The sequence below is a fragment of the Apis laboriosa genome, unplaced genomic scaffold, assembly GCF_014066325.1.
Source record: "Apis laboriosa isolate Shangri-la unplaced genomic scaffold, ASM1406632v1 scaffold54_cov153, whole genome shotgun sequence".
In the NCBI taxonomy this organism is placed as follows: domain Eukaryota; kingdom Metazoa; phylum Arthropoda; class Insecta; order Hymenoptera; family Apidae; genus Apis; species Apis laboriosa.
The window spans coordinates 506,985-579,073 of NW_025223693.1; the positions used below are offsets into that span (position 1 = coordinate 506,985).

At 41.6% G+C, this 72,089-nt stretch overlaps 1 protein-coding gene across 6 annotated transcripts; it reads left to right on the top strand.

Annotated features, from left to right (window-relative positions):
- Window positions 1–12,692: 12,692 nt before the first annotated feature.
- On the top strand, window positions 12,693–49,525 carry LOC122717641 (protein embryonic gonad-like). 6 transcript variants are annotated; one of them, XM_043941890.1, is made up of 4 exons: window positions 12,693–13,439; window positions 24,721–24,798; window positions 32,894–33,006; window positions 45,363–49,525. In XM_043941890.1, exon 4 carries the CDS (start codon window positions 45,486–45,488, stop codon window positions 46,545–46,547), a length of 1,062 nt encoding a protein of 353 aa, XP_043797825.1. In that variant the 5' UTR covers window positions 12,693–13,439; window positions 24,721–24,798; window positions 32,894–33,006; window positions 45,363–45,485; the 3' UTR covers window positions 46,548–49,525. The 6 variants fall into 6 exon arrangements, with proteins under 6 accessions (XP_043797825.1, XP_043797821.1, XP_043797822.1 ...); XM_043941886.1 differs by lacking the exon at window positions 32,894–33,006 and having other exon boundaries at window positions 12,693–13,281; window positions 13,388–13,439; XM_043941887.1 differs by lacking the exon at window positions 32,894–33,006.
- The last annotated feature ends 22,564 nt before the right edge of the window (window positions 49,526–72,089 follow it).

A 72,089-nucleotide genomic window follows, 5' to 3' on the forward strand; every position in this document is an offset into this window, starting at 1 on the left:
AAAAGAAAAAAAAAAAAGAAAAGAAAACACGGAACAAACGGGCTGTCGCTATTAAACGCGACTTCGTTCCTATACGACAGAGATCTTCGATTTAACGTTTATTTCGTGTTTCAGGAGACGGTTGATTTGTATAATCACGTGAAAACAGGTCTGGATATTTTGTTAATTATCTTTCTGTTATTGGACGGATATTTAATAGAAATAATTGCGTTATAGTGTGAATCGTTGCGAGCAAAACGATGTTTTTCTTTCCTTAAGCTTGTTAAAAATTTCTCTCTCTTTCTCTCTCTCTCTCTCTCTCTCTCTCTCTCTCTCTCTCTCTCTGTCTCTCTGTCTCTCTTTTTGATTGGTCATATTTCGTTTCTATTAACGACCAGTTATGTTTTTACGTGTTTTTTAATTGATAAATAGGTGTCGGATTTATTACGACGTTCGGGTGATTTATGGGACAGTTAAATGCCGAGTTTCAGAATCGAAATTATTTAAATTCCGTCCTCTTCTATTTATCGATCGAGTTTGGAATTCGAAATTAATAGGGGAAGCGATTACCAATAATTCTCCAGTTTATTCAGAATCAGAACTCCATAGGAGAAATATATCCCTGCTATAAATTTATTAGTATTCAGAGTCAATGTCCAATTGCAGTACATATTATTATAAGTTTCACCCGTTACGAACGCAATATTCCTATCCCCAAATCCTTACGAAATTCAAGGAACACACCGGTTCTGTAATATCGTCATAAAGAGATCTGTTTCTCGCTATAACTCATTCCGATATCCATCCTTCTCCTTACACTTAATTTCCATATTTTCGTAAACCAAGCTTCGTTCCACATCCAATAACAACTCCAATTGTGCGCCATCCCTTCAATCAATTGCTACAATATACATTTCCTCGCGAATTTTTCCAAACAAAAAATTCCCTCAGCAGTGAAACCTTTCACATCCAATAACAATTCCACTCATTCCAACTGTGCGCCATCCCTTCGATCAATTGTTGTAATTTACGCATTTCCCCGCGAATTTTTTCAAAATGAAAAATTCCCTCAGCAATGAAAGCTGTTTGAACCTTCCAATAACAACTCCACTCATTCCAATTGTGCGCCATCCCTTCGATCAATTGTTATAATATACGCATTTCCTCGCGAATTTTTCCAAAAGGAAAAATTCCCTCAGCAGTGAAACCTTCCACATCCAATAACAACACTACTCATTCCAATTGTGCGCCATCCCTTCGATCAATTATTATAATATACGCATTTCCTCGCGAATTTTTTCAAAATGAAAAATTCCCTCAGCAGTGAAACCATCCAATAACAATTCCACTCATTCCAATTGTGCGCCATCCCTTCGATCAATTGCTATTATATATATATTTCCTCGCGAATTTTTTCAAAATGAAAAATTCCCTCAGCAGTGAAACCATCCAATAACAACTCCACTCATTCCAATGCGCCATGATCTTTGATTAATTGCTATAACATATACATTTCCTTTCGAATTTTTCCAAACGAAAAATTCCCTCAGCAGTGAAACCATCCAATAACAACTCCACTCATTCCAATTGTGCGCCATCCCTTCGATCAATTGTTGTAATATACGCATTTCCTCGCGAATTTTTCCAAACGAAAAATTCCCTCAGCAGTGAAACCATCCAATAACAACTCCACTCATTCCAATTGTGCGCCATCCCTTCGATCAATTGTTATAATGTACGCATTTCCTCGCGAATTTTTCCAAACGAAAAATTCCCTCAGCAGTGAAACCATCCAATAACAACTCCACTCATTCCAATTGTGCGCCATCCCTTCGATCAATTGTTACAATATACGCATTTCCCCGCGAATTTTTCCAAACGAAAAATTCCCTCAGCAGTGAAACTTTCCACATCCAATAACAACTCCACTCATTCCAATTGTGCGCCATCCCTTCGATCAATTGTTGTAATTTACGCATTTCCCCGCAAATTTTTTCAAACGAAAAATTCCCTCAGCAGTGAAACCATCCAATAACAACTCCACTCATTCCAATTGTGCGCCATCCCTTCGATCAATTGTTGTAATATATGCATTTCCTCGCGAATTTTTCCAAACGAAAAATTCCCTCAGCAGTGAAACCTTCCACATCCAATAACAACTCCACTCATTCCAATTGTGCACCCTTCAATCAATTGTTACAATATATACATTTCCTCGCGAATTTTTCCAAAACGAAAAGTTCCCTCAGCAGTGAAAGCTGTTTGAACTTTCCACATCCAATAACAACTCCACTCATTTCAATTGTGCACCATCCCTTCGATCAATTGCTATAATATATACATTTCCTCGCGAATTTTTTCAAAATGAAAAATTCCCTCAGCAGTGAAACCATCCAATAACAACTTCACTCATTCCAATTGTGCGCCATCCCTTCGATCAATTGTTACAATATACGCATTTCCTCGCGAATTTTTCCAAACGAAAAATTCCCTCAGCAATGAAAGCTGTTTGAAGCGACTCCTTCCACAATAGCACGAAGAAGAGAGAAGAAGAGAAAAAAAGAGAAAAAAAGAGAAAATAGGGAACGGGGCGAGAGTCGAATGGATCCTCCACTCCCTCAATATTTTGACTACCGTGTCAACGAGCCGGCGTGGCGCATTCAGCATGCTCGTCGGCCCGTGACGCCATTCATTCGGCAGCGTTGAACGCTCCCGAACGGAGCAGATTTATCGAACGGCGCGCGTCGCCGCGCTGAAACGGCGCCCGTCACCGTGCGGTTAGATTTGTGGCCGTTGCGGTTTTGTTGCCGGTCGCGGGATGAAAAGGGACAAAACTCCTCCCTGCAAAAGGGCAATTACCGAGAGTGGCGCGGCCAGGCCACCGTGCCTCGATCATTCTTTCCCCCTTCCTCCTTCCCCCTCCCCCCATGGATTACACGTCGTCGGAGCGTATCTGTTCGCGCGAGCTGCCTGTTTAGCGGATTTTATACAGACGCCACGCGGAAACGAGGAGGGGCGACCAGTTTCTCTCTCGCCTCGTTGCACCCCGCTATTGTCACGGTCCGCTTCCGCTTCGCTCGAGCGACATTCTTCCAAACTTCCTTCGATGCCTGATTATTTATTATTTTATTAAGAATATCGAGCGTGAGTCTTCTTTTTATTCGAACGAATTTTATTGGAAATTTGGTTGGTTTTTTTAAAATATTTGGATAACTGCAACAATTAACAATTACACCCTCTTCCATTACGAATCTCTTTTTTTTTTTTTAATTTTCTGAAGGATATATACTATCATTCGTAGGTATGCCAGAGTCTAGTAATATTGACACGTATCATAAACTTAGTTATGATCGATTCGATTCATTAACGGGGAAAATATTTCTAGCTAGAGGGTCTCGCTACAGGGTGCATTTTGTAACGTAAATAGAAACAATGGGGGAGCTAGAGATGACAGCGGAGAGGTTGATCGGCTGAAAGTGAGGCAGTTACGAGAGTATATTCCCCGTACTCGAAGGAGCGTTCAATCGTGCGGAACGATATATTCACCGTGGTGGTTCCGTGTTATGTACTAGCCCGGTAGTTTATAGTTGTCATCCATTAAGCCTATTTAGACGGGAGGGGTTCCCCGTCACTGACGGGGGCCATTGCTTCCTGTCGTCGATCCGACCAGGAAAATATCTGCACGGAAGGAAACCCTCCGAGGTATTCCCGAATCCTCATTTAAACGCATTTGATCACGAAGTTTATCGTGGAATCCATTTATTATTATATTTAAAATTTAAAAGAGGATTATTCTTTGATCTCCTTATTTCTTCGATTTCAATTTCAAAAATCTACTCGTGATTTGAATTAGATACAATTACAAAAAAAAAAGAAGTCATTGTGCTAGATAAAAAAACTCGAATGATTACTCCTCGTTAAATCTTCGTTGCAAAAGAGTTTATCGTGGAATCCATTTATTATTATATTTAAAATTTAAAAGAGGATTATTCTTTGATTTAAAATTTAAAAGAGAATTATTCTCGAATAATTCTTCGATCTCCTTATTTCTTCTTCCATTTTCAATTTCAAAAATCTACTCGCAAATTCGTGATTTGAATTAGATATATAAAAAAAAAGAGAAAAGTCACTCCAGATTATTCCTCGTTAAATCTTCGTTGCAAACGACGATATTGACGCTTACAAGTCTTCGAGTTAATTTAAAAGAGAAATATGTATATTTCGTTCATTCAAAAAAAACTTCGATCATTTTCACTCCGATATACTCGAGGCCCGCGTGAAGAAGGAGGTCAAAAAGTGATCATTCCGAACGGGATCTCCCCGAGATAGGATCTGAGGCGAGGCGAGGGGATCGGGCAAGCGGTAATTATCGATTCGTTCGCGTTCAGTTGGCCGTTTGAGGGAATTCATTAAGACTCTTTGTTCAGCGCGTCCGATTCTGAAAGATGCCCTGACTCGCGGCGTAGAAACGCACGTGGGGAGGTCCGCGCGATTTTCTGTAATTAAATATGCCGGGTACCGCGAGTGGGCGGTAGGCGGTGGGCAGTCGATTTATCGCGAAAACCGCGAGGACGCGATATTAAATTTCAGATAGGGCCCCTTGGTAGTCCCTTGCGCATCGGCGGATTACGTTTCAGGGCCCGTGCCGCCTTCCACGTATCGAACGATCGAGCCTTTTGTTTCGATTCGTGGCGATTCCTGCCTCGTGTACCATCCATCAATTCGTAGGCACGAATATTCTTTGATCTTACAGAATATTTTTCAATATCGAGAGGATTTAATCGGTAGCAAGTATTGAAGACGATTTTTAGTGACGAATCAAAAAAAAAAAAATTAAAGTTAACCGATTCAATAATTCTCGAATATTTTGCGAACAATTGCTCCGAGCGAAGAAAAATTATATCGATGGCAAAGTCGATAACAAATTGTAGGATTTCATTGATTAAATTTTTGTGTGAAGAATCAAGAAAAAAAATTGAAGTTAATCGATTCAATAATTCTCGAATACTTTGCGAACAATTGCTCCGAGCGAAAAAATTATCGAAGAAAAATTATATCGATAACAAATTGTAGGATTTCGTTGATTAAATTTTTCATATTATTTCATCTTTCGATTGAATCAAAATTAAGAAATTTTCAAAAATATTCGGAATTATTCAACGTGAATAAATAACACGCGATCCCCTATTATATATTCTCACCCCTCGTATCCCTCTGTAGTTCTAATCAACCGCTACTATATCCCAAGCTACGAGCAGTAGCTGATCGCCGCTCGTTCAAAGATTAATCTGCCGAACGATTAATCAGAAGTCGGCGATTATTTAGCGGGCGTTGAAGGAAAGGGCGTTTGGATGGAAAAAGTAACGAAGCCACTGATTTTCATCCCCCGTCGTCATAAATTTCTGCTGATTAAGGGCGCGATACAATGCACGCTCGAGAGCTAGCTTCGTATATTACGCGTGTCGAATACGTCTGAGGCGCCGTTCTCACGGAAACCTCTTCCGGCGGGCGCAAAACGCGCGCGATTCGACGCGGCTCGAGAGAGTGTTGGCTGGCGCGCGTCGTTCAACCACTAGACTCTCATTAGCGTTATTCAACAATTATTCACAGGGATGCCGCTGTGTCGAAACGGCGTGTATCGATACACTCTGGCCCGGAAAAACGTCCCGTGACAAATGGAACAGATGTCTTGGAGGGGTCGTTAGGCCCGGGCCACTTTGTCACTCGATACTCGAATGTCACGATCGATGTTAATCATTGCTGACTCGATCGTTGCTGGCTCGTCATCCGGAGACGCGGAGATGGAATACTTTTCTTCCACATCGGAGGGTTCTGCGATTTCTTCTTTTGTTCCGGAATGGATGATCCCGTGGATCGAGGATCGATAGAAGAAATAGAAGAAATTAAGCGCACATTCGCGTATTTTCCTTGCGACTTTGATATTTATAGCAAAAGAAATTCGCAGCAATATTAAAATATATTAATAGTATTTTACATTTCGTCGTTAAATATCACCAGTTCTATCAATGATGAATAATAATTATATCCGGTATCCGCAAGTGGCAACGTTCGAAACTAATAATTCCCCATTAATTGAAATAACACAATCAATATAACATTTACAATCCATATAACCTAATTAAAAATGACAAGTTTATTTGATCTGCATCACGTTGGTCAAAATTCTCTCATTACCCAATCGATATAGATCGCGACCAATAAACCTGTACAAACCAGTGTCCACGAGGGCGACGGATCTCGCGACCTCTCGAAAAGTCGGGTATCCGCGGGGTATCGCGTAAAAGGATTCACCAAGTCCATGGAATCCCGCACGGATCCAGCCTGGCCGTAGATCATTGAAACGTATATCCCAGCGATCGCTGTACCTGCACGGCTTGGAAGGACACAAAGTAGATTCGAGATATCGAAGACGGTGCACTCCCAGTTCCCGTGGGGTCGTATATGGCCGCCTCTTGACTTCCAGTTGCCGAGTTTCGAGATCAAAGATTCGCCTACGCCCATTCCCCCGCGAGAGGGATCTCCTCTCCCGCGGACGAAGGACGCCACGAGCACGTTCGAGATCCTGTTTCCCCGCGAATCACTCGAAATAATTCGTCGAGCGTTCGTGGCTGAAATCGATACGCCGATGTACGACCTAACTGTTGGACCGCCCTCTCCCCCTCCTCCTCCAAAGAAGAATTATTTTCCAGGGGGTTGCAACTGGTGACCGATAAGTCTCGACCGATCGCGACTGTCGCCCGGTTGATAATGGCCCTCGTGCTGCTGGGAAAGGAAGAGCTGGGGATCGTGATGCGCCCTCGTGATCGTGCATACTAACGGCCTTGGTTCTTCGAATACGTGGAAAGGTGATGAAAGCGAAATCAGAATTAGTTGATGGAAATATCGGCGTGATAATATCGTAAATATTTGGAAACTGTTCGAATTTCTTCTGCCGAGACTGTAAAGACTTGTGATCTTTGGTTCGGCTGAAAATTAAGGAAGTGGTGGGCTTTCATGAAATTCTTTGGAGTGGATCAGAAGTAGATAGAGAATAAATGTGATAACATCGTAAATTGAGTAGATTCACTGTCCAATAAAATTCATAATGGGAATTGAATTGCTTTTGGTGGGAGTTATTATTAGAACGGGAATTTTTTTGATTATTTATATTTTGGACTTAATCCCTTTTCGAAACAAGCAAATCCAACAATTGTCCACCATGCTAAAGCTTGAAAACCATTTTGCTGTGCACAACAATATTTCAAATCCCAAGATTTGGCTTTCAAGTAAGATCAGAAGTTTGAAACGAAGGAAATCTCGCATTTCTGTCGCAGTCGGTAAGCCAAGATATCCGTTACGCGCTGATTTGTATAGGCCGAGGAAGAACGTTTCATCGATTGTTTGGCAGATCGACGAAAGAACCGCTTTAACGAGACCTAATAGGATTCTCAGTAGCGTGAATTCCTTTAGGGAAACCGAAGGGATCCCGGTCAAAAGGTCGTTCGAGATCAAGTCCAAACAGCGTGAGCCATTTTCCCGACTCCACTCGTGGCGATCCTTTGACGCGGGACCTCCACTGGGTATCCCGAGTGAATGGTCACTCGAGAGTGGGCCCGTCCACTCACTAAACGATGTTTGGCCACAATCGTCGCTTCTCCAAGATGTTCCAACCATCCCTTTCCCGAACCATTTCTCACTTTCATTTTTCATCCGTTTCATCCATTTTACTTCCATTAATTTTTGTTTCGGGAAATTTAAAAGCAGGTCTATCCGAACATGCTTTCATTTGCCGCGAAATTTACGTTAAGATTGCATTTTTCTTTCTTGTAATAGTCGGTTTTTCTTTTTTTTTTTTTTTTTTTTTTTATATTGTACAGTTAGAAGGAATTTTATGCAAGGGATAGGATAATGAAACGTGTGATTAGATTTCTATTTGCCGAGTGGATTCGAGTACGTTTGTTAAATGCTTTCTAATAAAGTTGTAAGAGATTTATGGATTAATTAGAAAGCGTATTCTGATCGCGCCCGATAATACCACTGGCACAAACGAACGTGTTTGTTGTTAATTACACCACACGGTGGAATATAATTTATTAAAGACGAATATCAGATAGGATCCGACGAATATTGAATCAGAGATATTCAATATTCATTTCCGATAATTCATAACGAGTGAAGCGAGCAGAGGAGCTCTCATCCGTGCCCTCTGTCCACGCCAATGGAGATACAACTAAATTAAACGATATGAAAGATGGCTCTTATAATCAAGTGTCTTCAAGTGTAACGCTGCAAAAATCCTTACCCGGATATATTTATTCCACGCGAAGAAAATACTCCCAATTTTTTCCCAAAAAGGACCCAATCTTTTGATATTCACGACGATATTCTAGAAAACTTACTGGAAAAAAGTTTCATCGAGCTTTTCAACAATTCAATTACACTCAAGTTCGACAAGAAGAAAACACCACGAAACGCAATCATCTTCGTTTAACGCCACGCCAACAATTTTCCCGGCCGAGCAAGCGGCGCTCGCAATTAATTAAGCTCGATCCTCGCCCTCCCCGGGTGACTTTAACGCCGGCACAAGCCGAGACATGCGCGTGAGATCCTCGAGAAGTTTTCGCGTGGACGTCGTGTCCCATACGTGTCCCTTTGACCTCCTCGCGCGTTTCCTCGGCTCGCGAGGAACTCGGCGACGCTTAATAATCCGGCGCTGGTAATCGATTACCTCGACGACGACGACGACGACGACGACGACGACGTAAACTACGTCGCGACGGCTGAGAAAAGTGCGACGACATTCCGTCGTACGCGCTCGATTAATGGGGTTGAGCGGCGGGTTTTCAGCGGTGCACGGCGCAGGCGCATGTGCCAACCCCGCGGAATTCAATTAATCGTCGCCGCGTTCTTGAAATCTCGGGAATACCGCGGGGCCAATCCAGCTCGAGAGCCGGCACGGCATACTTGAACGTCATAATTCAGCGGCGCGGATAGCCTGAATTTCAACGGATTGTAATCATCCGGCTCGATCGTGCCGCGGCGAGATTGATCGCGGCGTGATCGGAGATCCGAGTCGAGATTCGTCGATCGACAGTCTTTCGAGGATTCGCGGAAGGATGCGCGTGAGAGAGAGAAAGAGAGATTGTTTTATTCTTGTTATTATTATCTTTAGAAAATTTTAACAGTATGGAAAGTATAACGTGTTGAGCTTTGATCTTTTTGCAGGGAGAACCACAAGGTTTTTGAAATTATTTTATTCATTGTTGAGTTAATTGACAAGAGAAATCTACAAAGAATAATATGAGTTTAATATTAATTATCATAATGATATTAATCGTATTATACAGGAAGATTTTGAATTTGTTATAATTAAAAGAAAATAATAATGCTATCATATTTAACTATATAATTTATTTTCATTTCATTTAATATAATTTAAATAATTCGTAGTCTGCCCTATTTTATTTAAAACAGTAGATTAATGATCGCAACAGTTTGTCATTCATCATAGAAAAGTATGGAAAAAGATTCGTGTCAGAACGACTCCGGTCTTGAAAAATGTCACGGGGAACCGTTTTACCCGACAGGAGGTGACCGCTGTTCGTGTTCAGAGAGGACGATAAATCTCGTTTCCTTCCGTGTCGATGAGCAGACACCTTCTGGAAAGAATGAGTTCATATCTTCGGGGGCAGAATCGAGTTCATATTAGCCCCATCTGCCTCCTCGAGAAGGGCTTCTGCATGAACGAGCATACACACAGGGACGAGACAACGATGGACAAAACGACGAAAATACATCCGGATTATTTTCGACCAATTGATCACGAATCTGATGTAGCTAGCCGCGCCTCTCGTGTTTGATACACACCGTCGGACATACCGTGAAGCTCTTTCATGTTCGCTTCTGTTCGTTGGCCGACAGTCGAAGAAATTATTTATGACGCTTCGATATAATATCTGTTGTCTTTTTTTTTTTTAGAAAGGGGGAGGGGGGAGTTACGTAACAGGAACGTTTTATTTAAATGTCTTAAATGTCTGCACGATGATTTTGCGCGAATATGGATCTTGAGTTAATTTATCGGAAAAGATTTCTATCCACAAGTTTCTTAATTTTAAATGTTAATACAATCGAAAGTTGTAAGTGTTGTGAATTATATTAATATAAATGGTTAAAGTAATTTTATAATATGATACAAATACGATATATAATGTTACACGGATGTAAAAGGATATTTTCATTCGTTTCTTTCATTTACAATTTTTATTTATTATCGTTTCGCGGATATAAATATAAAATTGAATCGAAAATAATAATACGATTAAAATAAAAGAAACATTATATTAACATATCGCGATTAACGAAAATTTAAAAATGTTAAAAATTCTTTATTTTTTTTACGTACAAAATCGATTCGATCTTTATTAAATTACAACTTCCTGTTGTAACTCTATTAAAATATTCATTTCTATCTAAATCACATCTATTCGCGAATATATTTAGATTCGACCGACCAAAGTCTTTCGATCGATGACGAAAAAAATCTGATCTATCCACGTGACGCAATCCTCATTTCGGGATTCTCCAAATCTCGAGAAACATTTCATAGTCTGTATAGTTCTCCGCAGAGCACATTAGATCCGACATCGACATCATCGGCTATCAGGCTCGTAAAAAAAAAAAAAAAAAAAAAAAAGACCAGAGAGATCGAACATCGAGCAGACTTTCCCAGATTCGTAGCCGTATTCCTCTTCTTCCCTCGGGCGCTATCTCGATAAAATGAAATCGGTCGTTAAACGAGGAAGAAGCGAGAGACAGCTCCGGGGAGAAGAGACACGACCACAAAAAAAGCAGCGGCCTCACGAGGATTCATAGGGTCAAGGCGCGGGTAGAGGGGTCGAAGGGAGCGACAGAGAGGCGAGGATGAGGCGAGTTTGAGACGGAGAAAAAGAGACTTGGTCGACCCGAGAAGAGAAGGATCGAGAGCAGAGAAGGAGAGAATCGTTTTACGTTTCGTTTCAGAAACCAGTTTCTATGGTTTAATTTCTACGGGTGGACATCTTCTTTAATTTATGGCGCCGTCCAACCCCGTCCTTCCTGCCCTCCTACTCCCCCTCCCTCCTTGAACGCCTTTCGACATTTTATTGGGTCGACCAGTTTCTCTGTAACTCTGTATATACACAGAGAGATTCCACCTTCGAAAAATATCTCGAACGCGTGATACAAACGCGTATCCAAGGAATCCAAAAACCCGACGGAATCCGCCTTTCCATTTCCATTCCATCCTCTCCTCTTCCCTACGATCGCGATTACCCGCTTCGTCTAATCGGCCTGGCCGATTTCGCAAGGTCGATCCGTTCCCAGTCCCGCCACCTGTGTGCACCAAAAAGCGACAAGATCACAACGATTCCTCTCGCCACTCCAACTGTGTTTATCGGATCTGTACGTTAATTGAAGCAGCGAGCGGGTAATAGCTATGATTACGCCCGCTTACGTCTTGCGGCCCGGAGACTAAATTATATGGGCGAGTCTTCTCGCTCTCGTGTGATACAAGATACGCACGCCGCTATTGGAGCGAGACGTTTCGTCTCGGGCGGAGAGTGGAGGTGGTGTAAACACCGAGGGGGACGGGTTTATTAAGCTGAAACTTTAGAAAGGATTATCGCTGGCATATGACTGAAAGCGAAAAAGAAAGACTTTTAGATTCTCTCGATATTAAGAAGAACAAAGAGAACGATACATCTACTAGAGATCCTTCTATGATCTTGAAGAACAATGCTCAAAACACTTATTTTATCGATCCTTCTTTTTTACTAATTCACTTGCATGTCTGATTTCAGGTCCACGGATCTTCATGGATCATTTTATTCACAGGAAATAACAAATCGTTTGACGAGTGGAGAAGAGGAGGGAGAGAGTTCAAAACGCTTATCCTATCGATCCTTCTTTTTTACTAATTCACTTGCATGTGTGATTTCAGGTCCATGGATCTTCATGGATCATTTTATTCATAAGGAATAACAAATCGTTTCACGAGTGGAGAAGAGGAGGGAGAGAGTTCAAAACACTTATCCTATTGATCCTTCTTTTTTACTAATTCACTTGCATATATGATCTTCTTGCATAGATCATTTTATTCATAGGGAATAACAAATCCTTTGACGAATGGAGAAGAGGAGGGAGAGAGTTCAAAACACTTATCCTATCGATCCTTCTTTTTTACTAATTCACTTGCATGTGTGTTTTCAGGTCCGAGGATCTTCGCGTGATTTTATTCATAGGGAGTAAGAAATCGTTTGACGAGTGGGGAGGAGGAGGGCGAGAAATTAACGCGAGTTTAGAGGAAAGGACGAGAAGCAGAAGAGGTTGGCAGGTCAGTCCGCTCGGCCGGCAATCGGTTCTCTGCGGGGGCATCACCGGCGACGCGGTGAAATAGTGGAGGCTCGAGAGTGGAGGAGAGCACGACCTCGGCCGAGTGGGGAAGAGATGGGTGGCACCTGGACAGCCGGTCTCGAGGGACCCGGGCGCGTAGGATTGGCGGAGAGACAGGGGCCAGCCGGGGCCCATTGGCAGGCCAGGGTACAGGCGTGTATCGAGGGGCAGGTACAAATGGCCCCTACCAACGGGGGAAGATCGGTTCCCGTCGGTGAACCCGTGGCTCTCCTTAGGCGCCTTCGATGCAGTCGAACAGGTCGCAGCGATCGCGAAGCGCCAGTCCTCTCCCGTCCATCGACGTGGCCGCACCGTGGATCGTGGATGTTCGAGAGAGACAGAAAGAGGGAGACGAGAGTACAGAGGGAGAGACAAGACGGGGGAGAAGGAAAAAAATCGTTGGATCGGGGACGGCCAGGAAAGGAGGGACGGAGAAGAGAGACGATTGGAGGGAAGGAGGCGCGGTGAGTAGAGAGCCACGCGAGTACGAGCGTGGATCATCCGGAGCAGAGTTACTCGGGGGCAGTCGAAGGATTTGCATCGAGGGGAACGGTGCTTGAGAGTCGGTCGCGTGTCTTGTTTTGAGAAAGGAAGAGGAGAGGAAGAGAGGAAGAAAAAGGGAAAGGAGGGAAAAGAAGGTGTAAATCGGCATCTCGTGACATCGCGCTGAAAAGACGTGAGAAACGAGGCCGAGCATCTCCACGCCTAGGATTTTGGAAAGATTGTACGTGTGTGCGCAGTGTACCACGAGCCATCACCACGTGACCGACCAGAGAAACATTGGGAACATTTTTTTTTCCCGGGCAGTGTGTGTCGTTTCAAGAATCCAACGATTCGTGAAGATTTCTTCGACTGTCGAGGAGGAAGGTTATGGTGTGTAACGTGTGAAAGGGGACTTGGACAATTATATATATAATATATATATATATATAGAGAGAGAGAGAGAGGAGAAAAGTTATTTTTTTTTGTTCGTTTGTAGTGAACCGAGACACCGGTTAGCCTGCTCGCAGTGTTATCATCCGACCTCTAAGGTGAGTGAAACTTTATATTCACGTTGTTCGTTTAGTGACTGCGTTTCTTATGCGGGCGTTGATGTCTCCGCCAGAATTGCGCGCTGCCACCAGCGTTCAAGTCTCCCCGCGCTTTTTATTTTATTTTTGACGATCGTATACAAATACCGTCATTATTCTATTCTATTCCATTCTATTCGTGAATTTGTTATATACGAATAATTCTTTTTTTTCTCTTTTTCTTTTTCTTTTCTTTGACGCGTGTTTACCAAAACTTCGAGCATCGTGGAAGGGAAAATTGAATCGTGTGTTTGGTGTGGTGAGAAACTGTAGGCAGAGACACAACGGGAGGGGACGACAACAAAAAAAAAAAAAGACTAATGATAGTTATAAAAACTAGAAAATAAATCATTCGCGTTCAGCCGGTAATCACCGGCGTTTCGTCAATCTTACAGTCCATTCACCGCTCCATTTATCCCTCGTAAATTAAAGTCTACATCCAAAGTGTCTGCGTTGCTCGCGATTATACCATGGCGTGAAATTGATAATGCAACGTAATAGCAGCCTAAGTACGCTCGACCGTAAAAAATATCCCTTCGACTAGTAAATTTTGATTGGATTATAATTGCGAAACCGTGAGGCCGCGTGCTGTTGTACGCGGTTCGGCCGATCGTTGTTATCTCATCGAACCGAGTATAACCACCCGTTTTATTATTCTTAACACTTTCGATCAAAAATCCTCGCTAGATCCTATCGGATTGATCGATCGATTCTCTTCGAAGAAATACTCAACAACTCGTTTATCTTTGTTGAATTAATACAATTAATATATCCTCCATATATCCTTCTCTTCATTTAACAATTTTAATTGTTTTAATAACAATCGAAAATTCGTCTTATTTGTTTATTTGAGCCGTATATAAACGTAATTTCAACATTAGATCTCAAGCCTCTCTTCAACGGAACAAACATCCTTCCCTTCCTCGCAACAAGATCATCACAACCGCAAACTTTCATATGCTTTCTTTCATATGCGTCCCTTTTTTCGCACTCTTGAACTCCTTTCGAAGCCAACTATCGAAACGATGCGGTCGGATATAGGGTTGGTCGCAAATGAAAACATTATCGTCGTCACCCCTCGCGGCATCCTGTTGCTATAATATTTGCCTACTGGTAGACAGTGGCGTAATTCGGCCCGCACAAAGGCCGACACTTTTGTCGTCTGAATAAAAGCGAGCAAGAGTCATGGACGTGGAGCGTATATATACGTGTACGCGCACGTGTGCACAGAGGAAGAGGGAACGAGGCGGGAAGCGAGACAGATCGAGCGGAGCGTTACAATTACTATGCATAGATGCCCCGTCTAGGGTCTCCCATGTCAAAATATATTTATTGCCCCCCCCCCCTCTTCTTCTGTCTTCTTCCTTCTTCTCCTCCTTTTAACCTGGTTGCGGTGTGTCAGTCATCATTGTTACCCTTTCATACGGTTATTACCCACTTGTACATCTGTAGAAGCTTGAAGAGCCTTTGAAAAATAAAGCGTTATTCACCTCCATTTCTTCAGGTATTTATGTACGTATTTTGAAAAAGCAGTAAATCGAAAAGAGAGATGAATTCGCTCCTCGACGAGGAGGAAGAGTTCGAAGAAGCAGAAGAAGATTTCCGTGGCTAATTTTTTTTTTTTTTTTTTAGGTGAAAGTTCGTAAAAAAAAAAAAAAAAAAAGAAACTGCACAATCGGCGTGAACTTTGAAAACGACCGTCTCGATCGGGGAGAAAGCGTGAATATAATATATAATATAACTTTAAGGTTTCATCGAGGAAGTTTGGAAATAACGATCCAACCTTAATTCGAACGATGGGACTTTTTTTTTTTTTTTTTTCTCGAAGGGACAATTAACGGCTCTGATCCCTTGGTCACGATCTCCGTAAGCCGACTAAGAATCGTCGATCCTCATTTGCATGCCAACCCCTCGGTCGGTGTCACCAATCGGGGTGCGCCTGCGATCCGACTTAACGCCTTTTCGCCTTCGCCTCTCGTTTTCACCCCTTCCCTACAATCGAAATCGTAAAATCCTCGCACGAATCCGCATATTAAGTACATTCGTTTCTGCCATTATTCCCATTGGCGGCGAAGAGGAAAAAAAAAAAAAAAAAACACAGGTTGTCCAGGTGATCTTTCTGTTGTGTTGAATCCAATCTGTTGAAAACTGGTCACGTCGAATCCAACTTTTTCTTTCTTTCCTTTCCTTTCTTTTTTTTCTTTTTTTTTTTTTTTTTCTTTCTTTTTCTGGTAATCGACATATTCGACAGGAAGCAATATTCCTGTGTTTAGAAAGATGGCGCGTTTTCCAGTTAGTCCTTATCTCGACAGTCCCCTGGAACATGCATTTAACGGTACAGGGAATGGCTCGATTCTACGGATCCGTTACTTTTCTAATCTGAGCCGATGCACTCCATCCGATACGCGATAATTCGCGAATTACAGGGAATCACACTTCTCCGTGCTTCCTCCCATTTGCATTTTCAGTGGGAGGGAGAAAGGAGGGGGAGGGGGAGGGGGAGGGAGAGGAGGGAAACACTCGCTTTTATCGTATGTTGGACGCGACTTAGCCAATCGCTTAGAAAGTAACCGAGAATACGTTTCGACGTTTTTTTCTTTTTTTTTTTTCCTTTTTTTCTTCTTTATCTTTCTTCCCGTACGTGAAGGAAATGGTTGATCATCCCGTGGTTGAGCGCGGGAAAAATGGTACAGTTTTCACCGAAAAGAAATTTAACGGTCATCATCCTGTGCCGCGCGTATGTATGCGAGAAATGTAGCTGGTAAGAAAGAGCTTCTTTTACACGGTTAGTTATTCCGATTCGAACGCGAAGAAATGGTTGTTTGCAGAGAGATTAGAATAGAAATTTAATTCTCATTCCGTATCACACATTAAAGGAACACTTATTTCCATTTATTAGTGATTCCACGTGAACGCAGGAAAGTAGCGAAGAAATTCATCACCACATTGAAAATGTAGTGAATGTAGATGGACGCTTGTTTAAAATATGCTTGATTATCCCATCTGAATCGCTAAGATAATGCAGATATTTAGGAGAAGTAATTGAATGCCGCACATTTGAATGCCACATTTTAAAACTTTTTCTCGGGAGAATATTCTTTCGAGATCCTCGATAAAATATGGCTTCCGAATGTGGCACGTTTTTTCTCCATTTACGTCATTTACGCGAAAGAAATTCCTTATGCATCCGAACATCAAAATTTTATTTCCTCTCAATTTCGCGATAAAGCAACGAAAATGAATACATATTCAATTGGAAGATTAATAATCGATCGTTTCACTCCAAAATACTAAGTTATTCCGAATTAAACGTGAACGCTTACTGTAACAACACGTTAAATATGCGACTCGAAAGGCTTATCTTCCTTAGAGATACACTTAACTTAAATAATTTCTAAATAAATACAAATACAAGAATTTGGCGCGAAAATATAAAAAAAGAAATGTAACGTTTAACGTCCCTCGAAGCGTATCCGGAAAGTGGTGTTCAAGTCGAAGAATTTTCGATCTGCACGGCCGGATTTCGAACTTCCGAGACAATTTCGAGACGCGATATCCTTGGGGCCGTTTGCGTCGAGCCGTTTACGATACCGTAAATCAACGACGCCGCGCTTAATCGTCGAATAAAAGGAGATTAAATTGCATAGGGACCCGCGTCGCGGATCCATGGATCGTTCCGCCGGCGAGAAAAGCGCGCGCGTAAAATCGCTCGTGCTCAAAATCGAGCGTAAATCAATGGAGGAGCGCGATTAAATCGAAGTTTACGACTGTACGTTCATTCTGTTGCTATTTGCCCATATGTAAAGCAAATTGACAGAGATTTTTCAAAAGGCTCCATTAAACGGTCATTGTTTAATAATTTAACATTCCGTCGTGCGAAGGCTTTTCATAAGGCCTTCTCCATTTACGATTCCACGCACACATAGGAATGGGTGAGAAGTATTATTCAATTTTGTAGCCAATGATAATTGTACGAGTCCATAAGAATTAAATGTTAATGTATCGTTTATTCTCTCGATTTTTCTATCCAACGAATAATAATTCCATTTTCTCGCAAGAAATTCTTACGTCGTTACGTGGATATATTAGATACAGGTTATCCATATTCGACGCATCTCTTGCTTCTGTTATTTCGTCTTTACTCTTTTCCTTAGCGAGACGTTCGTAACTTATCGTCATTTTCATAGAGGTTTCACTTGCTTGTGTACACATCACGTTTTTCCTATGGAAAATACAACAATTCGAAGAGAATTATTCGTTATATAAATTAATACAGAATTCGACTTGCATCGATGAATACACTACTCTCGAGATCCTTAACCCCTCGTCTCTCACAGTATCCTCGGCATAACGAATTCCTCGCATGCGATTCCAGAAGAGGATTCTCACAGGCGGCAAGGGTTGGTCGCCGTCGATTAACTTCGAGTGGTTGAGGAAAATCGTCTACAGAGAGAGAGAGAGAGAGAGAGAGAGAGAGAGAGAGAGACGGTGTTAAAAATTGGATCGGTCACGGGACGAGGAGATGAACAATACTCTTGGTCGGTTCGTAAGCGAAGGTTTCTCCTTCACGAATGCGCTCGTAAGAGAGAGCGAGCGGGTTCGGCTTCGTGGGGCTAAACTGTCGCGATAAATGATCCTGCAGAAGGTTATTAATTGTCTTTGACTCCCAACCGGGCGCTTTATGGATCGCGAAAACATATTAACCGAAAAGAAGCTCCTGACGTCCTCCCTTGCCATATGCTCGGATCAGTGTGGTAGTGTGAGCGACAATCCGAGTGGATTCGAGTGTCTGAATAGCGTATACAACGATCTGGAGCATCATTTTTCAAGGACTCGATCGACGTGCCAGCGAGGCGCAGCCATCATCCATCAAACCGATCGTTAAAAACGCATCCAGAACGATACAAATTGCGCGACCTGTTCCTGCCCGCATTCTCGTCGCACTCCAGTTTCCCTTTCTAACCGATTTTCCTCCATCTTCGTCCCTTTTAAAAAGCCGTAAGGTCGGATAACGCAATTCCCAAGCTAATGGTTAAATTGATTTTTACCAAATCTTGTTAGTTGAACATTTCAATTAAATGTTATAACGTTCTTTCGATATTTTCCTAAAGAAAAAAGTAGTATTAAAAAGATATCGTTCAATCACCGTGTATTATAGATGTTATTAAAAATTTCGATTTAAAAAATCGATTTAATTGGGGAGAAATTACAACCACATTTCGAACATAGCTCCCCTCTTCCTCCCCCACAATGTAATTTTATTTCCTCAATATTAGAGTCTTGCCACGTTATCATTAATTATTCTTAACATTGTATTTCAATTAAATTAACCGCAAATTTCATCCGTGATCTTCATCTAATACGAATAATCCCTAATTTATCGATATATGGTAATAAAGTCAACTCGTAGGAATTCCCGTTGCGCCCGAGAACACCCATCTTCCTACGATAAAGTAATCCAGAAGCAGTAAACGATCTTGTTCCAAGCATCGCGCCTCGGGTAATAGGAAACGAAATCGTCCCGTTCGTTCCCCCTAATTGGCGATAAACGGGCATAATCGTCGGTATATTTTAACCAGGCCGCATGATCCACGCGCTCGTGGCCGCGTAAATGCGCCTCGCGATAAGATCGCGGAGCACCGGTGCCCGAGCGCCCGGCTGAGTTTCGTGCGAGAAATTCCCTTGACGCCGCGCGTTCATACCCTCGTTCGTGCACACCCGTGATATATCGACTCGTTCTTTCGACCGGACTCATTAACTCATTAACTTAGCGGGAAAAATGGCCGGCCGTATATCAAACGCGCGGCCGGTAATCAAGCGGTCATTCTTAACTCGGCCGTAAATTCGCGAATTAATAACAACCGCCAATTAATTAAATCGCGCGTTACGCTTTCCCTCGTGGGGAAATCGGTGTGTATCGGTGGAATTGTAACAACGATCGTCGACCACTCCTGTCAACCTGGGTAATTGCGCATCACGCGAGCTCCGGGAAACTCGTTTGCGGCAGGGCGCTGCCATCGCCGTGGGGAACTCGGCAATCGACGAAAGATTATTCGAACCGTTTAATTGGACGATTATCTCGCGGACACGCTTTTCGAGTTTTTGCCTCGACGTGTCCCTTTCGTGCCGCGTCGAGGCTATCTATTAGAGAGGGGGAGGCCGAGGGAAAATTAATTTCGAGGAAATGGAATGGCCGTCGAAGAGCGCGACACGGTTTATGGGCGGCGAGATATCCTCCGTTCTCGGAAACTTGGATCTCGATGAAGGTGTCGAGGCCCCCATTCCTCGCTTTTCTTTCCTTCGTTCTTTCTTCTTCTCGAATTTTACAGGCGTCGTGAATCGTCCGATTTAACAATGTTTTAGGTTAGAATGTTTTGAGGTTTTTTTGAACGAGGTACAAGATTCCGAATAACGTATGATAATGTGTACGGGAATAATGGGAATTTATTAGTCAAGTTACGAAAGCTAGGGTCCGTTATCTCGTTACATTACAACTTTTCTTCGCTCGAAACAAGTAAAAGATTCGAATTAATTATACAAGTTATATAACTCTCAGGAACAAATTTCTCGAATTTTTTCTAACCATCGGGCAAACAAATATACGATTTTAAATTTACGAATCGTTTCAATACAATCCAAAACGAAAAAATCCTCTACATACGATCAACATCGTAAGAAATGCACCGTATCGGATTCATCTCGTTTCCGTTCTTTCCATTCATTCCACAAAGAGAAGATTCGAAACAACTCTGAGGAGGGGTTGCACGTCTCCTCCGAAAGGGGTGTCGGGGTCACAATGGGAAGGTGGAGGAAGTCATCGAGCGGGGATCGTCGAAAAAAAGAAAAAAAGAAAAACTCTCTCATAAAGGGATAAACGTCACACGGGACTCGAGTTTAATGGCGCGTAAACGTTCGACGTGCCCCTGGAAGGACGCGCGCGTGGAAGGGTCCCCCTCCTTCTTCCACGATCCCTTTCGTGATCGTTCCTCTCGCAGACCGGCTTCGACCGGTAAGCCGATATTTGGAGCAGGTCGATCGACTTCATTAACGGACGAGTGCCAGGCAAATATTGACTCTCCTCGTGGAAACTGGGGTACGAGGTGCGCGCGCGTATGCACGTGAGCCTTTGTGCAACGTCCGACCAGCCCGTCGATGGCCAGATTATCGAGTCGTCCGCCTTTTTCTCTCCTCCGCTCGCTTCGGGTATTTTTGCATATCAATGCGCGGCGATACGACTCCTCCTGCTGTCGGTAGTCGCGTTATCTGATGCTTCGTGATGCACGTGATAAGCGTCTACCGATGTCGAGGCTCCCGGCAACCGGAATCCCCCTCCCCCTCCCCTCGCCATGGGAAGAAATTTCACGGAAGAGAGGGAGAGCGACGATCGTTTCCGTAAATCCCTTTACCTTAGAATCTGAATATATTAAAGACGATCTTAGAATATCTTAGACGCAGATGCAAAAAAATTTAATGAAAATACATCTTGAAAACTGTGGAATAAAATCCACAATGGAAGTGTTGCAAGATTTTAGGAAAAGGATATTCCTTTTCGTGATTAAGTGAGAGAAATAATCAGAGATGCATAAGTTTCTCGAGGAAATATTAAACGAGACACTTTAGGGCCGGTAAACGGGCAGTAAAACGCCAGCCTTGGCCCGGATCACGCGAGCTCGTGGGATAGAATCGATATCGGGCCGTGCACGGTTGTCCAGATCCTTTGTAAAATCAATAGGCTCGGCTACTTAAATGGTACCGTTCGCTGGTTATAGTCACCGGTCGGTTACGGGCCACGGATACGGTTACGAGAAGGCTGAATCGATGCGCTCTGTGATTTACTGTTAATCGCGAGACCACTGTTAATCAACGTCGGGCTGCGTGCACTCGGGCTCCGATATTCCTCGCGCGGTTGCTCATCGATGGAAAACAACACGTCCCGATATTGGCTCCGCGCCCCGCTTTTTACGCCGCTTAACCTTTCCTCCTTTTCTCGTCTCTCGAAACTCAACGAAAAAGAGAGAGAGAGAGAGAGAGAGAGAGAGATATGGAAAGATATCACGCTCTCACGCGTCCCGTTCCTTCGACGTGTTTTCTCCCCGCCTTGGAAATGGAATTATGGAGGCTTGTATTTCGATTTCGTTGCCTCCAAGCGTTAGGGATCAAGCGGTGCAAATGTCAGAGTTCGAAGACGAGTTGTTTTTTTTTTTTTTGGATTTAAGGAAGATTTAAGCTCGTGTTAAATAGATCCCCCCTTTTTGAGGAGAGGATCTCCATCTCCTTCTCGAGGAGAGGATTCGAAAAGTGGATTCTTCTTTCTTTTTTTTTTTTTTTTTTTTCTATATAATATAAGGAAGATTGATGAAGAGAGATCTTCTCAAGCGGGGCTTAATGAAATCTACGTAATATGGTTTTAGAGGAACGAGGAGGATAAGCCTCGTTAAACCGTGCAACCTTTAGATGACATAATATATTGCAGCTTTTAGCGCGGCGATCGTCAGGTGCATCGTATTTTATATCATCAAGGTATAATATAAATAATCTCTTACATAACCGTTCCGCTGCTCGCCTCTTATTCTTGACGCATCATCCCGGCAGCGAGATGTTATGTCTCGTGGTAATAAAACGTGGTGATAATTCTTTTTCTTTCGAAAGAAGAGGATTAACCGATTTTGATATTGCAAAGAAAGAAAATAATAAGAAAATGAAAATAAAAAATCATACGATCATAAGGAAATCCTCTATCTCCGTCCAAGGTGTTATATATATTCCAAGGCAACGACTTCCGGTAAAATGGTTCTTCTTCGAAAGAGAAGATATGGCGAATAGGTCATTGTCGTGGTGAAAAGAGAGAAACATGGAAGGAAAGAGAGAGAGAGAGAGGAAAAAAAAAAGAAAGGGAGAGACACCTATAGCTGTCTGTTTCTTCAAGGAAAGGGGGAGGAAGGGAGGAAAGGAAAAGAGGATGGTCTCGGCTCATCAGCAAGCGGAATGAAAGAAAGAGCGGGCGTCAAACAACTGCGACGAGGAAAAAACTTGGAAACGTTAACGAACCCGTGAGTCGTCGACTCCTCTTTTTCTCCATACCTCTTTCACGGTCTCTCTCTTCGATGCCTCATACCGTTTCTCTCGTTTCGGTTTAATACCGGCGACTACCGTTCCCGGGCGCCAGCCCCTTTCCTTTCAGAAGAACAATCGTTGGGGAGGGGACGATTAGAAAGAGTTGGCTTGGCTGGACACTAATTACGGCCACTTTGAATTCTCGTCGTTGAGTCGCAGAAAAAGAAAAAAGAAAAAAGGCGCGTTTCCACGAGATTACCACCCCCTTCGAGGGATCGTCCATCGAAGAGATACAATACGATACCTTGTCTATTTCTTGTCTTCGAGTGTCACGAGTTGAGAGTATATACCCGCCATTTTAAACATTCATCGTGAATCAATCGGAGGTTTCAATAAGCGGTTGCGTGAATAAGGATAGGATGGAATCGATGCGTTGGATGGAGGCAATCGTGTTTTTCGCTATGATTCCTCCCGGTACGGTCATTTTTTTAAGTGGCGACAACAAGAGGAATGAATCGCGAGGCTAGAATTGGAAAACTTCGACAGCTCGGTTGAATTTCAAAAAGCCACACGGCACAACAATTATGTAATTAAATGTGTCCCCTTTTCCAGCATATTAGAAAACAGTTCGGTTGTGTTGCGTTTCGCAAGGTCTTCGACGATCGTCGTCGTTCGAATGATTTGAACCGGCCATCTTTGGCCAAGATAAACGCGTTACGACATTAGAGGAAGCCAGGTGTGTGTTCGAGGCCCCTCGTAGGTGAGCTTCCCTTATCGGATCATCGATGGTCTAATTTTATTCCAGTTTTACCCGAGAAACGCGACCATCGCCCTGACACCGGACAGATGGCGATTGCTTTTTCCTGAGATAGCGCTGATTTATGAACGCCATTGCTTCGATCTGGCTCGCTGCGCTGACACCGAGGTAAAAAAACAACGGATTCGATCGGATTCTAGTCGAAGGAAAAAAAGCTCTTTAATGATTCTCTGTAAATATCGTGGCGATTAGTTGAGATTAGAGTTGAAACCAGAGATTAAAGTTAAAAGCTTCGTTAAATGCGTGCAATAGAAATGCAAAAGTGTAAAACAAAAGGAAAATTAATCCCTTTTAAGTGGTATTATACGTATTATAAAAATTTTTATATATCGTTTTTACTTGTTGTATAAGAATAATATAATACGCAAGATTTGAATATATTAATGATATCATCCTTAGAAATAACTTTAATATTTTTCTTCAAGAATTATATACATTTAAGTGTCAAATATGTATGAAAATAGGAAAGACATATAGAAAATCGTTTATAATTGAAAGAAGCAATTGGAAAGGCAAAAAAAAAAAAAAGAAAAAAGAAAAAATTATCTTTAATAATACTTAAAAGATACACGTAGTGGAATTCATCAGGGAAATTGAGCTACTTTTAAAAGGTGTAACAACTATAATCCATGAGGAAATAGCTTATTGATTAGTGCCACCCTCTATGAAGTATTTATAGAAATAAGAGAGTTGCATATTTGCACATAGATGTCACTGATGTATATCGCATAAACGAAATTTTACGTATAAACAATCCTTTTTCGTATATCTATGAAAACTGCACGACGTATAGAATTATACTATACAGAATACGCAACAAACATTCCCAACAACAAATTTATCTATCGTCCTTTTCAATATTCATTTACGCATTTCTTTCTAATTTGACAAATAAATACAACCTGAACCCGTTAAATTTAAACCACGAAGAAAAGATCACAATGGACGAAAGGACGAAGGGAAAGAGGATAGGATAGGACGAGAAGTTGAAAAAGAAATCGATCGCCGTGTGCGGAGGATGGGCGAGGCATTAGCGCAACGTTGAACCGTGTCAGGGGCGATAATGGTCGTAAAGAAAGCTCGGCTCAGCGAGAGGGGAGAATAATTTTTCAGGCTGTTCTCGGTAATCCAAATAGCATTGGAACATCCGTAAGATATTGTGGGAGGAATAAAAATCGAAGCGAACGTGGAGAACCGGTTCGTCATCCCTCCTCCTCCCCCCATGCCCCCTCCTTCCTTCTCCGTTCCATACTCCCTGTTCCTCTTCCTCCTCCTCCTCCTCCTCTTCTCGTCTCTTTATCTCGCCAAGGATGGGACTAACTGACTGACATGACGCACGTCCTTCGAATAATATAATTTCTATAATTGCAGATGAACCAGCAATGCAAGGTCTGCGGCGAGCCGGCGGCCGGTTTTCATTTCGGAGCGTTCACGTGCGAGGGTTGCAAGGTAAGGGGTGTATTTAATCATCGTTTGAACGTGTATTGTAAGCTGGTTTATCACGTTTGAAGGAATGCATTAGAATAGTAATAGGTATTATTTACCCTTATTCGTTTCTTTGGATTCCCCCCCTTTTTCTTTTTTTGTAAATCTTTATTATTATTCTTTTTCTCTCTAATGATTTGTTTAAAGAAAAAAGCTTCGAATTACGTACGTTTCACTTTCGTTATCGAAAAACTTTTACGCGAAATTGAATTAAGAAAAATTGAGTTAAATTTAAAAGAGATTTTAGATCGCAGGGTTAATTCAAGGAAGGTTGAAACGTCAATTTACTGTTTCGATTATCACGAAGTAAAGAAATTTATTTTGCTATGAATCGACGTCACGCGACCTCTTCACCCACTCGTTCAAATCACCGACGAGAGACCCAAGGAACGTGTATATATATATATATATATATCTCGTATCGGATCGAAGTTGCGCCTCATCGCGTTCACTCCGATTTAAAAAGGCGGGAAGTTTAATAAGCCGTGACGAATCGCGACAGGGAAGAACAGGCACGTACACGTCGGACTATCGGCGTGGAAGGTGAGAAAGTCCCATTCGAATGGACGCGAAAAAACATTCGCCCGGCTCGAATTTGTAAGTGGACGGGAGAATCGAGCGCGACTAATCGATTATCTCAGATCGTCCCCCTTCTCGGACGGTTTCGTGGGCACAACGCGATTGTCTTAGAAATCGTGACACATGGCGGAGACCATCGTGACTTTTTTTTTTTTTACACGTGCCATACGTGATTGTCGATCGAATGTTTCACTCTCTTTTTCTTCTTGTTTTTTTTTTTTTTTTTTTTTTTTAGCAATTATCAGATTTTTCAGCGGAACGATTTTTAATTAATTTAATAATCGGGAATTGATCGCGATCGCGATTATTTGAGATAATAATGTGATATAATGATGACTGATGATCTTCTGGCGAAGAATGAATATTTTCCAAATTTCTTTCCAAAGGAAAATTTATAATAAAAAATACAATGTTCCACGAAGTGCATAAACAAATTCAAAAGAGATTTCGAAAGATCGAGAAAAATATCCGCGAATTTCATCATTGATCGCGAGCCAAGTTTCGCTCAATATATAAATAGTCGATCAACGGTCGTTTTATTTTCAATAAATAATTTTCCAGCAAGGAAAGGTTTACGCACGAATGTCGTAATATAAGGAAAATTCACGTATTTATTATACATTTATATACAGATTTCAAATAATTCAATTCATGAACTTTGAATTAATTTAAAAAAAATCCCAATAATGATTAGAAAATATCTTTATGTATATTAAAGAAATATCAACTAATCTCAATATCTTGCAAAATAGAATAAACAGAGTTAAATGAATATTTAATGACAATTAGATAAATATTAATCAAAATATAAAACAACTTTTTGTCGTATTTACTGGACAATTATGAACTTCCGATTATAAATTGTTATTTTACTTATCTATCTCCTTCACAGTGTAATAATACTTTCAGCATATTTTATGCAGTAATTCAACGAAACTTTTATTTTATTACCCTCTATATTAACTAATTTTTATAACAAAAATGGATGAATTATATCGTAATAGAGTAACATTTTCAGTGAATAATTTTCATTTTCATTTTGATCGACGAATCTTATCTCATTGATTTACACGCGTAAATGAAACATATAAATATATTGTCCACACATATTCGTTTCACAGCAATTTATCTGCTCAATCTCTTATTTTTCTTCAATTTTTAGAAAAAAAAAAAAAAAAAAAAAAGGAAAAACTGAAAATCCCTTCTTATTTCCCAGAATGATCCATAAAAATCCTCCCCTCGTTCGACAAGTCCGGCCGAGAGCGGCCGCCGCAGCGTTCAGACGTCAGAATGGCAATAGAACGTGGAGGTGAACACAGCAAAGCGGGGACCGCGCTTTCATCGCGATGTCCTTCGACGTTCCCGCGGCGGCAGCATCGATCGATAAGGGCCGCAAATAATATTCAATCGGCGGATTCCGCGGGCGCACGTGCGCGTACGAGTCGTGAACGAGCGACAGGACGAGCGTCTCTCTCTCTCTCTCTCTCTCTCTCTCTCTCGTTAGGCCGCGCGTTCCCTTCGCAAGGGTGTTGACCCTTGCCTCTTCCTCGTCCCTTTCCTTCCCCCCCACATCTCCCTTCCCCCTCGTCCCCTCGTCCCACTAATGTGGTGCACCGTGGAATATCGGTACCGCATACTAAGTGACCCATCCGATAGTAATTGGACCTCATTAAGGCAACCACGGGGCCACGGCTGTCTCTGTTTTCTTAGCCGCGTGCGTTCAGGTTTCCCGGAGAGAGAGACCGACCGAGCAGATAACGCGTTTTAGGTAAATTAGAATCCCCTCCCTTTCCCTCTTTCCATCGTGGAATCGTGGGATCTCTCCTAGGATCGAACGTTACCTACGAAAGAAAATACGGCCTACACGGTGATACGGATTTATGTGTGGATACCTATCGGTGGCTTTGAAAGCCTCTTTGCCCGCGATCCACCTCTCTCTCTTTCTCTCTCTCTCTCTCTCTCTCTATTCTCGATTCTCCCGTTGCGTGATACGTTTACCTCCTTCCTCTTACGGTTTTCTCGCCCTCGTTCTCCATAGTGGATACACCTTGAAGATAAGAACGGCGACGCTTACGTGTTTATTAGTGGTTGATGAGTGGAGAATGGAGTTTTGAGGTTATCGGGTGTGGTTTTTTTTGGGAGGAGGAGGGGAAGAGGGGACAGATTTATGGGCGATGTTGAGCAATTGGTGAACAGTTGGTCTTCTTCTCGACTTTAGTCAGGTAGTACTTAATGTGTTATTGTGAGTTTATTTCGATTCCTTTTCCACGATTCGTCGGGGAAATTTCGTCAGGAATTTTGATATATATTCAAATGATTCTTTTGGTCCAGATTATTGCTACAGATGGTGTAGCATCGCTCGAACACGAATCTGTCACGATATATCAAAGAAACAAACTGTGTATTCTTTCTTAATATCGTAACAATTATACAATTGGATTTCTAAAGATCATTTCATCGATCTTGAAGAATAAAGAATTTAATTCGTCCCAAAACTTTATTCCACTTTCGTGTAAACGTTCGCTAATTCATAATTTTACAAGTTTATTTCAATCTCTCGTACGAGAGAGCGGACATATTTTCCCCTCGCCTATTAAGTACTTAAGCATCTTGCAATATCGATGTATCGGACCACATTACGACCTCCTTTCTCGGCGAGCATCATCACGGGCGAATTTTTTCGTGCCCAGGTTCCCGTTAGGAGGACAAATCGCCGCTCGCCGCGTTCCCGGGACCTTTTTCCCGCCCCTGATCCAACATCGATCAACGTTCCCCCGGAGCGAGGCTGGGTCGATCGCGAAAATTTCTCATACAAATTGAATGTTTAATTAATGATCGCGGATCGCAGCCGCATGAAAGACGATACGACGGCACGAGGAATTAATATTATCATCGTGTACACGGGGCCGGGAGAGGTCTGGAACGTTGCTCTCACGGCGTTTTCGATCTTATCTACGAATGGGGGGATTATATATAACGGCGCCATCGGGGTTCTGATATCGAGAATCGCCACGAAAGTCGTCCACAGGTGAGAATTAAAGGGAAAGAAATAAAGGCGACCGATCCTTTTCATCAAACGCGGCCGACGAATATTACTCTTCGCGCTCTCTCCTCTGGGCGGGAAGATAGTCGGTAGGGGCCGTTGTTTAAAGGATTTGATCAATGAGATCGTTGTTCCGGATTAATAATGGTGTTTTCTAAAGTTTTCTAACGTCACGAAACTAATTATATGTGCTCAAAATTTATTAGATCATCGAAAGTAATATAATATAATTAAATTTTAATATAATTGTAATATATATAAATTTTAAATATAAGTAATTAAGTTTTTTATTATTGTTATTTCCGTCTACTCGATAGATTACTACAAATGCAGTTTCCACTATTATTATTTTAATTCGTCTGAAGTCTTGGATATATATATATATAATAATCCATGATAACTTTCGAAGTTAAAACGAAAGTAACTCCCTAACCTTTCCACGTGAGAGTCATACGTGATATTGTTCGGTAACACTGTCGAGTGAACATCTAAAAAAAGAAAAGAGAGAGAGAAAGAGAAAAAAAAAAGAATCTCAAGAGAGGACATACAAGCAGCTACAACTTCGCGCGTACATAAAGAATTCTACTTTTCCATTTATAGTCCAGTGAAAGGAGAAAAAATGAGGGTCAACTTTGACATTGTCGGCTCGAGCGTCGACAAATCGCGCGCGATCTATCTAAACTTTTTACATGTATTCCGTTTCAACATAGAGAGCCTCGTGCACGCCTCCGTGGAGGCGCGCTCGATTCTCACGGAGAGGACTAGAGACGTTGATCGAGGATAGGTGGGGACGGGTTCGGGAAATATTTGAAATAATTTACAGACGCACGCATTACCGAACCGAAGAAGCGAAGAAACGGTGGACACTCATTAGCATACTAACGACTGCCTCGAATTCTTGGCGCTACATCAGGGATCAGCCTCTCCCCCGTTCCTCCTTTTCCCTTTTGGACTTCTTCCATTTCTTTCGTGACATCATGCTCCCCCTGATACGTACACATTTGGCCTTCGATAGATCCGATAAATAATGTGATCCAAATAATTTACTCAATAATTTCTTTCAACGCGAAATATCAGCGAAGAATTTCGTCCTTTGTTAAGAATTAGGGTATGCACGATACGATTACCTCTAAGAAGAGCGAGGTAATGGAAAAAAGCGAAGGTGCAAATCTTCAAAAAGTAGACACCTGACTCGAAATTTATAAAGTTTCGATAATAGAAATAACACGAAATATGCAAACTCTTCTATGAATACACGAGTGTTCGTTTCTCTAGATTCGATTCGTATCCTTCGATGGATGGTTCTTTAGGAAAAGTGTGAGGACCAAACTGAAAGAAGAAAGAAAAGAAAGAAAGAAATACATAGAAAGTGTAGGATAAGTGTACATTTGACACAAATTCTGAATGCCAATCACACACGGTGAAGGTTCATAATTCCCCAACCCACTTATCCTCCTCCGTTTCACCTCACGCCGAGCCGAATTCTGCGACCATTCCATTCCATCGAGGCGAAGAAAAACAAGTCACATCGGTCGGTGGAAGGTCGTTCGAGGCGGTGTAGAGGCGCGTATGAATATTAAGATTCGTGACCCGGCTTCCATCCTCCTCCACGGCTGCACCTCGAATCTCCAAACCTCGACACGCTCGTTAACGTGTCCCGGCCGGAAGAGGGAGGAGAAATTCGGGGATTCGCGGCGCGTTCTCATGCAAATCGGGCCAGCGGGGGCCATTGTTTTCCTCAGCCCGATTATGCGCGACCGACATCGCGACAAATTTTTCGCTCCGTCCAAAACTCTTATATACACCACGGCTGATTCACCACGTTTCGGTCCCTCGTTATTCATCGGGCGACAATGGAGCCGGGGACGGATCGAGGACGCCGATTTCGTGGCGAAATCGCTTTTCACGCCGTGTGCTCGCCGTCCATCCTTTTCGAGGCGGTGCTCGATCCTTCGGCCTGGAATTCGAGCCACTTCCGCTGCGAATACCTGAGAAAGCACTTAACGACTGGAAGTTGTCGAGTTTTCCGGACCGGTGATTACCGGGAAGACCGTTTTATTGCGGAAAAAACGTCGAAGGGGATTCCTGGGATTGGCTCTGTTTGAAGCCAGTTTGAATGCGAATTTTCTGCGACTCAGTCGAAGAAGCGTTTATTATAATATATTTCAACAGCATGTGGAATTGATAATTTTTTAGAATACACGAAATGTTTGAACAATGGTTTCATTGTCGATTGGATAAAGTTTAATATTATCAAAATTTTCTTTTTGGCATATACACACACACATTTCTTATAATTTATACTTATGTATCCACACAGTGACTGATGTAAAAAAAGAAGGAAAAATAGAATAATTGATATATATATATATATATATATATATATATATTCATACAAATTCCTCTGTCGAGGCTTTTATATTTCCATAATAACCGAAAGATTTATCAGCATCGATGCGAAACGTTCCTCAAGATCAAATTTCCCATTCAGAAGCGGCCGTCAGAAACGATCAGCCACTCCCCCGTTATATGCAACCTTATGCAACAATACAACGACTCGTGTTTCTTTCGCAAAAATACCTTGGTACACGGAATCGGATCCACAGCGCTTCGCGTACATCGTGTGCATCGTGTGTTACATCACGAAGAAGTAGATTACCAGAACGTTTTATGCAACGATCCTCGAAGAGAACGTTTCTTCCTCGCTTCCAAGTGGCGCAGACAGTAGAAGTCGATAATGGCACGGGACCAGAAAACGTTTTCCAGGGGAAAACGTAACGATTTCCATTTTCGTTGCAGATTTCTCGATTAGCGTTCCTCGTCACGATCGACAGATTAGTTCGACCGGTTCCTCGATTTTTTTGCCCCCCTCCCCTTCCTTCTCCTCCCCCTTTTCTTTTTCCTCTCCTGGTCCCTTTATTGACCGGCCTTTTCTCGCCTCGCCACCGAGAATACAGTCGACTCGACAGCCCATCCTATGGAAACTGTCACTTGCCGTATTTTATCCTTTACTGAGCGAGAATCATGGCATCTCCTTTCTCCGTTCCGTGCGCAAATCGTAACGATTCCGCCGACCGAGTTACGCAAACGCATGGAACGCCGCCGACTTTCGACGTTGCCTTCATCGACTCTTTGCAATTGTATCGTAGTCGCGCGTTTGCGAAATAATCGCGGGTAAATGAATTGCCAACGACAATTGCCCTCTTCTTTTTATTCTTTCCTTCCTAGGTTTAGATTCCTCGAGATCGAAAAAAGTTGAAGAGTTCGAGAGCCACGAAAGAGAGGACACTCTCTTGGATGGACAGTGTTTAGAAGATTGAGAAGAAAAGATTGTGGAAGATATCCACGGGTTTGGCTTAGTTCCATCAGAACGAGAACGAGTTTTTCATTCTACACGCGGATTCACAAAGGTCGCTTTGGTTCGTCGTTTCTATTATGGAGGATCTATTTATCGGAGGGGGGGGGGAGGGGGGATCTATTTGCAGCGGCGGTATTTAAACGGGCGGCAATTAAGGGGACGGTAATGGGGCGGCAGTTAAGAGGCACGAAATCGAATTACCTTAAGGAAAGGAAACCGCGAGGAAAGGAAAAGTGCCGCCACGGAGGTGGAGGCGGAAGAGCGAGCACGGATTCTCTCCTCCCCGTGTGTTAACACGCGCCACCTTACGCGCCCGGGGTCGTTTTATGAGGGAGCTAATTGTACCAACGGAGATGCGGAGGCGAGATTAGCCTGGTAATCGAGTTTACGGCGTTGTTGGGAGAGGTGAAGATGGTGGAATGGTCGGTTGCATTCAATTTCCCCGAGGTTGATTCGGTTGGAAACCGCGTGTTTTCTTATTATTCAGGTGTAATACGATTACCGGAATTGGATATTTATTTACGCCGGGTAATTTATATTGATATAGCACCGAGTCGTAAAGAGTTTGCTGTTTCTTGAGTCAGCGGCCTTTAATTTAATTTTATCGATATTCGATACACTGTAAGGGAATACAATCAAATTTATGGATTGACATTGTTATTGGCAATTATTCCTGCAATATTACTTTTGGGAAAAATTTTTAATTATCATTTTACGTAGAAACATGCGAATCCGTACGCCGATTTTCGAAATTTGTGGGAAAGGTAGTTCTCGAGTTGTATTATTTGATCGATCTACGATTCCGTACAAGTGAATTCAGACATTTTATAAGTTACAATTACTTTCCTCATTTTTCATTGTTTTAAAAAATTGAAGCCATATATATGTATATGTATATATATATATGTATGTATATATGTATGTATGTGTGTGTGTATATATTCGCAGTTTCGAATATACACACAGACGAAATCTGTGAAATTAACGAAAGAGTTATTAGTAATGAGAGAGGTATATAGTTATCAAAAAATTCTTTTCCCTAATGTTTCTGATAACGTAGTTTTATTACTCGATTTCAGGAAAGGATACAGCGAGGAGGTTGTACAAAGACAAACGCAGGAGGACAAACAATTGAAAATATAAAACAATTCCAAAAGATATGACGCCACTTAATCAACCTCTTGATACGTAGGTAGGTCGCATTTGGAAAAATTTTATCCGTAAAAATTGGTGATCACATTAAATACGAATATGAAATTCGAGAATTAATATAATTAAAATGCAATCGTTGATCCGTAATCTATTATCTAGATCAGTTGCATCATTAGATATAGATAATTGTTTTGCTTGGTTTCATTCCGCCTGTAATCGATCTAGAGAGAATTTATAAAAATTTCGACGTGTTTTTACTTTTTACTTACACATTTCCCATAAATTTCATCGATATTGGCGTGCGAGGATTCGATAAATTTTCTTTAATTCAAATGATCAGAAACCCATCTTCTGAGTTGGCCAAAATTTCATTTCGACGATAATGGAGTTCCAGTATAAGAGATATAAATCTAAGAATCGAGATCCTTAAATTCAATGTAAAATTTCTTTCGACAAATTATAATTTAGATATCCTAAGTTTTCGAACGATAACACTCACACGACAAATATGACAAGTGAGAATCATAGGAAAAGAATAGAAATTCCTGTTGTATAACATTTAGACAGCAGCCACGAACGTGTATTGTTGGAAGCAGCGTTAAAGCTTCGACAATGGTCATGCATGTCGAACGTGAAACATATGGAGACGGGGAGGAAACCGCGAACCAAAGTTGCGTAGCTAGCATAAAATCGCCATTTACGACCAAACAGGATGAATATCATCGCGGAAACGCCGCTTTTCTTCTACGCGAGCCAAATTGTGGCGACGTTTTCTCTACGTGCTCTTTTACGAGCCAATAAATCGCGATCTATCGATCGTCGCCAACCTGCTCCTTCTTATATACCTCTTTCGAAAGCGTAATATTTCGCGGCATAATTCAACACCTTGCTGTAATTTATCGATCGCTTTGCAAATTAGAATTGTTAGCTAGTCTCTTATTTTTCGAATCCAAAATTTTGTAATCGAGTTCAGTTTTCGATAGCTTCACAGGAGATTTTGCTATTCTTTATTTAGAGATAATGAGAGTTGTGAACTTCGAGGATGATGAATGGCGAAGAATAGATCGTGGTGAGAGTTGTGGATGATGATGTACATGATTCCGTTTCTTTTCCTCTCTTCTTTCTTTCTCCTTTCGTTACATTCGTCGAACAGGGAAGTTTGAATTTGCTGATAGAAATACAGGATAGGAAGTTGAGATAAATTATTTTATAACAAGGAATTGGAAAGTTTATTGAGACTAGTGGTGGATCATTAAATTATTATATGAGATTATTAATAATTTTATCTTGATTATTAAATTATCTACATATTATTTTCTCATTCCACAATTACTTCAAGAATATATATATATATATTTATACATCGAGTCAAGATAAAAATGAAATCAAACGTAATTTCATTGATACTTATAAAACAAAGGAAATCAATGTTATACATAACACGAGGTACGATGCTCCACAATTATGCCTGATAAATACTTGGCAAAAAGAAAAAATTATTTTTGAAAGAATATTCCTTCCCGAATTCTATTATCTATCGAATAGAATCAAGTTTTCGAATTTAAAAGCTTTGGCAAGATCGAGATGGCCCGATTCATGCCCGAACGATCGCCACGTCGCGCCCTTGAGGATGCTCGTTTAACATTCAGAGCGACGCCCTGCGACGCTCACGTCCCGATCTTTTTCAGAACAATTGCGCAAACGCGGAGCCATCGATTGACGCAACCTGCGAATTCCTTCGAAACTCACCGCTCTTGGAAGTCCCTAGACCGAATCCAATTCGCGGGGAGCGAAAAAAAAAAAAAAAAAAAAAAATAAAATAAAGGAGCCGTTCTTTTCGACGTTTCAATGGACAAGTGTCGAAAAACGCGGCGTTCGATGGAACGTGTGATGAGTTGCGCGTGAAATCGTTCTGAACTTCTCGTCCACCGACTGAATACCGACGTCGGGAGAACGATTGGTTTCATTTGCATGCGACACGAACGAGGCAATGAATGACCTGGATGGATCCTTGAAATTATTTTGGCGCGATTTCGTGACAATATTTTGGGAATCAGGAATGTATTAATGCGTTTAAAAAATATAAAATAGGAACAGCGTTTTGGATTTATTTATTATAGATGGTGTGTAACGAGATTGTACGGAAAATTGTACGGATTTTGAAAGATCACGATGAGATTTAATCTGAACGATTCGGAAAAAGAAGTATCGACATGCACATTTTAATCCGCGGGCAATGATTACACGTATATACTCTTGCAAGTATACCAGGCGAATCATTAACTATTCAACAACTTCCTCGTGTCAGCGTTTAATCATCATTTATTACGTTTTCAGTTAATCATAATCGGCCACTACTACTGTTACCACTGTGAAAAATCATCGTGTCCGCCTGCCCTCGACAATCTTTCACTCTGCTTTCACTTTTCGAAAGTCATCGAAGACCCGGTTAACAAACAAAAGATGTTCATTTTCAACGGTTGTTCAACCGATAACGTTGCCGCGATACGGCAAATCTACGGAGAAAACAATGTACCAATCTCAGGCTTTCCTCAGGGTTTAACACGGGAGCCCAATCGCCAGAAAGGCCTCGATTCGAGAGATAGCACGATCCACGGTTGAATCCCCCTTCCCCCCGCGATAATCGTTCGACGAACGCTTTCCACGGGTTCGATATTTCATTCCGTGGCTCGCGTGACTGAGAGAACCACCGGTGGTCGCGGGCAACACGACGATTGTCTCGCGGACAGGGAGACAGATTTAGCAAAGAAAACGGGGCCACCGCCAACGTAGAACCAGCCTCAACCCCTCGAGACGACCGCTTATTTACGAGGTTGAGAGCTGCCAGACGCGTGCCTCTTGCCGAGGACTTCCGGTGAAAGCCGGAACATCGTCGTCGAGGAGGTATCGATACTCCACGGATTTATTCCGTACGAGATTTCGAAGAGAATTTAATATATATATATATGGATGATAATCCAGTAAATTTTTTAGACATGGACATTTCGCCCTACAATTAAATTTAAATATATTTGAATTGTAGATATATCAACGCCATCACGTTATATGGGTTAAAGCGAGTTTATGTAAAAGTGATAAAGTGTGCTACTTGTTGCTTTTATTAAAAACGTTTAGAAATATCGAACGTATATGTATACAAGTACACGAGTCACGTGAAAGGAACGTGAAGTTCTAATTCCGAATCCATACTAAGAATACGGCACGACCCAATTCCACCCAATTCCGACCCCAATCGATGACAGATAAGTACGTTGCGCCATATGCGACACTCGATCTTGCGGATATATTCGTTATATCCACCCTTCCGTACATCCACCGCACGCCAGGTGAAATTTGATACGGGAATTCTTTTCCCTTGGAGACATAATAGAGAACGTAGGCAGAGAACGATCGCAGATTACGACGGATTGGATTGAGCAACGGTTCGGTAGCGATTCGATAAACAATCGATGCCAAGCTCCCCGAAGCCGTGCAATTTATCGCGAGTTCTTGCGAAATCCCCCCTCGACTCTGTCGATCGTTCGACATTTTCCACATGCACTTTTTCTCCATACCTTCTCCCATTGAATATGATCAAAGCAATTAAATCCATCTCGCGGGATACGCGGGTTGTAATGGCATGCGCGCGGCCTTTGCGCCGCGACATCCGCGCGGGTAGACATTTTCCAGGCGCGCACGCAACGAATAAATCAACCCCCCTCTTTCTCTCTCTCTCTCTCTCTCTCTCTCTCCCTTTTTTGTCTCCTTTTTCGGGGCGAACTGGCTTTCCTTTCAACAACCTCCTTTCTCGCGATCATACACAATATTCCCCTTTCAGCAAACAACTACTTTGTCCCTCCTTCGAATATGATTCTAAAATTGATTCTGATCATTTGATTCTAAAATTAATCGCAGATCTCCCTTTTTTATCAACTCTCTCCCCTTTCTCTCCCCTCCCAATTTATTATTCGAAAGAATACACACGACTCGCGCGTATATCATTCTCGTATCTCTGCTGGCTATTGGAGAGCGCGTTTCGCCATGCATCAATCCGCACGCAATCGGGGCTATCCGAGGAAGAGATCCGCGTTCGACTTGGACGGTTAATGTAAGCAAATAGCTCGCGCGCGGACAAATTCCCAGCGACCATATCGGGCCCGGGGCGGGAAAAATCGCTGACGTACGAGCGTGTACGGGGCCATAAAGCGCCCCCGGGTGCAAGCGAGGGGCGCTCGAGACAGGCACGGACGTGGAGGAGGAGGAGGAGGAGGAGGATGGCGACGAGCATTGAAACACTGGCTCAACGTCTCGCCGCCCTAAGATCTATGACTTCCTGAAGGGGGACGTTGCTCTGCCCCCTCCTCTTCAGACGCTTCCAACAGACGACTCTCAGATCGGCTTGATTCCTTTTGGGAAACTAAGTGGTGGATGGATGAATTGTGGAATAGGTACGATCATCTAAGAATGAATATTCTTTTTCTTTTTCTTTCGAGTTACACTCTTATTTTGGCGTATTATTTTCTTCCAATTTCTTTCTGGTTTGACAGAAAAAGAGGTTTTATATATATATATTTATTTTTACTTTTTTGAATTTGAATTTGTTTCGTGAAACTTTTTAAGAAATTTCCAAAGATAAGGGGTTTCAAGTGGAGAGATATAATAGTATGTCTTATTTATTTAGTCATTGTGTTATATTGTAATATTAGATTTAATTGTTTAAAAAATATATATTTTCGCAGAAATATAATAATAATAAAAATGGGGATAAAAATACTGAGAATAATCTGGTTTCGAGTTGATAGAAGGATTCCTCGAATGCATAATATTCAGATTTTATTCACGCAGTTTCATCTGGAATGGAAGAATGTAGTCGATGTGTCATAAATTAGATGCATCGTGCTCGTCGTGTTAGCATAAGCGTACGCAACCTTTTGCCATTTTATCGCTTCAGATACAAGTAATAGACTAGTGATAATCAATTGCGGACCGTCTAATGCTATGCTTCGTACGTAAAGAAAGATAAATTATGATGTTGCCGAGCACGTGTGCTTAAACCAGGAAGTAAGTTGGATCATATTGTTAACGTCGTGAATCGGAAAATATGCTTCTAATAAGCTATGTTTATTCAGCAGTTTTTTTTTCTCTCTCTCTCTCTCTCTCTTCGAGTTACGCTCCATATTTTCCATATTTTAATATTCACATTAAATTAAATGTCAACAAGTGATAAAAGATATAAAAGGAATCGATTCTTTGATTTTTATATATAAAAAAAAAAAATTGTATATAAGAAAAACAAACATACGAAAATAATATAAGAATAAAGTAATTGCGTGATTAAAAAAGATCGATCGAAAAATCAATTCTCAATTCAGAAGATCAGAGATGGAATACAAATAAAAAGAAAATACACGAGAATTCCAAAGAAAAAGATTGCAATGCAATCACGGTTTTAATTCAAAACGATCGATTCTGCTATTTGTTGTCATTTAATTAAGAAAAGGATGGATAAAAGAGAAAAAAAGATAAAAGAAGGAAAAAAAAATTATGTAAATTTTTTTCCAAGTAAGAAATTTACATAATCAAACAATTCCAGTTTCTCAATTATTTTTTGTGGAAAACGTTTATGGCATCATGCTCTTCAGATCGAAACGTTCCAAACGAGCTGTTAAATCAATGTTTGTCTATGAATTTCCGCGATCGTTCAGATTATTAAGAGATTACCACGAGTTCTTCGCAATTCCTAGAAAAATAGAGCTCCAAGTTCGAGTTTCGTTGAACTTTGTTTCCGTCGCGCGTAGCGCCAGCGAGACAAACCTACGAAATCGCGATAGAACATCAGCATACAATGACAATCGTTCATTGTTCCCGCAGTTACGAATTGTCGGCACACACAATCTGCAATTCAATCTGGTATACCACAGTACATGGAAGCATCCAGTGTCATAAAAGCGCGCGAAACCGCGTGAACTCGAGTGACGAGGCATTAAAATTATTGTTAACACTGTTGGCGAAGTGTCTACGATTGATGGTGCCTACTTCCGGTAAATTATTTTTTCGTTGAAGAAAATAGATTCATTGTCCGTTAGACAGATGTTTAGTTTCACAGTGAAATATGATAATTAAAATTGAGGGGCAAACTATATAATAATATCTTTTTTTTTCGAATAATTCGAATTTCATTCAGAGAAATATTTCTTTCTCGAAGATTTAAAAATATGTTCGTGTTTTCTTCGATTCATTATTGGGTCGATATTGAGTAGACGTTCTCTTTCTAAATTTCTTTTTACATACGAATATTTTACCATTTCATTTAACAATTAATTTTAATCTATTTCAAGTTTCCATTCTAATATCTTTTTTTTTTCGAATAATTCGAATTTCATTCAGAGAAATATTTCTTCCTCGAAGATTTAAAAATAAGTTCGTGTTTTCTTCGATTCATTATTGGATATTGAATAGACGTTCTCTTTCTAAATTTCTTTTTACATACGAATATTTTATTTAACAATTAATTTTAATCTATTATATTCAAGTTTCCATTCTAATATTTATTATTATTATTTTCTTTTTTTCCCGTTTCCCTTAAATTATTATGGGGCGAACGTTGCGCTAATATTTCATTTCTAATTTTCTTTCTGCGAATGTCTTCACACGTGACGAAACATTTACTTCATTATCACGTAGGAAACCGATCCTAACATTGACTTTAAATGAAGAAGAGAAAACCAAAACGTCCTCGCACATAGAGAGACAATTTTTCTACACCTGAGCAGCCTTCGTATCTAATTCAATTTCTCTATCGCGTTTCATCGAACCCGAACGATGCCGCAATCGCGACGCCCGATCTATCGAGCGACGCAACGCTCCAACTCGAAACGAAAACGAGAGTGGTACCGGCGTTCAGCATGCAGAGCGTACGTCAGCCAAGGTCTCCGTGGTGGCATGATGTCAGACCGAGTCCATCGCTTTTCAACGGTCCCGTTTCAGCTAGGTTTCCCTGGCCACTTGCCAAAAATCCCCTAGATTATCCGACTCGATGAGAAAGAAAAATCCCTCTCTCGTTCATCCCATAATCCATATTTCTTTCTTCTTTCAATCACCGTCCAATCAAATCGAGCAATTACTTGAAATGACACGAATCTAAATATCACGAACGAGCAGAAATCAAATTTTTCTTTCGATTAGGAATATGATGGAACAGTCTTCTCGATTAAAAAGACTTTTACTCTATACTTTCTCTCTTTATTTATCTTTCCTTCATTCTTTAAAATTATTATTCATTCTTTTAAAATTCAACAATTCGACTTAGTTTCAGACAGATTCCCCTGTCCAAATTATTCACTTGCATTCGAACAAACATTAGAACAGCCTTTCGTAAAAATCGTAACCACCACGATTATAGCGTGACCGATCCCAAAGCGGAAAAGCGGAAATCCCGACATGTGATACATCTATCTTTCCAATTAATCCATCCACGCATGGAATGGATCGACACGTTGGAATAGAAAAGATATTCTCGCGTGGCGGCGGCCGCTTGCTAGAAATAGCCGCCAGAGATCTAGATAACTCGTTACGTGGAACGCGGCGGCCTTTATCACGACGCGAGGAAAACGCGATTTCCCGACGCGATTGGGGGAGAGGGGGGGGCCTTAGTGACCGATCCGCAGACAGGTGTGGTACCACGTAGTGCCAGGGCACGGAATCCAGAGCGCGGAGTCGAGTCATCCCCGGTGGGAAAGTCATCACGGGTGAGGAAAGGAAAGGAAGGAAGCGGGCGCGAGGAAGCGGATTCGTTGGAACGAGGATGACGCGTGTTCCGCGAATCCGCCGCTTGAATCGCGCGCGTATCAGGGTCACTGTGTGCGGACGAGTCACGCGCCTCTCCGAACGGAGGCGGAGAAATATACTCGCTTCGTCTACCGATTTGACGCGTCTCGTAATCGCTCTTTTCGAGATGAAATTTCGAGGATCTCGTTTGGATTCTTATTATTCAGCCTCGGAATTCCAGTCCATTCCATGTTGATCGAGATTGTTCGCATGGATATTTATGGACACATCGTAAATAGAGAATCGATGTACACTCGTTACCATGAATTTTAAGTATATTGAGAAAAGGAATATAACGAGATTAAGTTATTAAAGATATTTTTACAAGTCAAGTTCACAAAGGAAATTTGGGGTTATCAGAATGAAGGAGAATCTTATTTTTTTAAAATAAAAACTTTATTTTTACTTGAATCACATATATGGAACGAGGAAAAATTCATTGAAAAACAATTACGCTTGGCGTAATTTATAAATGTTTGCGATCGAATAATTTTAAATTCCACTTTATATATATCGCTTATATAATGCCAATTCCTCCTTCTTATTGTTCACACCGACATGGAAAAAATCGTTGTCGTAGATCGGGAGTGAAAATTACTTCGACCTCGAGGCGGTTCATCTCCCCACTAATCGCGTTAACTCGCGCATCCGTCATCCGTCTGTCGGCTCTCAGAAAGCGAGATGTTTGCAAGCTCACTTAGCTCGGCAGCGCGACAACCCAAAGGTCGCGGTTTATTCGCGGAAGGATCGAGAAGAATCGGGGGCATCGTCTCCGACCTCGTAGACCATCGTCGAAAAATTTCGGTTCCCAGAAACTCTCCTCCCCCCCTGCGAGAGAGCGTGTATGACAATCGTCTCGATACGGCGCCGATTGCCGCCACGACCGGCCCACGTTCGATTCACGTCACGTGCGGGGAAACCATCGGCATGCTCGCGTTTTTTTTCCCTCCCCCCGTTCGATCCCGCTCCGAGGAAATTGTTCCCGCGGCGAGACACGCCGTGCCAATCGCATTCCCGACGCCGCCAGGCCGGAGGAAACGTTGGCTATGTTGGGCGCGAGGCGAAATTGATCGACGCTGTGAAACCGAGGCGGGGGCCCGCTGGTATACGCGCCAACGTTACATACAACCAACCGTTGTACCGTTTTCGTGCCCGTGCACCGAAATGGCAGTGGGAAAATTTCCGGCCGATACTTGGAACTGGCCGAATGCCGATTAATACCGATATGGATGCGATATATCGGTGTACACGGTGGCCGAACGAATCGGGAGTTAATAACGTGGCGGTTGTTTGGAACGTATAAACGCGAGTGCGAGGATGGTTGTACCTCTCTGTACATACGGTTTTGGAAGTGGCGGTTCAGTTGTTGGTTCAGTCCTTTTTTCGTACGGTTTTTTCCCTCCCCCTCCTCCTTCCTTTGGAAGGAGTTGGCGAGCAAATTTGTCGTACAATGTTTGGGTAATTATGGTAGGGTTATAGTAGCGAGAACGATAAATTATATTCCCTGGTTTCTTTTCACTTTTTTCTTTTTTTTTATACTATATCGAGTCTTCTCGTGGAATTTATTTTTCATTTTTCTTGGATTTATCTTGGATCGAACGAGATTATTGTACAATGCTTTGGATAATTAGGAATTATTGAGAAGTATAAATTATATTGTGGGAAATATATATTTTTTTTTTTTATTCAAATATTCTTCGTTTGACAATTATCGGAAATATAAAGATACTCTTGGCGAAATTAATATTCTGTTTTATTATTAATATATATATATATGTTGGTTTCTTACATTATTTACATAAAAAGGAATTATTGTTATTGTTAAATAGGGTTAAACAACAGAAATATATTTCTCTTGGTATTCTTGTAAAGGAAATTTCTATATAATCCTATACGTTTCTATTATTATTAATTTTTAAATTGTTTTAAAATATAATTCAGAATTATACTATTTTTAAAAAATTAACTTTACGATAATTTTATTCTTTCTTAATTTCTCTTCGTGAAAATTAAAGATAAAGTTGTCCAAAAAATGTGATATATTTCACCAGATATCCCGACCCGAAGGAACGACCTCTTGAATTTTTCATCGGCAATTTGTTAAGCTTTCCCGCGGTCCGCGGCCGTTCACGATCACGGACAAACGTTTTCCCCGGCGGCGTTTCTATATGGCGTTACAAATCGGCCCGGGATTCCGGGCGTGCCGGCTGATTTGCGCTAATCTCGAGATCTGTCCATGACGGATTTGTCGCGGTCGAGGCCCTAAATGGCTCGCTCCAAAGTCGGAGGTACTTTTTCCCCCTGTCTGATTCTGATTTTCTGGTGTCCACGATACGTGATTCGCGATCAGGACCAGCACAGGCAATAAAAAAAAAGAAAAAAAAAGAAAAGAAGAAAAAGAAAAAAAAGAAAAACGCCGCGAAGTGTTGCGCAATCTCTACTCGCGAATCCACCTTGTTGTTGTTGTCCACCTTGTTTTTTCTGTCTATGGTCGTGATATACAAGCACAGCTGACTGAACCGTGTGCGACGCAATCGCCTCATGAAACGTGATTTATTTATTCAAGAAAAAAAAGAAGGATTTTTAAATGGTATTAAATTATAAGGATAATCTAATCTGAGGTAATTTCTGGTGAAAAAGACCAAATATATTATCAATTATTTTAGGATGAGATGGATTAGGATTGATTTCATTTTGTTTAGTAGTTTATTATATAAAAATAAAATCTTTTACTTCAGGAATAGTAACTATTATTTTAAATCGTATTGATTCAGGATTATTATTAATAATACGTTTTGTAGCTTGTTTTTGAAGATGAAATTTAATATTATATTTATAGAATATATAATGAATATATAATGATTTTTTTATTATTAATAGTCTTTACTAAAAGAGCTCAAATTCCTTTTTCAACTTGATTACCAATAGCAATAATAGCTCTAGTTTCATCATTAGTTCATTAATTCATTCTTCAACTTTAGTAACAGCTGGAATTTATTTATTAATTCGTTATACAGATTTTACAAGAGTTACAATTGGTTACAATATTTTTTAATTTCTTGTATAAATTAGATAAATGGAATGAAGTAATAATTCAATCGAATCGTACATCACTTTTTGTCAGTCATTTACATTGTATTATATATTTGAAGAAAATTAAAAAGGTAAAGATACTTTTTTAAACTTTTATCATCAAACAATTTTTACAAAAATTAGATTTTCACAAGAAAAAAAAAAGATCACGCGATACTTGTTCCAAACAAACTCTTCCATCATTCTCTTGCTCATCATCATCGCCTTAATAATTCCACGATAATTCAAATCCCACGAACGCTCAGCCGCACAAACCACTTACCATCCACGCGCATACTTCATAGGCGGAAGAGATCCAAGCAGCGCTATCTCCCGCGTGCAAACTCGATGGCACCGTGACCTCTTTCGCACACAGTCTCGATGACAGGCAAGGATCACCTGGCGTACCAGGAGTCTTCTTTCTCCTGAGCGTCTAAGATCGCAGGAGATTACCGTTTGGATCCGTTTTCATCCCGCTTTCATCATTTTACCACTTTGTCAAGGCGTTCGCCGTTGTTCCTGAATCCAGCCGATTAATCAACGCCATCTGCCGCCACTGAAAATCCTTCCGATTCCACGTTTCTCCTCCTGATCATCTCACGCCTCGTGGATCTCTTGTCGAGCCTGAGAGTCTGTTGCAATCGTTTCGAGGGAAAGAAAGAGAGAGAAAGTTGGTTGATACACGGTTATTCGTAACACCGTGTGATTCATCGATGACACACGACCGGATACTTTGATGAACGCGTTATATCGAAGGTTAAATTTGGGGCACACGGATCGATACCTGGCGGATGATTGGTCGATCTCCAGTTTGGAACTGATGTACCGTTACCGGTAAAACGCCCACGCGATAGTAGCATCAAGTGGAAGTGTTTTCTCGATGGAATCCATTTGGATCCAGTTTCTCCCGCAATCGAATAGTATTCAACGCTGATTCCGATACAAAACTGACTCTCCCGCGAGAGAAGTAAATTTTGGATTGCAATTATTTATACGTGTAATAATATGTAATAATATTTATTATTTTACCGAATATTTGTTGTTGATAAAGGAGAAAACGTGCACGAGGGACATTCGATTAGCTCGAACACGGAGAGGTCTCCGCGTCGTAAATTAGTTCACGATGCGCCGCTTTCAAGGCGGTTTTATCGTCGGCCGACAGGCGTTTAACTTTACGACCAGCCGCGCACAACGCTCCATCTTGCACCATCCACCTATCCACCCTTTCGTAGATCATGCCTTCGTCCCTTCCCCATCCTTCCGTAGAGGGATTCGTCGTGCTAATTCCCGTGAGACGCGTAACATTAACTTGACGTTTAATCCAAGCAAGAGAAATCTTGGCTTTTATATATATATATATATATATATATATATATATATTCACGCTATCATGGGGTCCTCGTATCTCCTACGTTAAAATGATAAATTGAAATTGAAACGAAAGCAACCGAAGCAAATGGCAGCCTTCAAGCTTTTCTTTCTTTCTTCTGTTCGCAGTCTTTCTTTGGGAGAACCTACAATAACTTAGGCAGTATATCCGAATGCAAGAACGGGGGAGTGTGCGTGATAAACAAGAAGAACCGTACAGCGTGCAAGGCGTGTCGCCTTCGAAAATGTCTGATGGTCGGGATGTCGAAATCCGGCTCGCGGTACGGCCGTCGTTCGAACTGGTTCAAGATCCATTGCCTTCTCCAGGAGCAGACGAACGGGAATCAGAGCGTGACGTCGGGCGGTGCATCCCCGTTTGGGCCCGGCTTTCTTCCGGGATTCCTGCCCCAGGCACCGGGCCAGCAAGCTAGCGGGATCTACAAGGACGGGAAGGATCGAGCCTCACCTAGTCAAGAAGACCTGGCCCTTCAATCCCACTTGTTGCACGTGGCGATGTTGAAACAGGAGCGGGACAGGGGGAACAAGTCCCCCCATCCGGACGACGTGGCGCTGCAGAATCAGCTCCGCCTGTTGGCATGGCAGAAAGAGCGGGAGAGGGTGGGTGGCAATCAACAGCCGCCCGGCACGCCGCCCAGGGACACTTTGACGCCGCCGTTCTACAAGCAGCAGCAACCTCAGCACCCCGTCTCCCCGATACTGCCCATGAACTTCACGCAAAAGGACGGTGTCCCTACCAGCCCGTCGGACGTGTTTCGACCTTTTCTACCCACCTACAAGAGGACAGCGGACACCCCGAGCGACAGCGGGGCGTCGTCCGTGGACGGGGGGGATGGCCAGGACACCGAGTCGAGGAGTAACTCGGCGTTGAGCTACTTCAAGGCGAGCACCTCGTCGCCGACCTTGTCCGAACGCGAGTTCCCGGCGAAGAAGATCAACGCCACCGTCACGTTGACGACAGGCTTCCATCCTCATTCCAGCCTGAGCCTGATATACCCGCCACCGGGTCTGATCACGCCAGCGGCGTCCCAACTCTCTCCCAGAGGCGGCGATCTTCTTCTGGTCAGCCCAAGTCCAGGTGGTCTAGCCGTTGAGCAGGACGAGCCGATAGATCTGAGCGTTAGATCGACGCGAAGCTCCCCGAAACCAAGTCAATCGGCAGAGGAGGAGAATAGGTCGAACGACGTCGAGTGCGATCGTGACAGCCCCGCGAAAGAGGAGACAACGACGAAGAGCAAGCCGTTGGACTTGACGTTAGGTGTGAAGAGGCCCGCGGAGTTGCCTATGTCGTTGTGAACGGTGACCTTCGAGGACGTACTTGAAGGATCACGATGGGCTGGTCCCAGAACCAGTATGGCGCGCAATACTGGATACGCATCCGAATGGTGTTGCCAAATCCTCGTTCGACCCGATTTCTTGAATCGATGGGTAATGTCGAAGTAAAGAAGGGTGTCGAAATACGAAGGAGAGAACACGTGGGAGCGAGAAGAGAAGTTGGAAGGAAGGAAGGAAGGGAATGGTGGCAGAAATCCATCGCGAAAATGTGTTCAAACTTGTACATACGTAAAACGACATCGATCCGATTCGGAAGACGAGAGAAATTAATTTATTGTTGTGACCGAATTATATATATATATATATATACGTGGATTGAGTAGTCTTTCTTCTTTTAATTCTTCGCTTCGGACGTTGTATCGCGTGCGCAGACGAGCAAAGAAGCAGGAGAACTAGGTGAAGTAAGTCCTTGTATAAAAGTAACAAAAAAAAAAAGACCATAAAGTCGCGGATATATCGGCCAGTAGTGGAGTGCCTTAATATAATATATTTATATTCCTAAATATCGTATATTGTATATGTATATTGTATACTTGGAATGGACCGCTTTAGAATCATTTTATTTTTTTATTGTTAAGCACGATCCCCATCGTGAATTATTAGTCATTCATCATCGTACAGCGAAATATATCGTGGTAAGCACGAAATCGATCGTCGATCAGTGATCAAATCACGACGATATAGGCCAGTTAATAAAATCGTGCGAGAGAGAGAGAGAGAGTGTATGTGTGTGAAAGAGAGAAAGAGAGAGAGAGAGAGAAAGAGAGAGAAGAGGAAAAATGGATGTAAGTTAAGAGGGGAGAGGATTGCGAATAAAAAATATCGCTTCTATGCTTCCGCTTGGATCTCTCGACTGGCGTTAATTGGCCAACGTTTTTATTCATGCTCTACTCTTTCAAGAATTCTTTATATTTCAGATTTATTTTTTTTTTTTTTTTTTTTTTCTGTACATAATAGCATGTAAGCGGTGAAACGCACGAGCGGCCAGTAACCAAACATAAATGCGAAATTAAAATATTTTTGTTTTATCTATTAAACAAGCTTCTGTGTAGTTTCTTCTAAAAAAAAAAAAACCTTTCTCTTCCTTCGTCACCTGTTTCGACGAAAATAGAGGAAATATAGTTGTTTTTCTCTGTGTAATACGATTTTAATTATACTTTATATATATTCTTCTGTCCATCCTGTCGTTCCAAATACATAATATCACAATTACCGCCTTCCTCTCTCTCTCTCTCTCTCTCTCTCTCTATGTGTAATTCCAAATTTCCAGGTAGTTGTTTCAAGCTAATCCTAAATGATTCTTCGGAAACTTTTCCAATTTTAACATCTCTCTAAATATTATTGAAAATTTTCAATTGATTTTTCAAATCAAAAATCATCAATTTAATCAAATGTCCCTATTACCTAGAATTATCTACATCTATGAAACTTTCTTTCAGGTATCATCCGTACCCTCTCACGAATTTCACTAAATTTCAACCCGGAATATATATATATGCAACATTCAATCCTCCAAAAAGTAGAAAGATCGATCGAAATCCGGCAACGGTTCCACATATTAACCTTGAAGATCGTTCGTCCACGCTTCGATTACATTATGCGTATAATATCCAAGCGTATATCTGTAGCGCAACGCATCGACTCATCGCCATTAATCAATTGCAGCAGGAAGCTCGAGAGCGTTGCAAAATCGTCGAGTTACGGATATCTGCCCACGCCGTGGTGGCCTTGCCGGGTCGAACGCGATCGTCGCCACTACCTTCTCGTGTCCCTCTTCTGTGCCGTTCCTTTGCCCCACGTGATGCATCCTCTTCGCGCAAGCCTCGATCATCGATGCTAATCGACCGTACGTCCGAGCGATAATCGTTTTACGTAACCCATCTAGAACCCAAGTAGATGAAGAAGAATTCTAACGAACCATTTAATTCACAACGTGAAGAGGCTTTCGTATTGTAAGTTTGACTAATCAGAAACAGGTGAAAAACAAGAGGTAAATGTTCAACGCATAGAACGAGATATATAAATATGTAATGTGAATAGATTTTAGATTCGTTAAGAAAAGTTCCTCGATAGGAAGAAGATAGGAAGAAAATTTTTCTGACGATTTCTCCTTACGTGTTATCACAATTCTCAATGAAACGAAGTGGAATTTGGAAACTATATCTGATAAAAAAAAGGATATACACGTTTCATTGGATATAGGAGCCTCGATAATAATTCCGTGAAAGTTTTGAAGATGTGCAAGTTGTGAAAGAAGTTCCGTTCGGTTTTGCCTTCGTTAGATGATCCAAATTCATTAGGGGCAACTTTCAAGGAAATGGCTATAACTCACCGTACGGTATGACGGTATGGCTCGTACGAGGAATCATTCATTTCACGCTGTAATGTATACGGGACATAAAGGGACCACGTTCCGCGCGCGCGGTAGGTATCGGCTCGAAAAAAGTGGTACACCCTGAAAAATCGCGGCTACGTCCAAGTCGATTTGTCCGACTAGGCGAACAGTAGAGAATACACGCACGGATAGGCTTTGTATCGAATATAGTATATATATATATATATTCGATAGTTATATCTAGTTTAGTCTCTGTCCAGCTCACCAGGGAATATTACCCAAGTATGTTCGAGATCGGTTTTGTTCTGTTATAAATACACGTATCGGCGAGAAGAAAGAGGGCGACGGATATATCGAGGAGTTTAGATGTGGAATTTTACTTGAGATTGATTAGTTTCTTGTTTGAAAGATTTCTCTTGGGGATTTCTTCTTTGGCGATGTTTCTTATTAGATACGTTTGAAATGTAAAGAATAGAGAGATCGATTGTGAAAAGTTTCGATTCCTGAACGATGTCAAAAATTTCATCCTTTTACTTCCTTTCATTTCCTTCCCAATTTTTAATTAATTTCAACTTAACGATACAATAAAAAATATTAATAATTATTCCAAATTGTTTCCAGACTTTCTTACCCCCTTACACGACAGAAAAGATATTATCAGAATAATAACTTCAAACAATCTAGATATTCGCCATAATTTAATCTGTTATTCTATTTATTCAAAATTATCATTATCCAACTCAATATCCATCATTCAAACTGCCCTCGAGGTATCGGGATATCTTAAATCATCTGAAATCAACCAATCTGTCTTCCTCCTCAAAACTCTCCATGCTTTCTCCAGATCATCCCGCGCTCCAAGGGGATCCCAAGCTCCACGCTCGGATAATGTCTCACGTCAGCGTAATGTCCACGGAACCGTGTGGATACGGTGCGTCAATCCACTGACGACCGGTTGCTTAGATCCGTCATGACTCTATGCATGAGAGAGGTTGGCCAATATTGGGGGACGATTTTACCGGGCTCTTGCCGAGTGAAATATCGACGACGAGCCTCCTGGTTGCTGGTCAACTATCCGGAGATCGACGTTCGCTCGTTCGACTCGCGCTGCGGGAGAAACTGGAGCGATCTCGAAGATCTCGAGAGGAGAAGATTGAGCCTCTGCCGAAAGAATCGTATAACTCATAGAGATGAAGATTTAGAGATCTTGGATTTCACTTGGAGGTGAGTAATTGATATGTGGATTGATGAATTGATGGCTGAGGATTAAGATTCTGTGCGGAAATCTTGTTTCAATATTTGATATTGAACGAAGAGAGATTTGAATATTAAGGGGCAACGATTTAATAAAAGTTACTTGGAATTACTTCGTTTTATAAGTTACGAGAGATATTGTCTAAGGATAAATTTATAATAATATAAAAGAGATAGTAAGATAAAAGGATTTGAAAATGAAATTGAATTACTACTATTATTTGATTTAAAAAGATTCTTCGATTAATTTACACGAATCAAAAATCTATTACGAACGCTATTGTACACACAACGGCTTCTTGAAGATAAACTTCGTCAAAAAATGATCCTCGAAACGAGACCAACATCTTCAAATAGGAAACTCGATGATTACCGGTCAATCGCGGAGAGCGTCGATCGATATTCCACGCATCGTGGCTGGATCGATTAAGGAGAACTAGCGTCGACGTTGATAGGTTCATTTGCACGAAACAAAAAAGCACGGAGGGCTGAATGCATTGTTGTGTTGGATTCTCGAGACGATACCGGAAGCGCTTTGGGACGCGCAAGAAGGCGATCGAGCGAGATAGCGATACAATTTTCCGGTCGTGGCCGTGTTCTCTTTCGTGTTCATAGGGGAAGGTCTGCGAAAGGAGAGACGACGGTTGTATAAAATACGAGAAACGGGGAAACATAGCGCACCGGTGCTTCGATGTCGACAGCTCTCCGGGGACCTGGAAGTCCATCGGACACGAGGAGCCATTGATCGACCACTCACTCGCGTTCTACGCGGCTTGAATAAGAACTATATACGCGAGCTTGAGTATACACGACGAGTCTTCTTTCTTTTTTTCTTTTTTTTTTTTTCTCTCATCTTTGGTATTTTATTCATTTTTTCCTCCCTCTCTTTCCTCCCCTCTAACTAAGAGAATTAAGAGAATTAACGATCGAAGAGGGGATCGAAGTGGAAGGAGAGGGAGAAGGAGGAGAAGGAGGAGGTAGAGGACGAGCGTAATGAGCCTTAATCGATTACGACGAACGCGTACTCTCTCGTAACGACTCTCGGCCGCGATAGCGGTGAGTAATGAGCCGTGTCCTAGGATGAGTATTATTTTATACTGTGTGTGTGTGTGTGTGTGTATGTGTTGATAAGATTGCTTCGATCGAGAAAATACGATTTTGATGAGGTTTGGCGAGGAAAAATGGAGAATCTTTGGTTTATTGATTTCATGATATATGTCAATATTATACACCGATTTAACGAATATGCGATTATTCGTTTAATTTCGTCTTAATTATTCTCATTTTTTATTTTTTAATAATCCCTTGATGCGATATTTTTTATCTAATATTTGTTAATTTCTTTAAAATTTTTATACCGTATATAATATTGTTACGAGTTATTTAAAACCAATAATATAATAATATTATATCGTATATATATAATATTGTTACGAGAGTTTAAAATCATAATATTATGGCCATAATATTACGGAAATATAAATCGCAATAATATTACGGCCATAACATTACGGCAATATAAATCGCGACACGGGAAACGATAACATCAAACGTTATTCGTATTCAAAATATTATGATTCAGTCGTTTTTCGAGCACGGAGCGGAACGCTCGTGTTGCTTTCTGTTTCTCGCGCGAATATTATATCGCTCGTTAAATAAATTACTATCGCGTAAATAATTAATTATAAATAAATTATTGTGACTATCGCGTTGAAAAATTTACCTACGTGCATCAAAAACTGGAACGAAATTGACGAATAAGATAAACGAAGTGCGTCAAATAAATATCTTCAACAATTCTTCTCCCCCCCCTCCAAGAAGAAGAAAGTAATATAACATCGTTACAATCTTCCAATTCTCCTCGACCATCATCATCTATCAATCTATCCCTCGAAACCCTCGAATGGAAAACTGCAGTAGGAATCGATAATCCCATAAAGAGCGATCGACACTGTCAATTGGATCGATTGCTGGATCCAGATTTCGATAGTCAAATATGGCCGCTTCCTGCATGGCCATATACGCGATTCGTTGAAGGAAAGAGGGATACACGCGGGGCGACATCGACGGACGGCACGACGAAGAGGCGAGGAGGAGGAGGAGGAGGAGGAGACTGAACCGTGGCGTGCACGGAGAGCGTTAGGGGTTAACGAGGGCCGATCGTACGATCGGTCGATCTTTCCCAAGAGGCAAGGCGGCCCAATTAGAAGGCACGTAAAAGCCGGGCGCATAATCAGCAATTTGTATTGTCGAGGGATAAGGCTCGACTCCTTTACAACCGACTCTCTTCCCTATCTCTCGGCCTCCGCTCTACCTTCGTCTATCCACGATACGGTACGTACATGGTATCGTCCCGTATCGTTCGCGAGTTCCCTCCCAGGCTTAATCCCCTGTTCTCCTCCGACGCCGAACACCACTTTGCGGAATAACTTCATACGCTAGACGAGAAGAACACGTGGGGAGGGGTGTGGGGCCGAGGGATGTCGATTAAGCTGTGCAATCGCCAATTATAGGCAATTTGATCCGGTTATAACTCAATTTATAGTAATTGGATCGCGTCTCTTTTCTTTATCCTCTTCCCCTCCCCTCCCCTCCTCTCCCTTTTCCGTTTAAATTTACCTCATGAAAGTGTATGTAAATGGGTTCGATATACCGTGTTACTTCGAGTAACTCTCGAATGATGAGATGGGAAGACGTGGAGGTTAATTTTTCGATCGAAAGAAAATAAAATTTAAATGTGTATGCGATGTGTTTGTGATGTAAGAGGATACAGCGTTCCCGTAGCCGGATTCTAAATACTTTTCCACGCTTCTACGAATAACAAGGGTCCTCTTAAAAAGGATCTCTTTGGCGTAAAAATATATGAATTTTAACACGTTGATCTAAATATTTATTGCATGTAAATTAGAATTTATATCCGCGTTGTTCTGAATATTTTCGGTAAAGAAATGTGATAAGAAAACGAGAGAAGAAGAAGAAGAGGAGGAGGAAGAAGAAGACATCGCGTATTACGTTACATAGATCCCCTAGCTTTTATCGCTTCTCGATGATCGTAAATTGAGAATGGGGTGAACGTGCACGCGTACGTGATGTTCCACGATCGGGAAAAGATACAAGGTGCGTGATACAGCCGACCTAGCACGCAGCGGAACGCGCGGTTCCTCACTGCGGATGCAACCGCCACTTATATACCGGGAAAAACGAAACGTCTTATTATCCGTGTGCTGAAATTTTTCGGATAGATTGTAGCTCGAAGAGAATCACCGGTTCTGTTATTTCATCGGGATCGAGGCGACCAGCTGCTCAAGCTTGACGAGCAGTTGATTTAGTGATTTTTGGAGATAGTGATACGTTCCAGAATTAACCTGTGAAACTGGAATGTTTGGAACAGTTTGAATGGATTCTGGTTTTTTATTTTTCGTCCTTAACGTACGAGGATAATTGCTACGAATAAAGATAATACAAATTATCCCCTCTTCGTTAATTCTTCAATTCAATTCTTTTGCTGAAAATATCATTTCTTCGTTTATTCTTCGAGAACACGAGATTCAGGGATCACGTTGTCGTTCCACTTTCGTCAAGATTTTTATTCTAAATTCGTCTCTTCGCAAATTTCACGTATCGCCGCGTATTATACACAAAATTCATCTTCTCGTTCTACACGTTTCAAATTCTTCTTCCGAAATATCATTCTTCATGCTTGAAAGATGAAGAAGAAGAAAAAAAAAGACTCGTCCCTTCACAAATTCACGAATACCATTCCATCCGCGTCGAAAGAAAGATCCCTGCCCTCTCGCAACCCTTTAATCAGCCCCTGAAACCGCGCTCAGCCCCTAAACCTCAACTTTCATTTTTAATACGCACCGACGCACCGTCACGCTTCCACTATATAATCCTATTCAATATCCACCCACGCAATCCATCCCAAAATTACCTTCGAGTACCTTCCAAGTCGCCGAATTTTCGATCACGCGTGCCGTGAACCAAAGATCCGCTCGACATCCTCTCCCCTCCCCTCCCCTCTCCCTCAAGACCTCTTCTTTCCCCTTCCCGAGCTCGATTTCGCGTTTCGCAACTCCATGGCTGATCGTTATGTCCGCGGCCGGTTCGCGCCCGTTGACAAATTTGACAAGACACGCAATCGATCGTTCTTAACCGGTGCTAATCGATACAGCGATCGGTTCATTAGGCGGATCAGGCTCGTTTCTCCCTGCGGCCGGAGCGCAATCGAGCGCAATCGAGGTATTGGCTTTTCGATCACGTCGGCTCTCACGGAAATCTCGCCGATTGCGCCGCGGCCTTCCTTCTTCGACGTTGTCGCGCACGTTTTCCAACCGATCTTCCACATGGAAACAAGGTTACACAGCCGTGGAAAAGTGTCCTGGATTCGATCGAGATTGATAGCCAGACACGGGTAATGGACAAAGTTACTGTTTTTCTGGGTTCTAGTTTTTTCTCTTTTTTTTTTTTTTTCTTTTTCATTATTGTTTGTCGGTTTTTTTTAAGGGATTTTATTTAAGTAAAAAGTATTGCATCGACAGAAAATTCTGTTCCAAGTTCCAATGAATAATTTTAATTCAATTTATCCAGAGTTATTATATTCGGAATTAATTTTTATTAATATAAAAAAAGTTCGATTCGAAAATGTTTCAAATGAACGCCTAGTTCAAGTAACTTTGGCTTAAAAAAAAGGGAAGTGAAAAGCAACCACGCCAACACGAAGGAATTCTCATCTCGTCGATCGACTTTCGATTTTCTTCCCCCCTAATTGAGTTTCCTTATGAATTCGTTAATGACTCGTCCGGCACGCGGTCGTTAAACATCTTCATCCTCTTTTACTACGCTTGAAGGTAGCTAAGGCCCATGCCTCGGTCACGAAAGGAACGCGACCGCGTTTCACGCGCGGAGAAACTTGATCCAAAACGAAGAGAGGGCAATTATTAATGAAGATCCGAAGGACCCGACGCTCTTCTGCAACATTCTTCATCTCCTCTTCATCTTCCTGATCCGACGCGTGCGCGTGCGATTGCGTGCTATCTGCGCCCGAAATCGAAGACGAGGCTTTATCACGAGGAAACGAGCGACTCTCGTGCGACTAGGCCTCCTACATAATTTTCCTAAATTGGATGCTGGAAGATCTGAAGAAAGAGAGAGAGAGAGAGAGATTAGAATCGTCTTGCTGATTAAGTGGAATGATTTCGTTTTGAAAAATTATCGCAGTTGATTCGTCGCTTGTTAAGGAGTTTGTGTGTGAACATGTGGACAGATTGGTGGAAGAGGAAATTTGTGAAATTCGATTCTTCTACTATTAATATTTATTTTTGAGAAATTTTTCTTTTAAGATTCCAACATTAATTTCATAGAAAATATATCGTAATCAATTTTTGAAATAGCTTAATAATTAAAATCGAACTTAAAAAATCCCAATCAAGCAACTCTTCGATCGAATATCTTCATTATTCCTTGTTATATACCAATTATTATACGTATTATTCAACGACAAATATCTCAGAAGAAGGCACAATCTCTCCTACTCATCTCGAAGCAATTTCCCTCAAAACCCCGTTAACCCTTCCAAGAAAGCTCGTATAAAAGGATAGACAATCGTTTCGTAAAGGGACGATAGGCGGAAGATCGCACTTGTCGCTTCCCTACAATGTTTCATCACGGCTAACATAGTTGATCGTTCCAAACGGCTTGCCAAAGTGGTGTGGAACGGAGGAGGAGGAGGAAGGAAAAAAAAAAAGATGGAGGAAGGAGAGAGAGAGAGTGGGTGGGAGGGAGGGGGGGAGGGAGAGGAGCTCGCGAGGCAAGGGTCACAACCGCTTATGTAAACCATATAGAAGCGCACACTATCTAGCGGCGTGCCGTTTATCTAATAATATTACGGTGCAACGCCAGCGCATCCCATAAGAGGCGCTCGAGATGCACCGGCCGCGATGCATATAGATACATTTACGGGGGCCGGGCTTACACGCCTCTGTGGGGTAATGCTCGTGCACGGCGTGGCTAGCGCAAGGTGTATACGGGTTCTATGGGGTTGTGCGAGCAGTTGTAGAGATAATATCGACAGATATCCGGATAGAGGAATATATACCCCGCCGATATTATCGCATGGCGGAACTAATACGCTTTTCGCAGCAACGCCTCGAAGGTTAATCGAGGAGGAGTATCGTGAGAATAGGCACGCGATCGATTTTTTTTTTTTTTTTTTTTTTTTTTAGCAATTCTAATGAATATTCCATATGATGAGGTTTTATTATTATATGAGGCATTTTATAAGATAATGAAGATATAATGTAAGGTTTTCATTATCAAATTTTATTATCGTTTTATTTTTTATTCTTTTATTACTAATAAAACTTGTTTTCATTGCTCGGTATAGCTGTTGTTCGAAAACATTACATTATATTTTATAAATCACTTGAACGAGTCCTTTTATTTCTCTATAAATACAGAAATTGTACACCTTCTAGCGGTTGAATTTATTCCCAACAGAGTTGAATTCAACTTTATCACATCCAGCCTCGCAACAAATCCACAATTCAACCATCACACCCACTTTCATCGTCCAATAATTATTCATTTCCACGATATCCAGTTCCCTTATCCAGCTTTTCATTTCCCAATTATCCGTCCGCTTCCTCGAGTGGGCCGAGGAGGGAGGGGGGGAGGGAGAGGGATCGCCGCGTGAGATCCAATCCACGGTTTCGCCGATCGTTAGCGTCGAAATTACGAGGCGTTCTATCAGAGGCGGAGGCATGCGACTTTGTAACCGAACCGTTGCAGACCTCGGCGACTTACGAGCCGCGTAAATTACACGTCCGTGGCCGTGGCGGCCGCAATCCTCTAAGTCATTACACGGGAACTTACGAGCGTCAAAAGCCCGCTCGCGAGCGGGTAAGCTCGTTCGAGGAATATGGCCTCTTACGATCCGTGAATCTGCTGGATGGGAGATGGATTCGAAACGAGGGAACACGATTCGCGAAACGCGGCTTTATGAACTATTAAGTGACGCTGGATCCAGACGATGGTCGATTAATCGAAGTTTGCATTTCAAGCCGGAAATGCTTGATTGCTTGGCCGTTCTGAGAGGTTCGTTGGATTGGATTTTTGCGACCGGGGAGTGGAATGATACTTGGATTTATTATTTTGTTATTTTATCATTAGAGTGTCCTTTCTTTTTTATTTTTTTTTTTTTNTTTTTTTTTTTTATTTTGGAACGAAAATTTTGGATTTTGGTGTAGAATAGGGCTCGGTTCGTTGGCATTGAAAAACATTCTTGATATTATTTATTATTAGATATTGTTTCGATAAAATCGTTCGTTAAAGCAATAGGATGTGAAAATCTTAATTATTTGTATCGTTCTATATTTAATAAAATTAAGATTTGGATAATGTACAACTTATCCAAATTCTTAATTTTTAATTGTTTACATACGTCATATTATATATACGTATAAAGTTTATTATGATAAACTAGTATGTGAAAGTGAGTCTCTAATTATTGTTTTGCTAATGTTTGTCGATTCAAATTACATATATTATAGGAAAGAACAGTGAGATTTTTGTAGCTTCTATTTTTTTCACTCGCTTTCTCTGAATACTTTCTCAATAAATCCACATTAGGAAATACTTGTGACGCACCAATCAACCTGTCTACAAGTACCAGATTACAGATACTTTCTTTCATGTTACAACCAAATCAGATTTGTTTAAATCCATAAAGGATGGATTCAAGTAGAAATCGGATAAGCCGAGAGTACCAGCTTTGAAATTTTTTCTACATTGTGATTATAAAAAAATTCACAATTAATATCCCTATTAATTACTCTTTATCATCTCTAAATTGTACCATTACTATTATTACATTATTTTCTCTTTAATTTTCAAACGTCCAACAAACTCTTCCTGTAATAAAAGAAAAATATTAAATCTAACTACATATTTGATTATTTAATATTTTTCTTTACAGTTCAAGAATTTAGGATTTCGTTACTTGAAAATATGATTCACACATTAAATTCCCATATTCTTCTCTCAACTCGCAATATCCAAATCCTCTCTGAACGAAGCTCCAAGTTTCCTCGAATGCACTATAAACGTAGTAAGTTTCCGCGAATTGAAGTTTTTCTCCGTCGTCGTAACGAAACGAAACCACCCTGAGAGAACTGAGGCTGTAGACCGCGCAAATAGCATACGATCGTGTTGATGTTCCAGAGTGAATCCGGAATGGATTATAGGCAGGTCGCTAATACCAATTCCGTTAACAGAATTCCCGATAATTTCTCGAGCCGTGTCCAATTTCTCTGCACGCGCGTTTACGCCGCTCTCGAGCGCCACCGTCGCCTTTTTTACCCAGTTTGCACCGCGCGCCTGGAATGGCGATCGGCCACGCAACCGGTAGCACACGCGACGCATTAATCCAACAATTTTTCTGGGATCGCGGCATTAACCTTTAAAGTAGACGGCGTAATCGCCCGCAATCACGTGTGCCACCGTTTCAGAGCCGCCTATCGTTCCACTTAGATCGAAGGATCTCGCCTCGTATTCCTCCCTGTTCCTCGTTTTTCTCCTACTCGAATCCGGCCGTGTTACCGACTCTTCGAAAGGAGTGAAAAAGGTAGCGATCGATCTTGGGGGATAGTTGATGATTTCTGAAGTTTCTGAAGCGTAAGAAGGTAGAGGCATAATTTAGGCCTGTTAAGGATCGATTCTCTCCCCTTTTGGATTGGTTAATGGACTCTCTTCTGATTTTGTGGATAGGTTGGTTACAAAAGTTGATTACGTTGCAATCTTGCCTCCCTTCGTTTACGTGCGTGTAGAAATTTTGTAGATTATTTTCTTTTTTATTTAAACATCTTTATAATTTAAAAGTTGACGAAGTCAATCTGCGTACGTCGAACGATTTATTTCTGTTTTTTTTTTTTTTTTTTTTGTTTTCTTACTGCGGGGTAGTTATTTCAGGATAATTTTATCAGGATTTCTTTAACTGTGTTTCAATTCTAGCAGTTTCGAAATAAAGTAGGTAAAAATTGTAGTGAAGAATATTGTGAAAAGGAGATAAATCTTTTCGTAATGTAAGTTTAAAGAAACGAAACATCGTAAAGGAACGGATCTCTTCCTACTATCTATCCACTAAATCTAATTTTATCCCTAAATTGAATAAAGTTTAAAAATACCTACTTCAAGCAATCAATCCTTTTTAAAGAAGGAAGAAGCAAATATACAAAGTGGTAACGATTACGCCTCACCCTCAAACTCATCTTAAACACTATAAAATTCTATCAAAGAAAGGTGTACTCACGGTACATCGATCCGTCGTAAACGTAATTCAATCGCGCGGCGTAAAAATGGCGCCGCGGGTCGTAAAGATCGATGATCCAAGGATCGACTCACCGCGCCTCATCTTCACGCATGAGCCACGATGCGGATCGAAGGAGATTAACAGCTTTGCTCGAGAGGGAAACTCGAGTGTGCACGAGCCCAATTCGAGCCGACAAACTTAATTACACTCTCCAAGGTTCGCGACTTAATTTATCGCCTGCCTGTGCCTCGAAATCGAGAACGACGTCGACTTTGCGCTCCACGACAGCTAATTGTTCCACCGTCGATCATTCAATTAGAGATTTCATCGAGTTAATTGAACGATTGTTTGTCACAATACGCGATGGAAGCTTTTGTCTCGAGAAACATCGAAGGAGAATTGAACGAACGTTAGATTGAGATGGCAGAGAGTTGACGTAGAGTGGGTTTAGATGATGATAATGGAGCGAGGGGAAAAGTGGATGGAATTGTTGAAGATGTTGGACTTTTGAAGCGGCGAATACGGATTTTATATAGTTGATAAATAATCGTTTAAAATTTCGTTGCTTGGATCTCTGTAATTCTGTGCGTAATTTTAAAAGAATTAAGGATGGTTAAAACGTTTTTGGATCGTTCATTTGCGAGTCAAATGTCAATCAAGACGATGACAAGAATATTAAGATAAAAAATATGCGTTAATCTGATAGTTTTGTACTTTTCGATTAAACAATAACTCAACTTAGTTTTTGACAAAAGTTTAATCGAAATAAAGATTCTTAGAACTTTAAATTTGTATAAAAAATTAAATAATTCTATAACGATTTTTTAATTTAACAAAAACATCATACTGAATTATTCTAAATTCATTGCAATATTTTTTGCCAAAAAAAAAAAAGAAAAAATCAATTTGAAAACATATCATATCAATGTATTTCATATTCATTTTCCTCCTCTATGATATTCAATTACACACGATTTATAAACCCCCTCTTCGTTACATTCCCGGCCAAGTAGAAAGATCCAGTTAACAGACAGACGGAAGCAACCGCGTGGGTAACACGTAATCCGCGATTAGCAACGCGTCGATTGGTTTCGTATCGTGGATCGTGGACGAGTCGGACGATATTTCAACGTGATCAGGACCATTGGACGGGTGAAACTCGATCTCGTGGATCGGGCACACGGATCCCCCCGATCGGGAAAGCCCCTTTGAGAAGCCGGCAGCGCCGGTGGACGTATCGCGAAGCTTCGTCCCGGTTGAGTGATATAAAACCGGCATCCGCGAATAAATACTCCATTGCAGGAGCACGGGGGCCCTAAATATTCATGGGGCATCTCGATCTCCTTAGACTCTTTCCGTCTCTCTCTCTCTCTCCAATCCTCGCCTATCCAAGATCGATTCCCTCTTGCTTTAACCTCGACTATGGCCGTGGCGGGGAAACGTCACGTTTATTGCGACCGCGAGAGAACTTTACCATTCGTTCGAGGCTTTTGTGCTTTAATGCCGATTCGATAATACGTTATCGCGTTAGTTTATTATTTTCTTCTATGCGTTTCTTATCTTTGTCTTATTACGGATCTATTTGTCGATTCGTGTAATTATTTACGCGATTATCGAGTAATTAGTTGTTATTATCCGTGATTTATTGTATTTATTGGGTATAAGTGAAAGAAATTTTCGCGATTTCGTGATCACGTTATGAATCCTATACGGGTTTTTTTTTTTATAAAATAAAATTACATACAAGTAAAATTCTTATTGCAATTCATCAATTTTTCGTTTGTTCTCTTGTCAATCAAAATTTAAAATTCTTTGTTAAAAAGAGAAAGTCCGCCTATTACAAATACGTATTTTGTCCCTCGATAAAAATTTGAATAAATAAACCTCCTAATACTTGACACTGTAATTTATTAACTGCAATTTAATAAGAACTCTTTCGCGACCTTTGATGATATTTAAAAGAACCCATTAAGCACATCGTCACATCGAAAGAGAGAAAGAAGAATGGTATATATCCTGTACGCACAACACGTTTTCCCAACTTTCTCGTCCTTTTCTCCAACAAGCGCGAGTAAAGTTCGACTCTCCTCCCCCTCTTTCTATTTACTCCAAAGCATGCACCTGAAGGTGCAAAAAGAGAGTCATCACAGCAACGTCGCAATCCTCCGTGGCCGCAATTATCGGAAAAGTCAACTCGACCGCGATCGATGCAATCGCGCGGGAAACAGGCGGGTAGAGAAACACCACGCTCACCACGTTCCGTCAGCCCGTGGAAAATTATTTCTTCTCCTCTCTGCGGTGTGCATATTCCGCGAAAGGGAATATTCCGTGAAAAGGGGAGAGAAAAAACAAAAAGGAAAAAGAAGAGCAAGCCTGTGGGAAGAGAAGAAAAATCGAGAGGAAATAATATCACGGCGTGTCCTCGATGCCTTTCACCGTGGCGCATTAATGCCACCCTTCGAGGAGGCGCGTGCAGGATGAAATTCAAATTTCGCACGCACCGGTATAGATTCCCATTCGAGGCCACTAATTCCATGTGATTTCGTTGATGGACGAGGCTTGTATCGTAGGCCTGTTTCATCATTCGCCACCTTCGAACCCGAACGGGAAACGAGACAGCTCCCTCGATACCTGCACACGCAACCAACGCTCGTCCGATCCATCGTGGCTGGAAACAAGCTCGTAAATCCTCCTCGACAAATGTGGAACCCCGTTGCCACAATGGACACATTGCGAATTAACACGTCTCAGCGGCGGCACACACGCTCGGTAATGGTGAAATTTCGAGTTGAAACGCGATGATCGCCGTGGAATATTGTGGATAATTGTCCACGTTGAGAAATTTCAGTTTATTTTGTTCGTGGGCGTTGTTCGAGCCAGGGATTGTGCAGGATCTGCACATTCGAGCCTGCGTGTTTCAAATTGTTAAAAAATTTGTGTAAAAGGTTTCAAAGGATTTATTTTAGAAAAGAATCGCTCGATAATTGCGTTTATTAGATTCTCTTTCTTTTTCCTTTTTTTTTTTCTTTTTTTCTTAGAAAATCTTTATAAATTTAAAACGACGTCCAATGTTCAAATGCATCTTACGATGGATATGATGGAAACCCATTTTCATCGTTAATTCGTATTTACTATAAAGTTTTATTTAACTCATTATTTCCACTGTTTACACGAAGAGAAATTTATATGTCATAAGATTAAGTCGAGTCGTTTCTTCCTTATTCTATCTTCGTACCCTGCCTGACTATAATAGACGAATCTACTTATTCTCGATATTCCAGTTAATATTACAAATATATATATATATATTCATTGTTTAGAAAGATACATAGAAAGTATATCTAGCTATACTTTTTCATCTGCCCTGTTTCCCTCTTAACCAATCAACCTATCCTATCCTATGGGACGAAATGATAAATATTTCTTCCTACAAATTTCATACGATAATTTTCAATTTTTCTAAAATATACCTGAATATCTTAATACCTGTATATATCCCTGCATAACCCCACCTCATCACCCACGTCCAATCCCTCCAATTCAGAACTCTACTTATCGATAACGACTACTCCTCCGCCGCGAAATGTCGTCGAGTTGACCTTTCGGATCGACCCGGTTTCCGCGATTTCTCGAGGTTTCTAGCCGCTCTAGACGAGCTCGTTCCTCGACACGGGCTCAATAGAACCGCCGCGATCCGAATCCGCGTCTCCTCGTATCTCCCCCTCCTCCAAAAGAGAGAGAGAGAGAGAGAGAGAGAGAGAGAGAGAGAGTAGAAGAAGTATCGCGGTCTGCAGGCAGCGATTGTCAGAGGGAATTTCTCCTATTCTGGGAGTATCCGCGGTCGGGCATCCGCGGTCGCTTCCAGCCTCCAGTAGACGGCCGCGAGCTCTCTAAATAAGGCCGGCTGCCTTTGCCTCGTGTTGCAAGGAAATAATCCGATGGGCCGGATAATTTATTCCGGTCACTCGATCGCGTTGGAAATGGAAAACGCGGAATGAAAAATCGCAGATGCGATCCTCCCTCTCCGGGAGGAGAGGGAGAAAAGGGAAAACCGAGTGAAACCCAGAGAGAGAGAGAGAGAGAGAGAGAGAGAGCTACGGGCCGTAATATGGAAGTTTATTAACTGAGCCTCGTGATATTTTACTCGGGTTTACAGCCGTTTTTCTTGCCGTTTTCTAGGGCCGGCTCCATGTGTCGGCAGACATATTAATGATCTGGGAAAGCTCGCCTCACCGCGACGAGGATACGGTCGAAGGCGATTCTGCAAACGGGAGGGAATTACGCTGTCGTAAACGCGCGATTAACTTTTTACGCTTAATTGGCCGCGCTCGGACCCCCCTGTTCTTTTTCCCCTTTCGCGGTGTGCAGCCTCAATTAATTCTTGATTTTTATGCACGTCTCCTTGACGAAAGCGTTTATGCGTTTGTGTAAGTGTGTATACATGCGCGACAAAAGTGCGCCGGCATTGGAAATGTTAACTGTTATTCTGTCTTCTCTTTTCTGTTTTTTTTTTTTTTTTTTTTTTTCCTTATTCGATAGAAGAAGGGTTATTAGAGAGGGGGATTCGATGTAATTAATTTGTTGTATTAAACAGTATTGGTTGTAGTCGAATTGTGATGAATGGTTATAATTATCGAATTTTTTTCCTCTCTGTGAAAAAGAGTTTGTGCGATGATGTTATTGTAGCGTTAGGCAGTTAGTTGAAAAGAAGAATGTTAATCGAAGGTTTTTATTTTTATTTTAAACGAAACCGTGGAATTTTTTTCTTTTCTTTTTTTTTTTTTTTTTTTTCTTTCTTTTACGAGGATTGCGAAGACGAATTTTATATTCGTATATCCAACTTTGCGTATAAATTCTTTTGAAGAAGGGAACCAATATATTTTGTAATTACGATTTATGATTGGAAATTCCAATGCCCGAGTTCTCAATGTAAATAATATGTATGCTCGAATATAAACTAAACAACAAAAATTTTACCAGTGAAAATTCATTGAAGCAAACAAAAATTGAAAACTATTTAGAAACAAATTATTATTATTTGCACAAATAATTCGCAGCTGCAACGTTCAGAGAGAATATAAAATTGTGTACAACGTTGCACAACGTTCTGTTAAAACCAATTTAGCAATTACGCGTGATTAAAATTCATAACTACACACACCCCGAATATTCACACCCCGAATCATCCTCCTTCTTCCGCCCTCGGCTATCTCACGATCTTTTTTCTCGGGGATGACTTTGATTAACTCGTAATTCCCCGTTGATTCCCGCCGATAGCTCGAGCGACATCCTGTACGCCCTTCCCCTCCTTCTCTCTTCTTAAAAATTCCATCGAGGCGACTTCTCAAAAAACTCTCTCAAAGTAATTGACCAACTGACTCGCGCCTCTCTCGAGGCGGAGAGGAGCGGGCGCGATCGAGGGTAGGGATCGAGTTATCGGTGGCGGCCGATCGATAAATTACATATCAAGCATATGAAAAAGACGATGCGTGTTCCCGATCCTCCCTGCTACCGGTAATAACTTGGTGGATGTTTATCCGCGACAACGATGGATTCGTATCGCGCAAATGATCAGTGATAAATTGAGTCACGATCCACGAGGCGAGGAGGATCGAGGTGAGGAGGAGAGAAAGAGAGGGGGAGAGGTTAAACCCTTCCTTCGTGTCTCCCTTTAGACCGCCGAATCTGTCGTCTGGTGGAGAGAGATGCACCAGCATTCGTCCCTTCTCTCTCTCTCTCTCTCTCTCTTTCGAGGGTTCCTCTCTAATAACACGTTGCCGACGTTGCCCGGCCAATATATTAATTACCGCACAATATATTAATTATCGAGCCTGTAATCTCGCCGATGCGCGCCGTCACGCCAACTTGTTCGTATCATCTACTTTTTGGTAGTTTGGTTTGTCGTTTCCGCGTTTTTTTTTATTTTATTTTCGCCTCTCGAGATATCTTTATCCCGGACGAAGATCGAGGAGAGATGAAGCGGCGGACAAATTACGATTAAAAGTTATTATTACGAAATACGGTGAAATTGAATTTACAATTTGGGTGGAGGTTTTTAATCTTTGGATATATTTAAATTAAAAATCTATTGAAATCGATGGTTTAATTTTTAGAGAGAGGAAATAAGAAAAATAAAAGGTAATTTTAATAATGATCCGTTGTTGAATTGAAAAAGGGGGGCGAACCAGATATGCGTTACAGTTAATTGAGTAATTTCCTTTGCGAAAGGATTAAGAATTCTAAAAATTGAAAAGAAGCAAGCCACTGCTCGACCGATTAAATCAGCGTTTACCTTTTTGCCAATCTTGTTGTCAATCCGTTCCACTGCACGCATACTGGCGATAAATCACATCTTTGGAATTTCTCATTGCCCAACCTGGCACGGGAGAACTTCCAGCACTTCGAACTTCGCATTAAACGTTTCTCTCGAACTGCCTCTTTCTTCGATCCTTGTCACCGAGCGCGTGGCAAAAAAGCTACGCTTTCGAAACAGGAATTCGATTCACCCATACTAACCTCCAGCCAAGGAACAATCTACTCTGTGTAACCTCCGTCGCCTCAACCCCTCACCGTTTTACCGATCAAAAATTCGATTCGATTGCCTGCTCGAAAAAAGAAATGGTAAAACGCAAGGTGGCTCGCGTAACAATCTAGTGTCCATCTGGAGTTCAACGCCGCTTATTACGGCGCTTGTAAGGGGCCACGTGTGGGACGAAGTTGGGGGTGAATCTGTTGATTTTTCTCTCATTAGTCAACGACGACGAGCGACGACAGTCGGGATAATACACGCCCTGAATGGAACACCCACGTGCACACGGAGGCGAAGGATAACGATTGCACGCGTTCTAGAACGAGCAACAGGGAACGTATAGAGGTACGGTGTCGTCGTTATCTTCGACATTAGCTAATTTGCCACCTTTTTTGCCGTGGATTCAGATAGTGGGTGTGTACAATATACATGTATATATAGAAGAGCATTGAAGGTACAAAGGCGGATTTTTAAAGTGAAACGATAATTTTTGCGAATAATTAATATATATTCTTCAAAAAATTCGCGGTTAATGCAATTTTATGAAAAGTCGTTAAATTCAAGAATATTAATTATTTTATCGAGAAAATCAATTCTCGATTAATCAAACGTATAAAACGTTTCGTCACGTACTTTCTTTCTTCCGCAATGTATCACCTTCGAATTAATCGTCAATTTAGATCCCACCTCTGAATCCCGCTTAACGTCGCGATATTCCAGAAGAGTAAGCGCGGCTAGCCGCATTCCACCGGCGATCCCTCTGACCCAGGTAAACATCCGTTTTACCCAGATCCCCGCGTCGATATACGAATCTCTTTGATTGCGTGGAAGACGTAGTGCGGATCGTGGTCGAAATCGCGAAACGCTCGGTTCACGATCCTCTCGCATACCGAGCAGGTCCTCTCGATCGAGGGAACCGATACTCGATCGGAATTCAAATGAGACACCGTGTTGTCGACGTGGCCCGGAGCGTCCCACCGCGCATACCCCCGCGCGGGCCCCACTCATATATACCCTCCCCCGCGCGACGGAAGTCGTCTAGATCGCGTCATCTCGAGGTGGTCTTATTAAATCAAGAGGTGACCGATCGCCGTGGACGATAAAGCGCTTTACCTGTCGACAGGTGGATTCGTTTCACATTCGTTCGAAACGGTTGTTCGTTCGAACCGCAGCTCCCGATCTCTCGATGATTCCCGAGATAAAACGAAGCGCTTAAAAACCGTAGGGGGACGTCACGAGTGTCACGCACTTGTAACTATGATCAACATAGGCTGATATAGAAGAGGGACGGTGTGATTAACAAAATGGGGGAATTATGGATCGTGGATCGTGATATGCTTGAGTGTTTGGGTTGAATTTGTGTTTGTTCGTAATGGGGAATTATTCTTTCTTAGGATTCGTTAATTTGTTTAGAGAAAGTATTTAGAGAGATTTATTTTTGTAAGAAAATTTCTAGATTTTTCGTGAAATCGTTTGGAAGAGTAAGGGAAACAAATGGGTCAAGAATATATTTGGTTGTTAATTTTCTTCAGAATGTAAGTGAGCATGTTCAATTTTTGATATGGTTGTTGCTATGGATACATTCGTATCGAGGCACGTCCTCCACGATATCTCGCAATCGACTACCAATACAATTCACATTCGCCTTTGCGTCCACGAGAAACAATCGATCGGCTCGCGATGTGGCTGCAGCTGCTGACACAAATCGGCCCTGGCTACCGGTAATTACCGGCTACAAGAATCATTTGGCGTAATTGATGGTTTCTCGTGGGCGTTTTAAACCTCGAACCCTAACAATCGCACTCCCATTTCGCTCCAACAGAAATGTAATTTCAATCTTGGCTGTTGATCGATCGAATTTCGTGTTTCGATTCATAATGTTTCGTTTGTAACATTATTGTCGTAGACTCTTTTTATATTTGTTCTGTGTAAAGTATCTCGATAATTCATCGAGAATGAAGAATCTCGTATTTTTTTTTTTTTTTTTTAAATATATAACCGTCGATAAAATCGTTGTATACGATATAATTTTATTAGCAATATTTCTAAAACACGATAGCGGTCTCCTTTCACGAACCGGCGGTAAATATTATTATACCCAATAATAATATTTTTACTATCATTTCTAAATTATTCACCGTATATTTTACTCTCGTATAATTCATTTTTATATCCATTCCATATCGTAAAATTAACCTTATTATCGTTTTCGAGTAAATACGAAAGATTCCACGATCAATTTATTGTTTCACATTGGCCATAATTTGTTACTGCATCTTCTAAAACCGCCCGCTATAATCAATATAATTACAATCGAGTCAATCAAGTTAGATCAAGCAAATCGAGTAACATGCCATTTTCTTATGGATCCAGCTTTAAAAATTCTCCTTTCTTTTTACAATCGGCCTTCAAACGATCGTCTCGTAGAAATTAATCCTGTTATTTTTTTCCCTACACGCGAATAAAAATCGAGGTTTGACGAATCGAGCAACATCGGTGGTCCATCTGGGCCGACCAGGCCAAAAGTCGAAAAGTCATGTGTCGTGTCAAGAAGGAATCGGTCGAGAAGAAGAAGAGGGGAAAAAAAAAAAGAAAAGAAAGGAAAAGAAAAAGGAAAATAAACGAATAAAAGAGAAAACATGGGGAAGGGATCGAGGTTGAATCTTCTCTCGGCCGATCGAGCATCCGAGCAAACGAGGCGATTTAAATGTATCGAGAATCTGCGACGAGCGCGAAACGATCGCAATCGGTCACGACGCCTCCACCTGCATTCCGATCTCGACGCAATACGTCGGAGAGATTCCTTTGTTGCGTCGATCGTTGCTGGACGTATGAAGCTCGGAGGAATCGTTTCTTCTCTGATGGAACGCGTTTCGTTGCGACATTTCAACGTAGGTGGAAAATGTTGCGAAGGGAGCTCTTCGAGTAGTTATTTTTTTTCCTTTTTTCTTTTTTTTTTTTTTCTTTTTTTTCAAGTGAAATGTTTCACAAATTAGCTGGCCATCGGAGTCATCGCGAAATACCGTCGCGTTTGAAGGATATATATTTGCTCGCGAATGATCGCCAGATTTTTTTTTTTTTTTTTAATATTTCTTGGGAACACGAGAAAGATACCTCGATGAGATAGATGACTATATATATATCGCGCAATAAATAATATAATTTAAGCGGTTTAATGGGGAAACGAAATAAAATCGTTTTTATTATTTATCTGTATCTTCGATTCGTTTTGTTGCGACTTTTTATGGTTTTATGGATATTTTTATACGCGTTTTTTTCTTTTATTTTTTCGCTCGCACAATTCCCTAAATATTTTCTACGATAATTTAACATAATTTATTTATAAAAATCGAGTAGTTTTTATTATATTATTATATTATCGAGTAATAATTTTATTTATAAAAAAAATAGATTTTATTCCACAAAACATTCAAATATCTCTAACTCGCATCGTAAACAATTATCAATGAACTATAGAAACTTCAACTTTCCAATCCCAAATTTCCAAAATAATCGCATCAACAATTGAATCAAATATCGTCCCATCATCATCTCGGCGCTCTCGAACGAAGATAAACGTTCACACGCGATCCGAAGACACTGGCCCAGATATCTGACCGGCGTAACATCGTTAGAATCTCTGCGGACGAGGACGAGTCGTGATCCACGGTGGGATCTTTTGCTTTCTAATCATCCTCAAGGTTAAACCCGTGGCCGAACCTGCTGGCTCCCGCGCGACGTGGGTATTTCAATTCCTCTTCGTGGTCCACCTTCTCCCCCTCCCTTCCATCTCCTCTCCTTTAGCCCCCCCCCCTCCTGTCCCTGTATTATACACGGCGTATAAGGGTACGACCTCGGCCGCGGGAATAAGACGTCGTCGACCTGCCCTCCTCTCGGGGTCTCCTCCGCGATTGTCCCTGTCGGCCGAGTTACGAGGATATTTCTATACCGTTAAGCGATTGGAACTCGCCTCGTTCCATTGTCCGCGCCTCGAACTCCCCTTCTCTGTGTGCACGTACATAGATGCACCGACGTGTGCACGTGCACCGACGCGTCACCGACCCGCTCACGGTTCAGAGGACTCTCCTCTACTTTATAGGTTAATTACCAACGGCCGATGGACTCTCTCCACGATCTATGAGAGAGAATCTCGAGAAGGCAGAGGCCGATGAGGCAACGCAACAGTTGGCATGGGACAGGGGAGGGGAATTATCGCGGAAGGGGAATCGATCGCCGCTCGTGATAAACGCGGACGACTGATTTTACGTACGTAGAAGTGGAGGAATCGCTTGATGATCGGTAATGGGTTAATATGAAGCGTTGCTTGATGACCGCGTTGTGAGGACACGATTGGGGATAAGGTTAGAGACTTAGTTATAATATCTTCTTACTTTCAAGAGGATATAAATTTTTCCTTGCAATCTTAGGATAAAAAGGATGACGTAAAAAAAAAAAAAAAAGAAAAAAAAATTGTACGTATTTTCTTCCATTAGTTTGAGGGAATAAATATTATTTAATTCGGAAGGAAAGATAATTCCAGTTGGAGAGTTTCGCGGTTCCCGGGGCGTTTGAACCACCGTCCCCTTCTCCGTGTGACGCGTAGTACCACCCAGGTAGCCGGGTGTAAGCAATCCCCAACACGGCGTACCGGTGAATAGGTGAGAACGAATCCAACGAATATGTTGGTCGTGTTACGACAAAGACCACGAGCCGCTCGCTATCGGTGTTTCGCGCGAGCGCGAGATAAGTAAGTGCTTTAATTTATTCGAAACACCTCGGTTATTAATCGTCCGCTCCGTGGACTCTACCTGTCCCACTCGTACCTCCTATCATCCATCTCCTTCCACCTTCTCTTTTTATTTTCCACTCTCCTCCTCGCGTCCACTCTCCCTTTCCAACTACGTCGCTCTACGTCTCTCGCCAATTCTCCTTCCTACTACTCGGATAACTCTCTCTGTTTTTTCTTTTTTTTTTTTTCTTTGCGACAAGCGTTCGATTATATATCCGTACACTTTTCCGTTTTTTTTTTTCTTTTTATTCTTTTATTCTTCTTTTTCGTTTATTTCCTGTGTGTGTGTATTTATTATTCTCTCTATATAAATCATTCCGTTTAAATTTTATTTTTAACGTTGTTAATGTTCGTTCGTTTTATAATTAAGAAAAGAAATAAGTTCAATACTTTTTTTCACGTATCGATCTTTCTTCCAAAATTCTATTGAGATACTCAAGAAATAATAACGTGCATAATAAACAACGTCATTATTGTACAATAACAATAATTAATACGTATAATCTTGAAACGTGTTTCCAACGTAACAATTCAATTCCTAATAAAAATAATAACGAACAATAACGATACTGGACGAGTAACATAGTTAGAATGCACGATTTAAAAAAAAAAAAGAAATGGCCAAATTCACCCTCTAGGGTTGTGCCCTAGCGCACGTTCGCTCGCACGCCATAACCGAGATCGTATATACACGTAGGTAGTTATATATGCATATAAATACGTGGGTACAAATAACGAACACGCGGCCGTGTCTCGTTGGAGGCGCGCACCGGAGTGGCTGAACCAGAGAAATGTTTTAAGCGAGCCACTCACAGCGCCCACGCTCGTCCGCGGCAACAGACGCGCCGACACGCGCGCGCACACGCCGGGCCCCTTATTTCAACCATAAATTAATGTTCTGTCTTCCGCGGATGCATAATTGTGCGCGCTGCTCGCCCCGGCTTTTCGTGTCCAAGCCGCTCGGACACACGACCAACGACCGGACGGGGACACCACCGTCACGACCACGACGAACGGCTGATATCCATGGCAATGACACGTAACGAGCCTTCTAATGGCTTCGCAAACACGCCGTGTAATCCGCGCGTGCACCATCATCCGCGCGAATACTACGCGCCACTCTTGATACTCTCTCCGTTCGCTCACCGTTCGGTAGACTTTCGGTGGTGGATTTTCTTTTCTCTGGGGGATTTCTAGTGATTTATCGAGGACGTCGAATGAATCGGATTAAAGCGTGAAGATTTTTTAAATTTTGGTACTATTTAAAAGGTTATAATTTTATTATATAA

Bases quoted from the DNA above. Each gene is read 5' to 3' on its own strand.
- LOC122717641 (XM_043941887.1), top strand. From the start codon at position 24,721: ATGAACCAGCAATGCAAGGTCTGCGGCGAGCCGGCGGCCGGTTTTCAT. The intron at 24,799-45,362 runs GTAAGGGGTGTA...TTCTGTTCGCAG, and splicing joins TCACGTGCGAGGGTTGCAAG to TCTTTCTTTGGGAGAACCTA.